At 38.6% G+C, this 72,089-nt stretch overlaps 3 protein-coding genes and 1 long non-coding RNA gene across 5 annotated transcripts in view; 3 read left to right on the top strand and 1 right to left on the bottom strand.

Annotated features, from left to right (window-relative positions):
• Window positions 1-2,399, top strand: part of LOC110380395 (host cell factor 1) — a 4,267-nt gene extending 1,868 nt beyond the window's left edge. Inside the window, exon 1 of the mRNA XM_021340362.3 lies at window positions 1-2,399. This exon is cut by the window's left edge and continues 1,868 nt beyond it. Coding sequence (XP_021196037.1) covers window positions 1-794 — 794 coding nt within the window. The 3' untranslated portion in view covers window positions 795-2,399.
• Window positions 2,400-5,647: 3,248 nt separating this feature from the next.
• Window positions 5,648-12,171, bottom strand: LOC110380393 (cytochrome b5). The gene is made up of 4 exons (XM_021340359.3): window positions 12,027-12,171; window positions 9,858-9,987; window positions 8,582-8,710; window positions 5,648-6,347 (listed from the first exon to the last, which is right to left on the bottom strand). Exons 2-4 carry the CDS (start codon window positions 9,975-9,977, stop codon window positions 6,228-6,230), a joined length of 369 nt encoding a protein of 122 aa, XP_021196034.1. The 5' UTR covers window positions 9,978-9,987; window positions 12,027-12,171; the 3' UTR covers window positions 5,648-6,227.
• Window positions 12,172-21,717: 9,546 nt separating this feature from the next.
• LOC110380394 (prothoracicostatic peptides) lies at window positions 21,718-66,675 on the top strand. Of its 2 annotated transcripts, XM_021340360.3 has the most exons (7): window positions 21,718-21,867; window positions 60,525-60,620; window positions 62,108-62,557; window positions 62,660-62,761; window positions 63,029-63,131; window positions 64,311-64,412; window positions 65,716-66,675. In XM_021340360.3, the coding sequence occupies exons 2-7, from the start codon at window positions 60,525-60,527 to the stop codon at window positions 65,739-65,741; spliced, it is 879 nt and encodes a 292-aa protein (XP_021196035.3). In that variant the 5' UTR covers window positions 21,718-21,867; the 3' UTR covers window positions 65,742-66,675. The 2 variants fall into 2 exon arrangements, with proteins under 2 accessions (XP_021196035.3, XP_021196036.3); XM_021340361.3 differs by lacking the exon at window positions 64,311-64,412.
• LOC126056252 (uncharacterized) lies at window positions 24,685-25,611 on the top strand. The gene is made up of 2 exons (XR_010277449.1): window positions 24,685-24,870; window positions 25,126-25,611. It is a non-coding gene; the product is annotated as an uncharacterized LOC126056252 (long non-coding RNA).
• Window positions 66,676-72,089: the final 5,414 nt, after the last annotated feature.

Genomic DNA, 72,089 nt, shown 5'->3' with positions numbered 1-72,089 from the left:
CCGTTAAACTAGCCGGCAACGCGGTACCTCTTAAAATTGGTACGGCTAACCTCCAGGGCAAGATAACTACTAACAGCGTGCAGAAAGTTGGTCAAATGGGCACATCAAATGTGCCTCTAAAACTGGGCCCTGGCAATGTTAAAATAGGCACAAGTAACGTACTCGTTAAGACAGCAGGTGGCGTTCCGATTCAAGCTGGCGTTGCCAATTTACAGACAAAAGTTGCTGCTGGTGTGCCAGTCAAACTTGGCGCGGGTAACCTTCCCGTCATAGCGAGCAGTGGCGGCGCGATACAGATCGCAGGCAGCGCGCTCGGCGGCCAGCAGGTGAAGACGCCTGTATACAAGATCGTGACCGCCAAGTCCGGAGAGCAAGCAGCCACCTCGACCACGAGCGTGGTGGCGGGAGGCGCCACCGTGCTGCGGCAGGCGGGCGGTAACGCCGGTATTCCTGTCATCATCAAGAAGACGCCCGGCTCCAATGCACAGTCGAGCAATGCGCCGCAGTATGTGACTCTGGTGAAGACGTCCACCGGCATGACGGTGGCGACCATGCCCAAGGTGGCGATGATGCAGAACAGACCAGCCGCGCCGTCGTCTGCCGCGCAGGCACAGAACATAGCGCCGGGAGCTACTATCGTGAAGCTGGTGTCGACGAACACGGTGGGCGGCAACAAGATCATCACGCTGCCCTCCAACATGCTGCAGCTGGGTAAGTCGGGCGTGGGGGGCAAGCAGACCATCGTGATCACCAAGTCGGCGAGCCAGGCGGCGCAGTCCAGCCAGCAGCAGTGAGCGCGGCCGGCGCACCGCTGAACTGACGAGTATCCTCGGAGTGGGCTGAGCTAGCCGCGCTAGAGCGGAGCGGTGCGGCCGTAGCGTCGGCGCTGCCACTGAGTGACTGATGAGTATGCAGAGGTGTCTCTAGATTGTAAATTTCAATATTAAAAACACTGAGTGCGTTTCTCGGACTACAGTATATTCTAAATCATATTGAACATAGTATATGAGTCTTTTATATGTTAAATGGGTCTGTGTAGAAAATGTCCTCATAGAGTTTTTACTAAAATATTTTATTTACTCTTATAAATTAATTATATTAATGTATGTGACTATGCACTAATTCCTACATTAGTTCCAATCTGTGCAGTGAGTGCGGCTCGCATGAGTTCTCAATCAGGTTTGATGCCCGGATAGGAATTTACACTTAAGTGCCTGTTGTGCAGTTTTTGTGCTTAGATGTTGTACCAGACGAGGTGTTTGTGAAGTAGACTTATTTTTGGAGATGTCACATTAATAATACACAGAATAATTCATGTTAATTATAAGACTTAAGTTTTAATACTTGTATTAGATTATTTTTGTATGTTATTGGATTTTGTTATACAACTATGGTTAGTAAAATTATTTTCCAAAAATTCATCCTGGGTTTGTGTACAATAACTTTATCCAGTATATTGGTTTATCTGAGAGCTACACAATTTAATAAATTTGGATACAGCAAGTACAAGACATTAAATTTTGGTTTGATGAAATCTGTCTTCCGCTTTATTAAGTTTCCAAAGAATCCTCCCTCAATAAAATTATGATTGATTTCGGCCACGTCGTGTGTATGTAGCGTGCTAGAACATATAGATTTATATTATATCCCCTGCTCCTAACGGCTGCACACACACTACTGCACGTTGTTCACAAAGTGAACAGGTGATTGATGCGGCCATTAGGAACACGGTGACTTGTTTCTTAGTTTTAGTTAAATCACAACGTAGTATGCACTATTTAAGTTTTATATGACCAGCTGTTGATTTTAAATGGCATTTTGTTGACATGCAGTAATGGATCAATGGTGTATCTTTAACTACATTTGATTCGCAAGTCCCGAGGCTATTTACAGTATTTGAGACACCCCATTGATCTGAGCGAGACGAAACTGAATGCCTGTCCGATGGTGACGCGCTGACTTGTGCCTGGACGTAGTGTGGGGAACTCTCGACGTGTTCACGTCGCCACCTTTATTTCAACTATGACAATTTCATTGATAAATCTATCAATAACTGTTCCGAAAATAATAATTATAGAATAAAAATGCAGAATGTTGTTTTTTGGCGCGAATACGTTCTTAATCAAAGGGATCGGCGTCTAATCAAGTAATGTTTGAAAGCATGGCATAAATATTTTTTAGATTGTGTTAAATATGTATTTAACTGTTGATCTCGTGGTAAGAATGATGTTCTGCGTTTTTATATATTTTAGTGTAAGTGTCCTAGGTGTACGTACGTAGAATAATCATAAAATAATAAGGTAAGCGAGGTATGGAATGTAAATATCATTAAGTAGATAAATTTAATGTTATAGTTTGTTCATATTATGTTCATTTGCTTGAATAAACGATTTGGATAAGCGCAACTTTCATTTCCAAACCACCGCCGACGATAGCGTCGTTGCGTAATGACAATACCAATTACGAGTACATTATTATCTTTTGTTTAGTCCACGTTTAGTCGTAGGATCCAGAGTAGGTCACACAAAGTGAGAAGTTTCAGAAATAGACAAGTCCAATTCTGGGAATTGAACCCAGAACCTCAGGTTCACTCGCCTATATGAACTGACACGTGTTCATGATCATGTTTTATGAATCATCATGACTGATAAATGCACATTATTGTAGGTACTAATTATAGTTACTGCAAACTTAACATTTTATTCACATATCTGTTATTTCACAATTTACATCCAACTTATTGCATTGTGAAACCATTAAAATAAGATAATTTAGTGACATCTATGGTAATTTACTCGCACTAGTACGGCAATCTCTTTAGTCATAGTATACTCTTTACAAACTAGATGTCGCTGTCATACCAATAAAATTGAGCGTTTAATGCAATGTACCTAGTCTTAATTTACATTCTGAACAAGCTACAAATTAAATTCACGTTTTGAATAAAATATTTATGCATTATAAATTTCTTTGTAATATTCTGAACTCACATTTTCTAATTTTCATATTTAATTATTTAAAATAGCAGCAATAGATGTCGCCACTAGTTTTAATGAATGAAGACTCCCGCCTTCTTTACGTCTTTGTGTAGTGTAGAAGTATAACTACACATTTGGTGCAGTGTGTAAACTGTAGCATACTTTTATGTCTCCTACGAATATTATAAATGTGATAGTTTGTGAGAATGTCTGGATGTATGTTTGTTATTCTCACAAGCAAAAACAGCTGAACTGATTTGATTGGATTTGTAGAGAGGTGATACCCTGGATTAACACATAGGCTACTTATTATCAACACACCATCATATCGCACATTGCGGGCGAAGCCGCGAGGGGAAGCTAGTTTTATATAAATATGTGTATACTTGAGTTGTTTTAAAAAAATCCGCTAATTTCTAGAAAGGGAAATGATGCTCCTAGTATTTTCTTACACGCAAATAGGGGTGCCTTCATTATGCAAAGGCACGAAGGAAATGCTAAAATGCATTTACGCTTTTTGTTTAGACTTGGTTTAAACCATGTTTAAGCGCATACTTTCTCAGTTGGACTGCTTGGTTGTATGCTTTCCTGTTTTCTTTATGTACCTATTTTATTTTAAGAATGCCTGAATGAATGAAAGAATGAATTTAAGAAGCTTTGACTTTGACTTTGCCAATAATACCTATTTACTTGTTTAATTTCTAGCCGGTAGAAGCAACTGCAAAATAGCTCCCTATTCAACGCAACATTGTACCCTATCCTTATAAGTATGTTTAGCCATAAACACTCTCATTTCGCGGAATGCAGCTTTTTCCACGTCGTCGTGCATTTAATTAAGTAAGGTTAGCAGTGCATGTATCCACTACTTACCAGTTACTGGAAAGCGTGGTGCAGTTCTAGTTAAAGATAATCGCAGGCAGTTCACTCATAATAAATTCCGCTTACGCCGTGATTACAGACATTTTAACACAGACACAATTGAATACCCACTTATGTGAGCATATCTATTTCTATTTAGTATCGAGTAAGATCTTAAAAGAAGGTTTCTTATGCTTACCAATATACTAAATGCAAAAGTTAGTGCCATTGTATCGCTTTCACGCTGAAACTAGTGAAAAGCTGAGATTTGATTTAGCATGGACATTACTTTCATTCCGTGTGCGAGGCATATTTCCCCCGGACGCGGACGAAGTCTCGGACAAAATCTAATTAGTTTATAGTGAGATCCTGATAAGTTCAAAGCAACCTTTAATAAATCAATAAGAAATATTGAAAGCTGCACGCTGTGACACTGCACTCGTGAACAGTTCTCAAGTAATAAATGGTTGACAGCAAATGTTTATAAAGTTAGGCCTTTAAAAATGTACCGCGTTGGACCTCCGTCCGATAAGTTACAGCTAAGTTGTTCAACAGAAATGGCGTTGATTTGTTGATAAAGTTCTGTATTGGACATGCTTGCGATTTGTGGCCGAGGTAAAAATAAATAAGGGATAGAAGAAGGGTAAATAAAAGGCAACTTAGCGTAAAATAAATCTAAGTATTTCTTCCCTGATTTACTGACAAATATCCGCTTACCTGAGAGATGATAGTAACTTGAAAAAGGATAAAATATATTACCAAAATTTTATCCAGTTGCTAATAAGTTACTATTGCTCTGTTAGGTTCAAGGAGCAGATGAAACTGCAAGTATATTCCTATTTAAGTAGCTAAAAGAAAAAAGTTCATGTGTAATCACACAACCAACATCCTTATCCTAACAAGAGCAATTTGAAACCTAAGAACAGTGTTGCAAACCTTCTTTATTGGAAGTTTAAAAAAGTTAGGTATAAAATCTCCATATCGGAGCAATAACATCAATCTTATACTACACAGCTATAGAGTAAAGTTATTAAGAAGCCGTCGCGTGTCGCGCACAATGGCGGGCCGTCAGCTGCCGCTTCTCACTGCAACATGTCTGCTCTCCGGTATTGTGTCACATTGCACCGCATTGTGTAGCGTTACAGCTTCCGAAGCGTGAGTATTTTGTGGACAACACGTTTGATTTCCTCTATTTCGCCTCTGGTTCACAGACGTTTTACTGCCGTGAAAATCTACGGTAAGTTCACTGCTGTTCACCGGCACTTGTGTTGTATGTTCACTACTTATATAAAATGCGCCGTGAACAAGAGCTCTTAAGTACATTAGGTTTGAAGGATATATACCCTATTAATTGTTATGCCTGTTTATGTTCTAAGTTCTGACTTTGGTTCACCTATGCTAGATTTTGAGCAAGTTGTAGCACGGAGTGTTGTGTCGTTCGAAAATATGTAGTTAACGCTTATTGATGCGACTTATAAATCTCTAAATCGTGCATCTAATTAGAAAGACTCAACACAGATGGAAATTAAAGTCCTTACACTGCCTATGTATGTCTCTGCGTACCTCTCTACATCAATAAGTAGCCTCGCTGTCAATCCTCAGGTGACTTAGTGAGGCATGAGTTGTCACACGTCATCACTCCTGTCACCCCGCGCCTGTCGGAGCCACGCGCCAATCACTCCCAACTCGCTGATGGATTTAAAACCTAATCACATCCGAATATGATTGGAATTACATCTCATTTGGGGAACATCCTACAATTTTGGGATATTTTATGACCTTCAACTGATGAAGGTGTTGAAAGACGAATGTATGTTTTTATTTATAAATATATTTATAAAACAATTTAATCTTAAGCCTAAGTATTAAAAATAAATCGTGTAAGTTCCTCATTAGATTACAAGTTTCCTCATCAAAAAACTGTAATTATTATCTACATTTCAATAGTTGTCTCGAGCAATGTTCATTTGATTGTATAAATGGCGAAACGTACTTATTTCATACAAAACTTATAAATTGCCAGAAAGTCTCGGAAAGCGACTCAAACTTAAATTAATTGAACACATTTAGAAACTTGGCCTTTAAACAGACTTAGCCTGCATCGAAGTTTGGGCGTATTTCTCCAAACTGGAATATGTGCCCGGTAGCATGTTTCTGCGTTTAATATTTAATTTACAATTTGGGTGGAATTGATACAGGCATGGATTGCTACACCTCGATTTGAATTGAAAAGTAGCTTACCAGTGCCAAGTACCTATCAGGAATAATTGAGACGCGCGAAATGAAACATGGTTCTAAGTATGTTCTGTTGATGTCGTGTGGGCTAGACAAAGAGGCGTCGTGTTCCATGATGCTAGAGTGCTGTGAGTAAAGCTGGTCAGTACGCGGCGGTCAGCCGAGCAGGCCGCACGTGATGACGCCGAGACAGCTCCTGCTGGTGGGCTTGTCGTCTGGCTTCACTGCCACCACCTTCTTCTTCTTCTTGCCATTCGCGTCGAAGCGTTTCTCCTCCTGAAATTGAGGATAGAACTCTTTAATAAAGTGTCCATAACTCTGTTACAAATAGACTGATGAAGACATCTTGTGAATTGCCCTAAATAAGAAATCCTTATTTAATCTGGATCACTTTTCCTTAATAAGAGCTAAAATTAGGACTTCAAGTTTAAAATCCATTGAAAAAAGACTTAAAGTTAAATTGGCTCTTTTCAAAAGCTGGAAATAAATTCCTTATCCCGTCACCATACAGAGCACAGATCGGCCGACAGATACAAAGATTCGTATTTAACTGTTTGAAACAAACTAATCAAGCTAAAACAAGCCCGGGGCGTCTTATCGCTCACTCATTGTGCTTCATTCACTCGCGAATGAACGATATTTGTCAATAGTCTTTAGGTCCTGTTCAAGTATTTCGCCGGAGTCTCAAAAGCAGGCAATTAATGTATTTCAGAATGTTTTGAAATCTTGATTTACTTATACAGTTTGTAAAGGTCAAGTTTGGTATCTTTAGATTGAAAATTCCGATAATAATAACGTTTATAGATACCTAAGTAGTTGTAATCTAAGTAGTTTACACCTATGTATTTCCTACATTAGTGGTATCTATGAAACTTGATGACCTACGGTATTTTGAAGAATGCGAAATCGATCAACGTGACCGGGCGTCATAATTACGCACGCGACTTCTCTCAGTAAATACAATATAAAATGAGAATAATGCATACTTATACACTCTGGAACAGCATGCCTTTTAAGACAATCGTCTAGTAGCCCGTTATAGCGGGTAATAGCGGCACATAGCGGCTATAGTTTGCTATAGCTGTGCGATTGCGTGGCTACATCGAAGTGTACTCGAAGCCGAAAGGAAACCTCTGTACAATCGACCACATAACAATATGAAGACGTGATCAGTTTTTATTGGTTGAATAGTTCTGCTATTACCAGAGTAGCAAGTTTATATGAGTTCCTGGAGAGTTAACTATACCAAAGTCAAATCTTTGAAGATATTCTGTAGCATAACTCAAATGTGACTCGTTGTCATTACATTCTTTCCGTGTAGGGAGATCCGTATGTATGTATATCCAATAGTGGAACATTACTTATTTATTTTTTTATAGCCAAGTACTTGTGATATTTTGGGTTTTAATACTCAGAAATCACGAATAGCAACTTGAAATTATAACTCATAACTCTGGTCCCAAAACAACAGATAACGATGATAATTAAATTTTTATATAGGTATCAGTAAGCTCATTATTATTGCTACTACTGCATAATTGGTCATCGTGATGTTTACGGTAGTTATAGTAATCAGGATTTATAAAATAATAAATTATAATGCTGATAATAATACAAGTTAATTAGCTGATATGCACTGTCCAATATTTAGTGACTAAGCAATATTCTTTAAAATTCCCATTTTTTTATGGTAGATTAAGAAGAGGCTGACTTAGACCAATGAAAAGATGGAATTGCCTGACAGAGGATATGAATAAGACAAGAGTGGATGTTAGTAACAGGAATGGAAGCAGCAAATAACTTATGTACAGAGTGGGTACAAGAGTTCAAGGCCATAGTACCCTATAACTTCTGTTATCTGGTCGTAGTATTTGGGCAGTAATTACTGATAACGTACTGATAACAGTAACACGTACTGATTATTGCTTAAGATTAACTATGCGGATGTCAATTATTATTATCAAGTCACAACTGGTTTACTGTAGGCATATTTGTTTTATTAAATCATTGATACATTGCAATAAGCTGGGTTAATGTGAAGGTTTATCTGACTATTTGTTTGTTTAGATTTCAAGATAAACCATAGAATTTGAAAGAAATTGATTCAGCTGATATTATTGCACATTTGTTGCACTTGAACGCAAATAGATACCAGCTACATGTTGTAGGTACATTATTTGGGTTTTCAGGAAAGGGGATAAAATTTGTACCGTATAAAATTCGAGCTCCTGTAAGTGGGTTCCTCGAAGTCCGATGATTTATTTGTATTGGGCGTTTTAAAGTACTTGTAAAAGTAAAAAAAGTTACCATAAAACTGGTTAACAACAATGACGAAATGTCTTGATAAGTTTCAGGAAAAGCGAATCTCACCACCACATAGAGAGACCACATGTTTAGGTCACTGTACTTACTGAGCCGACTGTACTAACTGATTTTCTTATCTGTACATACATACTTATACTCTACATTATATCCTCACAAAAATATTCTCAAACAATAACATAATTTACCTCAATGATTTCTCCGATCTTGTACTTCTGCAGCACGACCCTGGCGTCTGAGGAGTGTCCGATGTCGTCGAAGGCGCTGGTGGCGTCCTGTCCCGCCTCCTCCAGGATCGTGTCTGCGCCGCCGGGGTGCTGCAATACCAGGTAAGTATTCCTCGGTCAATCACCTCGGTATCAACTTGTTTCCAAAAACAAACTCTATTTTAGGGAAAATGTACGAACTCATATGTAATGGACTCAGAACCAAACCAATAGTTTTTTAACGACTTATTTTTACTTGATGCACATGAAAATACACCGCATATTACGTAGGGTGTTGTCAAAAAGATATTTTGGCACCGTTCGTAATATTTAGTTAAAATAAATACTTGTATAGGTATTATCAAGTATGAATCGTTGACCTTAGTAAATGACTAATTCTCTATCTTCTATCTCTCTATCTATATCAACTATCCATAGTGTATAGTTACAGCCTATTTATCGTCCCACTGCTGGGCACAGGCCTCCTCTCACACGGAGAAGGATTGAGCATTAATCACCACGCTTGCTCAATGCGGGTTGGTGATTTCAGACTATATAGTCCAGGTTTCCTCAAGATGTTTTCCTTCACCTTTTTAGCAGCCACTGGTGTCTAAGATATACTTAGAAAGTACATACTAACTTAGAAAAGTTGCATTGGTACTTGCCTGACCTGGATTCGAACCCGCGCCCTCATACTCGAGAGGTTGGTTCTTTGCCCACTAGGCCACCACGACTTTTTATCCATAGTGTATGATAGTTAAATATTCTCTAAGGAAATGTTGACGTTGATCAAGATAAGTTAGGCCAACTGAAGTAATTTAATAATTTTGATCTATTTCTATGCTAGGTTTAACAGAATTGTTGATCAAATTATAAAAATAGGTTCTATTTTTTACTGATAGAAATCTCACCTTTATTTTCTTTCTCTAAATGTTTCAAGTTATTTTTAGCCGACTTAAACATCCGACTGTTATTTTTATGGTCATCATTTTCCCCGGCATTTACAAACACATTCAAACTTTTTACATAGGTCCAATAAGTACAGAAGCTCAGATAATTAATTTATGCATTAATGATAGGGTCATGTATGATAGGGTCGGTGGCTTATGCTCCCAGTGGTCGATGCGCCTTTGGTATTCGGTTAATTTAATTAAAATCATTTTTCGGAGGCGTTCTACACAGGTGCTTCGTAATTATATGAATTCGTATTTTCTGGGCCCTAGTTCCCTGAAATAAAGGAATAATGACAATACATTACCTCGTCGAGGTAGTTGGTGAGATCATAGACGGCGTCCTTGTAGACGATCCAGAGCGGCTGTCCGTTGGTGCCGCGGCGCGAGCGCACCTCCGCCAGCGAGTACTGCTTCACGTCGCCCATGCTTGAGTCTCTGGATCACATAGACTTATTAATAAATAAATATAGCTACATAACTATGTATGACTAACGTCGAGTACATAGGTTTTGGTATTAATTTAAAGTTTTAAAACAGGTCTCAGAACCACCGAAACCACTCTGCGCTTAGTCTCGTTTTAATTTTAATAATCCCGTGCATACACCCTGTGACGCAACTAATCTACTAAACTCGACTCCTACGCCGTCCTGAGTAATATTCCGTAAAAATTATAAAAAACCCTTTTCTTTAACATTTATACGTATTAAATCCAAGTTTCGTACAAAAAGGTTGCTAAAAGTAGAATTTTAATTAAAATATGAAGTCTTAACTGAAAACTCGACAGAAAAATATGAAAATATTCGCGTTTCGACATTAAAGGACTGGCGACGCGACATATTAAAGTTTCTTACTTTTACAAGTTCGGATGAGTCGCCGACGCAAAGGAAGCCGCACCCTGTAGGTACTTGCACCGGAAATTTTTTTTAAACGTGTAAAGAATTAATCAGTTTCTGAGAAGATATGACTCTCTTCCTGATTATCGGACTCACCTATTTTATGGCAATTTAGATACAATACAGACAACGTGTAACTGATAAGATAATCGCCATCATTTATCTAAATAATTAGATAAGTAAATATTATGAAGTTGCGTTTCTTATTTTCGCGAGATTAGATAGCTTTACAATAAGAATTTAGCTTCATAATCGCGCGATAAGTGTGAAACAATCAACTGTTAGTGAGTGATAAGATACAAGTTTAATAGACTGGAAAAATGAGATCGAAGTGTTGAAACATCGCTTAAAACTTATTGGGATTGCACTTAGGAATTTGCTATTGTTGTTAAGTAAATAAGTATCTTATACTCTGCACAATTGTCTATTCGAACTATGAAGAATGAATTGAAAAACATTTTCAATTAGTGCTGAAAAGGTGTGAAAAGATGACTCCCTCTCGATACTTATATCGATAATAGTATTATCGATAAAATATCGTAATAAATTTATCTGCGATGACATAGTCAAATTAAGTAACTGTGTTCGGTATTTCCGCGATTTAATGTGATTGTAATGAGTACGGCTTGATTGACAATTTTATGTTGAATGTTTTTCGACCTATTTGTAAGCAGGTAGGTTTGTTACGTGAACCCTATTCAACATATTTTTAACACCATACATTTTTCATATATTACCTAAACCTGTTAAAAGTTCCGCTAACGAGAAAAAGCCCTTTTATTATTTCACAAATAAATAAGATACTCCAAACCTTACATTTTATTATGATAACTCACTTTGTTATACTAAAGGATTAGATACTAACATTTAAAAAAACCATTGGATTGTAAACCTCCTTTTTGAAAATTACGGTTTTTCACATAAGCCCGTTTCGGTAAATAAGGAAAATCAACTAGCAGTTATATCTGACAGCTGATAGCGATGATGCAAAAACTGAGATGTATGATTCACTCGCAGTTTCCCACTGTCTTATTTCTAGAGAGGCTGCGCAGGAGACAGCCGTGTCGATAATTTTTTATTGGGTTTTCTGTGCATCAGAAAAACACGCGAAAGTTGAGGTAAAATTCATAGTAGACAGTGGTTTTAAGAGCATTGACGTTTTTGATGTCGGTGAAAGTTCAAGTCAAGCTCAATTGAGCCTGAATTTATTGCGACATTTTGTCCCTGACAAAGGCGGTGAGCTTTTTGGTAGCAAATGCTAACGTTCTGAAATGACAATATTTATGGGAATGCATTTATAATGCATTTGTTTGTGGAAGGACTAATTAAAAATTTTAGTTATTACTAGGATAGGACAATTAACTATTCTCAAACACGACTGAAGTTGTGAATTTACAATATCATTATTTACCTACATAAAAATCGCTGACACATGCGCTAATGTCATATTATTTCTTTTACGACTTAAGATCATCCACTTTTTTAAACCTAAGTGGCAATTTTTTTTTAATTTTAATTTTTACTTCCTAATTTAATTTTCATGAAAATTATAAAAATAATATAATTTTTTGTATTACTTACATAATGTGAACAGGTCTGTCGGTCGGCGCGCGCGCGTGATAACTGTCGATTAGATTAGTTTCGGCAATGATAGTCTATCACTGGCGCAGATTCCGCCGATACTCGTGACGTCACCAATTCGCGTATCGCTTCAACGTACACAATAGTAATCATTAATTGCATACTTTTTATTTTATCTATCAGTTGATAACATAGTAAAGTAGCTCTCCATTTTAGTTGACATGTGAAACAAACAAAATATGATCGTTTAACAAAACAAACACTCTTGTGATGATGGTAATTAATTCCTCACAAGTTATTGCTATAAGAATACGCACGCACCACTAACTTTCAGGCGGCTGACGCCGATAGTTTGCTTGGGCTTAAATCAGTATGGAGATGAAAATTTATACGCACATAACAACGATCAGAATCAGGTATTTGGCCACTATCAGAGAGACTTAAAACTTAAATTCAGGATTCTCCCAACAAAAAGAAATCCTACAATCGACCAAATGTCGGGTAGGCTTACTATTTTATTCAAAAAAATATAATTATTTCAGGTATTAACCATTTCTTCTCTAGATGATGATGATGATAGCTATGCGCTGTGAGACGGGTTTTCCCACCGAATCAGCAATACTTTTATCAATTCTTCAGCTATTGTTATCAGTGGCTGGTGTATGCGAGTCACTGCGGAAATGATCTAAACGGATCGATTACTGCACAATGATACATAGGTATGTGTTTATCTATATTTAATCCTGTAGACGTTAATTGTTCCAAGTTTTTGTAATGCTTACCAATAGGCATTGACTCAAAAGATAACATGACACTCTATATAATATGTATACCTAAATCTCGTTTTTTTAAAGAAAACTACAAACTAGTGTTTGTAAACCAGTGCTTACATCCGTAGCGAAGCCAACCTCCCTTGAGCAAAGCATTGTATATTATTCTATTATTATCATTGAACTATCAAAATAAATACCAACCTATCTACTCGTGAGTTGCATAATTAGCATGCAGTTTATCTAACAGATAACAAGATGCATGTTTACAATCACGTACGATAGATACAGTTTATTGACTACTACGAGCCACTCATGCGCAAGTGATGATTACTGATAAACAGATAATATACTATTACATATAGTATAACAGTCGGTTACCGCGCTGTGTGAACCGTTCGTCACTTGTCACGGGTTAATAACTCTTCGTTTATAAGTGGGGATTGTTCAGTAGTTAGGTACGTTGTGTGGTAGATATCAACTGTTCAGATAACTAGGGGTTTTTGAAAGTTTGAATGACATATTTGTCTCTCAGTCACATGTAGGTATATAATGGCTACTACTCTGTTGTTTGTAATAAATTGGATGAGGTCAAAATGAAAGAAAGTTTAGTACAAAACATATTATATTTAATTTTATAAATTAAATACTAACTCTTAAATATTGATTAAACATGCTGACTCCAGATCTCCGAGGACAACTCTCAATTAAACAATAAAGTTCAGTAGATTTATTCCGCGTTGTTCATATTTTTACCCGTAAACAATGGTTGGCATTTATAATGTGTGGCAGTGTTGCAGACCGCTGCATCTCACGCTAATTAGCTGCATAAAATGAGTTCATTAAGTACATATTTATAATTGGAAATGTGTAAATTGATATCCTGTTTTTAACATATTATTATGTAGATCATTGTAATTTTGCACGAGATACAGATCTATTTAAAAGCAATAAAGAACAAAAGTTATTTATAATTGAGCTATAAAAGTATAAAGTAGATAAGATGTCTTGCCTTAAACATACTTACCTAGTTGATGGAGCTATGGACAGCAGAGCTGATACCCAGCTTATGGTACCTGATGGAAATAAGAAAACATTACACGCATGAGTGATGGTGAACAAAGGTATAATAAATGTGGAATGAGAGAATAAGTTTTGGACGTAACTCTGTAGACAAAAACCAATTACCATTGTACCTAGATGAGGTACCTTCGTCACTGATACTCACCAGTCTCCCGACGACGAATCTCTTGAGGAACAGCTCGTAGACCTGCGGCGGCATACCAGATGCTAGCATGGCGGCGCTCGCATCACCGCCCGCGCACTGCTGCAGCACGCTCGAACCACCTCGGTGCTAGAGGAGGGGGGGGGGAGGAGGAGGTGTCAGCATACAGATGCTATTTTAATAAGATACAGCTTGAGACTGATATGATGACGTCAGAATGAGGTGGGTGGAAGAATAAGACTTGCATAGACCCGTAATAAATAATGTGATAGTTGTAGGAGGATCGTTATTCTCCAGGATCCTCCATCCTCTATGTGTTTCGTCTTAAAACTTGTCAATATGTGAGTAAGTGATAAAGAATCTTACTAATTGCAGTAGCCGTCAATATCTCGTACAATTTGTACAATAGCCATTAGTAAAATAAATGTAGGTATGTGTGTAATACATTTCCGCACTAAATCATTCGGCAGTCCTTTCTACAAAAATTACAGTAAGCCCAGAGTGCCTCCAACGCATACGAGTCTGACTCGCCTACAGTCCGCCCACGCTACGCCTCTCACCCGTGAATACCAGTCGCACTGCACAACTTATACTAGCAGTACTTTCAGTTGATTTTATTTCTAGTAGGTAACTATTGGAAATGTGTCGGACAATTTGATTTTGGAAAAAAAAAATTCATTTTTAGTTAAGTCATTTAATGGGTAGTATACCCACGTATCTCGTGTCAATGCACCCAAATTAAAACTGTGTGCATATAGATGAACATCAGTTACGTTTGCACATAATATCCTAAAAATGTTAAGGATATTATATGCAAACTCGTAACTCCACTACATCACAGATATCACGTTTCTCAAGCACCTGTAATAGGTCTATGTAAAGTTTGGTTACCGATCAGGTTCATAATATGATCTCACTCGGTCATATCAATACAGTATTTGTGACAGTTGCAGTCGACTGGCCACGCCACAGACGTGCAGTCACCAAGCGTCACTAATTGACGATAGCGTGCGGCTAGCGTGCGGCTTACGTGGTAACTCTAAGCTCTGACTGCAAGCATCACAAACCAATCCGATCTTGTTGAACACAAAGCGTTTGTGGCAGATATACATGGATTCATAGGCGCCGGTAGTGGGATCGCGTCGAGTCTCCGTATTTTCGACAATACTGGCTACTGGCCGAAGTACATATAGTTATTAAGTATTAAAGTACTTAAGTAGTGTAAAGATTTCGCACTCCTACAGATTAATTAAAACAAGCTTCTTAACTACTGTAACTCACATAGGGCGCGAACTCTGTGAGGTCGAGCACCAAACCCTTGTATACTACGAACAGACAGCCGCCCGCCACCCCGCTGCACCGCTGCACCTCCACTAGTGTGTAGTTACGTTGCACCTGAACATAAACAACATTTAGTATCAAAAACCCGAAAGCTAAAGTATCGGCCGGATTGAGATGGCAAACTCAAATCATTTATTTCATTTAGGCCTTTACAAGCACTTATGAAGGTCAAAAATATAAATAAGTTTGATTGTAGTTGCCCATTCCAAAAGTAGCTTCCGGGTCGAACTATCGGAGAAGAACGACGTCGTGAGTTTGGTTTCCAAACATTGTGCTATTAACGTAAATCTTCTCTAAATACAAGCTTATTGAGCTTTGCTATAATATGATTATTAACGTGGGTAATATGGAACTCACAAGGATAGTAAGCATGGTCGGCTTTTTTTTCTAAAAAAAAAAAGCAAACAATATTTTTCCTGAAACACTCACGCTCGTGTGCAGATGAAAAATATGCGCGTAGAGGTAAATGCATTTATTCTTTTGTAATACACAATGACAAAGAAATATGTTTTTGTAGCCTTTGTCCTTTCTGAGGCTCTGTTATTTGATTACCTACATGACAATGTATTCAAAAATCAACTTGTAAATGGCATACAGACAGACCTCTGATTTTTAAAGACTTTGAAAATAGTAAAAACCGGAAAACTTTATAAGCTTTGTTAAGTGTGTTATGTGCCGTCAAAGAAAACTTCAATCCACTTCTATAAATTAAGCTCAAACTGACAGAGTTATTATGTATTCTTAGCAAGAATTTTATTTATAAAGCGATCAAGCCGCATATTGTCGATCCGCACGCGTGCCAGGTGAATTGATGATCGCGCACTCAGGACGTTAGGTAGGCTGTGCCTACTGGTAGTTACCATTTATACTGCTACACGCTTTAATTTAAAAGTTTGGAACGTGGTCAATCTTACTAATAATCTTACTTAATCTTTGTACGTACTTTTTAAGTATATCTTGGACACCAATGGCTGAAAAAAACGTGAAGGAAAACATCTTGAGGAAACCTGGACTATAAAGTCTGAAATCACCAACCCGCATTGAGCAAGCGTGGTGATTAATGCTCAATCCTTCTCCGTGTGTGAGGAGGCCTGTGCCCAGCAGTGGGACGATAAAAAAAGGCTGTAACAGTAACAGTAATCTATCTCTGGATTTCCTAGGTAAGTATACTAAAGTTCTAATTTTGGCATGAGCCTCATACGAGTAATCTCAAATTCCTATCTTGAGTAAGCAAATCAACGTAGAGATAGGTTATATAAATTCACTATTAACTAGTGATAAAAGATGAAATATGATGACATACCTGTTTAGACTTATCAGGGAACACGTCGAAGTCGTGAGCGTATCGTGCGAGTGTGTGAGTGACCCCTGCCACCTGACCAGCAGCCTGCACCGCCAGCTGCCCTGTTGCCTGCACCGTATTACTGAGGAGTTGGCCAAACTGCGGTGATGCTGGCGCTTCGGTGAACACTGTTACACAAGGAAATTTTGACTTTAGGAGATTTAGGTAGTTCTGGTGTGTAATTAATACCTCTCTATAGCTTAGCGTCTAAGCTGTTATTTTTTCACCAGAACTAAAGCTTAGACAGTATGCTTTCTGAAGAGTATGGTTTCTAGAAAATACGTACTTAAGAATACTGTAAATTTAAACATTAGAATAATGCATGTAAATGAAGCATTAGAATTACGTATGGTCCCAGAACACTTGTAACTATACCCACCTATAGTATTTTCTACTATGTCGTCATTTAGGACACCACCGTTCTTCTATACGTTTGTCGGAAAAATGACTGAAATGACTGCTCAATATACCTCGTTACACAGATGGCTATTCTTGATGACAATAAGCCAGTTTACTTGTGTTAGTAATCTTGTCTAATCTGTCCTGTCAACAGCGAGTGTTTGTTCATTGTTCTCGGTAAATCTGCTGTTGCGTCTGCCTGTGGTAACTAATCAGCCTTGTATGTTTACCCGACTGCGCGACGTAAGGTAATGTGTTTATTAGGTACGTGTAGTAAGTATGGACAAGTTAATGAAAACAACTAATAGAAAAGTAAAATTATTTTTAATTAGTCTAGGTAAAATAGGTTTAGGTCCAGAAATAGTGCTTCTGTAATAATCTTTTGTTCCTATTAAGGATATACCTAAGACAAAGGATTATATAACGTCTATACAAGCTAAACAAAAAGGTTAATAAGATCTCGATATAATCTGTAAGCTGATAATAATCCTATAAGTCATTATTGTGGCAATCTGTTTCCCCCACACAGACATAGTACATTATTGAGTCGACTGTTACTCAACTGTCATTTATTTTGTTTGTCAAACCTTATTGGACGATAAGTTATTAAGTAAGAGCAGATGCAAAATAAGGTGATTAATAAACAAAATAATATTTAAATATTCATGTTCAGCGAGACATAAATTAGCATCGGAAAATAGCTGTTACACGGGTCGCCTGCAGTCGCTGACTTGTTTTGTACCTGGTTATAATGGAAATGACAATTGTACAATGAAATTAGATGAAACTTTGCCAAAAAAGAGCTTTTTATTATTTTTTTATATGGAGCAATGTTGTAAGTAATACTGCAATTTATTTTCAAGGACCCCTTATGTAGTGAATTGGTTGAACTTGATGTTATAAATAGTGAATGTGACCGAAATATATAACATTATAACTACTAACCTAATTTGGAAATTCTTTTAGTGTTAGCTAACCCACTCGTGTGGAATATTTCCTACGGGATGCACGTGTAACCGCGGCCATCAACTGTCAGCTAGTCATTATATATCTTTGAATGTATATCTCCAAAGATGTGGGCAGTTCCCACGGGGTACAGGTGAGAGTGATACCCAAGCCGCGCGTCATTCGATATGTTTTGCATAACTAGGCCGAACTTCCACAATAATTAATTCTCTAGCATCTTTAAGTGACATAATTTATCATTAGATAACGCAGCTAGGAGTCTGCCGAATTTAAGAACGACACTGTAGATAGATAGTAAAGTGAAGTAGGTACTATAGTGTTTTTGTTTGAATCTTTGATTTTAAATGTTATTTCATACCCTGGTTACATAGACTATGTTTTACGGGAAGTATGAAGGTGAAACTACCATACCATATACATATGTATGTAGGAATGGAAAAAGGCACCAATGAAGTTAGTTATTATTACAGCAAAAATTAAAGTTGTTTATTTTATTTACCTGTCAATATAATTTCTAAAATATACCATCATCATATTAATCATAATATTTAATGTCGTCAAAAGTACACCTACTTTTTTTTAGTCTTCCCTAAGTGACAAAAACTTAAGAATAACTTGCAAAAGTTAGAGAAGCTTCTTAGGTTTTAACTCAATTCTTTATGCAGATAGTTAAAGTCCTAGCTTTTAACTAAGAAGAAGAAGAAGAACTTTTAAATATCCTAATTTATCTATCGTGCTTTGTCCCTCACGGTGAGTCTGTCCACACAATGGTACAAGTCAGTGGTACAGCTCTTATATACTGCGGCAGCGGACGAAATAAAGTATTTAATCGTATGCCCATAACTGAGTCAATTGCGTTTAACTGCCCTCTCCCAGGCACCATCAGTAGGGCTGCCAGGAACTTAAAAGTGGAAAGAAGATTTTCTTTGTTGACGTAAAACAGAAATAACCATTGATGATATTCTAACTATCTACAGGAGTGTGATAAAACTGTGGATACAGTTACAGAGATAGAAAACCATTTACTAGTTACAAGATAGACAATACGGGGTAATTAGAACACAGTACTCAAATATCGTGAACGTACTGTTGACCGTATGTTTTTTGCAGTAATTGAGTTATTCCGTATTATAAAAACTATCACTTCAAGAGCAATGAAAATGATATAGTTACGTGTGTTACTTCGACTATCGTTATTATATTCGATTTGCTTACAAGTTAAGATAAGCTTAAAGTTTTCCATCGTGTCTTAGTTATGTAACAACCCTGCAGTATCGCGTAAACCAAAAAGTGAAACAATAATAAAGTAAAGTTAACTGCCGCCGGTAATTGACGATCCTGCTCTGTGTGGGTTTGTCTTCACTACTTACTCACGTGGGTTTGCTCCTATACTTATGGAAATATTACAAAAATATAGTAAGACCTTGATCCTACCAGACTTTGCAGAGATTATAGTCCCATTTCAAACATTCAATAGTTGAGCGCAGTTCGTAGCCGCCGGCTACGGCGTAGCAAGCGTAGCATGACTACGCCAAATTAACACGTTGATAACTTTCCTGAGATTTTTTCACTTTCCACTATATATGAACAATGCAATAAACCTTTTAGTTAGAGTTGAGCAACAAATTCAGTAATTAATCAATTTAACACGTTAAACTCGTTTAGTTTCAATTTGATGAAATTATTAATTTAGTTTCATAAAAGCTTTCTCGTGTACCGTGGGATGGCCATTTCTGAAATAATTTTGATTTTGATGTATCTATAAATATTGCAACAATAGACTTGTACTCAATCTTTCAATTTTAAAATTGGTTTTATGACTAAGTATGATTGATTGGAAGAAAAAGCATGAAAAGGGCACTAATTAATTCAAAATTTGCTCGTGACACTTTTATCTGAAAAGCAATTTAATTTAAAGTAATTATTGCATTTACAAAAATATTGTTTGTATATACATATTTTCTGAAATAGTGTCCAATTAGCAATATTTTCCACAGTACAATAGTCATGAAACCATTCATCAGCCGCCGGCCGTTAATCAGCCGTTTACGAGCCGTTTACGACGTCTCAGCCGACGGGTTTATGTCGCGACGGTCAGATGCACCATGCATATACATTCATGTAAGATGTTTGTATGTAAACATATTCTTTTACCTGACCTGTTCTTCTATCATCATCTTCCGAGCCTTTTTCTGACTACGTTGGGGTCGGCTTCTAGTCTAGTACGGTACCAGTGTTTTACAAGGAGCGACAGCCTATCTGACCTCCTCAACCCAGTTACCCGGGCAACCCAATACCCCTGGGTTAGACTGGAGTCAGACCCGTAAACAACTGCCAAGGATGTTATATGACAGCCAGGCCTCCGAAACACAGTCATTGGTGTCTAAGATATACTTAGAAAGTACCTACATACAAACTTCGAAAAGTTGCATCGGTATTTGCCTTACCTGGAATCGAACCCTGGCTGCAGTCATACTTGAAAGGTTTGTTCTTTACCCACTAGGCCAGCACGTCACCATATAAAACGCGGAACTATTTACATCTGTCACACTCTTGTTCAGGCACAACGAAATGCTTGCACCAGTAACAATAGCACATACAAGCACTGCCACAATGATCTGATCGAGATGCTTGCTCCATGACCATAGCGAACGCCATAGATACGCCACATAGCGAAGCATGGATGTCATCAGCGATAGACTATTTGCTGGGGTTCGTTCTCATGTTGAGAAGGAATTAGCGTTCATTGATGTTTTTCTTTACCTTCAGTTTATAATACTCAGAACGTACATTATTATAACTGCAGAAAAGTTACATCAGTGTTTGCTTAATCAGGAATCGAACCCAACCTTCTCTATTTGAAACTAAGGTGCTTTAAATACTAAGCCACCACGACTAATACATGTATGTAGTTGTAACAAATTAGCAAGAACTCCTAGCTAAGCAGTCGATGGCAACAGTTTACTGCGACGCGCGCTGATTGGAATTCCACAAGTTTTGGCGTTCCGTCTCACGAGATAACACTATGTTCGGTAACACCTGCGGAACCTGTGACTAGAACTTGTAGCTCAACTATGTAAACGACATACACCTGTTAAAGGTTACATATAGATTATAAATAAGTATCTACAGCATTTGCTGTAGGCTTGAATGTTGAAGTTCCAAGAAAAAAGTAATCTTTTTCGAAGAATGGAAATAGACAGTTACCGATTGTTTCGCAATATCTTTCAAAGTTGTGCAACGCACCACACGACGCACTCATTTTATAAATACATTATAATATGTACTCTGTTTTGAGTGGTTTAGTAAGCTTGGTCATGCAGCATAATTTTGACCATTCGGGCTAGATAAATTGCTGAGAGAGATGATATTAAAGTTTCCCTTGCGAAATGCCAAAAGTACTCGCTTGCATGTCGCAAAGATCTAACCTTTGCAACATAACCTTTTTATGGAACTGTAAGATCAATGATTAATGGTGATGACGAATATGGCTACCTCTTCAACAGCCTTCCTGGAAGTTCTTGTTACCTTATGCTTCCTAAAACCTGTGAGTTTGGTAATTTCCTAAATGGTACATTTATGATATGAAGGAATGATCGTGACGTCACAGCGTACGTCACCAGGTCGCTGTCAAAATGGGGAGGAGTTGTTATCGGGAGTAGCCGCGGAGGCTCCGCCCCTCGCCCCCGCACGCGCGGTATATAAGGTGCGCGCCCCGGCCAGGACTTCAGTCACCAACGCAGCTCACAGCCAGGCGCTCGTCGGAACTACTGAAAAACTTTACGTCGAGTTTTCACGGTAAGTTCATATTATAAGCAAGTATTTTTACGGATTAATTTTTTGTTCTATCGACTAGTAGTTGGCTACAACCGTAGTTTTTCACGTTTTTGGGATTTACATAAAAGTAATTTTTTAATTAAGTAAAATTGATTACTGAAAAAATTATTACAGGTCATAAAAATAAATATAATCGGGTTTAAAACACACTTAGAGCATATTTACATACAATAAAAAACAAATTATCATTAGCATTTAATAAAAATTATCTACATTAATACCATCTAATTCATATATTAATTTGCATATTAGCCTTATTAACAAAATTATCTTTAATTTTCTGGGGCACGCTTACAACAAAGGGTAGATAAGAAAATGCCTAGTACTTACAGAGGTACTCTCTAGTACACTACACGCACTTAATGTTCCGCCGGGAACACTCGCGGAATTCCGCGCCACTAGCAACGAAATAATTATATTTCCTCAGGAAACATGCTAACGACGCCTACGCCTTACCAATTAACTCACATCTAAATCACCTATTTAATTTATTTTTATTTACCGAAAATATCAATTAGGCAGGTAAAGGCAATAAGATTAATTAATCATTGTACAAATATTCGCTTTAGTGTATCAATCAGCGCGTCGCCCACTGCTGCTAATTGCCCACGAGCCACGGTTTTTATCCTACTAATTGATTTAGACCGTTCCATTTGAAGTACGTAAATAAAATAAATCAATTCACCCAAAGAATTAGATTTACTTTGTTCAAATCGGTGAGCAAATATTTTTGCTCGCAAGTGTATCAACTACATTTGAAACCCATCTCATTTTATGAATGTTTCGAACACGCTACGAGCGCGCTACGGAAATGCTACGCGTCGTAGCAAGCGCTACGAAAGCGTAGCAACATCTTGCGTATTTACTGAACCGTATTCCCTACATTTTATATTTTAGAAAATGTTTTCTTGAAATGGAGAATATCTTCTAACTGTTATAAAAAGTCATTAAACTTAAAAGAAATTCCGTGAAAAGAGACTTATATGTTTTTTGTGATATTCTTAGAAATAATTAAGTTGAAGATCGGACAGTTCGGCTGTTAATTAAAGTCGATATTGTGACGGTTTCTGACTTCAGACGTGATTAGTTTAATAAAGTGTCATCGAGGCACGCGCTCGTCACGCTGCCCTTTCTTATTAACTTCTTCAGTTTTATTACCACTATTTGTATAGGTAAAACCTGTTACAATATTTTCTCTTGTTTGAGAAAGCATATGTGTGAAAGTAAATCCTATTAGGACTAGACAAATTGAATTGTAACTATTTTATAACTTTTGGGATAAATTTTCATATTCACGGTTTGACTCGTTCTACTACAACAAAGTTGAATTCTATGTAATGTCATATCAGTATTATCAATCATTCCGTTTTAAATGTAACATTTTGAAACAGTTTGTGACATTTTGTCAAAATGGACATAAATACATACGTACCCGTAAATTGCGGCAGGCGGTATAAAGAAAATGAATAAAATGTATACTCAGTGAATACTGACGTGATCTCTAGTTAAAAAGAACGGTAGAAACAAAGCAAGCAATATTAAAAACTGACTAAGCAGACATAACTTAAGTTTATTGCCTGATTAATCGCTTGAATGCCGCTAATTTGAGAACAATAGAAAATCAATTGTGTCTCGCGGATATCTGCGCACCGGTATACAAGAGGTTAAACTAAACGCAAATAAATAATGAATCGCTATATTGATGCGTCAAGCTATATATTCTTTACTCGTCGATATCCTTTAACAAATAATATCTTAAATCTTCCCCCAAGTACGGGCCAATCCTCATGACATACTAATTGCCCGAGTCCTTTAAGGTCTCATGATACATTATCATCATTCACACATCATATGCGAGATGAGTGAAGATTGCACGTTGTCATACTGTCACCCCGTCACACTGCTGAACTGTCACATCGCCACACTAGAGCGCACAATGTTCAACATGTCCTCGTAATGTGTCTAACAACACAAACAGACGTATTAACTCATATTAGGAAATTGCGTCTAATACTACAACTATGCTTTGATCTAATGTACCAAGCTGTAAATTACTAGGGTGCAAAGAAATCCCTTGAACTTTAAAAAAGAAAAAATATAAATCGAATTCATTGACAAGGACTTTTGTGTGGAAATGTTATAAAGAATTAATAATTGTGTGACCTTTTTGTGAAGTTTTAATTAATAAAACTCGAAGCAGGAAAAGCAATTGTTAATGTGTAAATTAATAATCAAGTTAACCTACCTGGTAATTTTGAACACGGACCAGAGACGTATTGACCATTTCCTAAAAAATCGTATAAAAAGAAATTAAAAGCAAAATGTTATTAACTTTTAGGAGTAGAACCTTAAATGTGACCCTGGAATAACAAGATAGGCCTCAAACTAATTGAACATCAATATATTATCCAAAATTCAAAGTACAATGTTGAAAACTAAAAACTTGCACAAAAACCTTCAACCAACGTACAAAACCTGTTCAATATATAATATTAAACAAGGTTTCAATATATCGCAGCTTTGTTTCTTACAGCTGCAGATTGAACTTATCATTTATCATTGTTTTGTGCGATGTCTTGTAGTATAAAATATTCATATACGTCTGAAATTCTACATTGTTGAATTCCATTTGTAAAACACGCTTAAAATTATTTAAAATAGAATTTGCGCTCGTATGTTTTGACAATATACCGCATATTGAAATAGCTTAAGTTTATTGTAGTATTTTTATGTAGCAAGGCACTAATGACGTACAAAATATAAATAGTCTCTGTAGGGGAGAGCGGGGCTGAAAGTGCCGGGGGTAAATTGTGCCGTCGCGAATATCTCAAAAACAGAAAGAGATAGATATACGATCGTATTGTGTCGCGTAAGGCCTAACAGTCGCGCACACGCGGCTGCCATTTTAGTTGCGTCAGCGACGCGGACCGAGTCGTACTGCATGTGAGGGTCCTCCAGCGCCACGTAAGTAAATATTTTCGTTTCAATACTTTTTGGTCTCAAGCTAGCATTTTTCGTGCTTTTAATATGTGAGTTTTTGTAAAATGTTTGTTATTTATCCTAGTTTGTTATGCAGTGTAATTTTAATGCTTTGTGTACAGTGATTTTTATATGTAAGACAAAATATCACACTATCATAAACGGGGTAAAATGTGCCGTTCATGTGGGGCTGCTTGTGCCGCGGCACAACCAACCCCTAACCAACCTATATTGTTTCAGTATTGTTTATATTTACGCGAGCAATTATGAAAGAAAGAAAATACTTTTGGACATATTTATAAAGTCAAATTATATGGGCAGCAATGTTGAGATTGAGACTAGTCCATCAATACTACAGGAACATCCTGGGCCAAGCGACTGCAGCGTTGAGTGTACAAGAGCACCATCAGGTAATCAAGAGCAAGAGACACGTCAGTGCTCTCCGGAACCTATCCCTTGCTGCAGTTTCCAGCCTCCTCAATCAGTTGATAATAACACAGGAGATAAAAATGCAGCAGTTTTCTCACCAGAGCTAATAAGACCACTGCCTAAAGCACCTCCCCGACTAATTGGACATACTAAAGCACGTAAAAGAAAGACAGCTGTTCTTACGGACACTCCAGAGAAAAATGCTTTAGCGGAAGAACAGGCTAGTAAAAAGAAGAAAAAAGAAAGCGAAACTAAAAAGAAGGTTAAGGGAAAAGGGACGGGAAAATGCAAGGGAAAGGGTAAACAAACAAAAAAGCCGACTAAAAACCCCGCTAAGAGAAGAGTATTGCAAGATGACGACAGTTCTGATGACGAACAAGAATGGTTCTGTATCATTTGTTGTGATGCCTATTCTAACTCTGCCCCTGGAGAACAATGGATTGAATGCAGAGAATGTAAGAATTGGGCCCATTTGCAATGTATTGAAGATGAAGAAAACCAAGCATTTGTATGTCCTAATTGTTATTCTGATCAATCACCTGGAGAGTAACTAGTTTTGGTATATTTTTTATTTCTTAAAAAGAATCGAGACTGATTAAAAAGTTAATAATTTTGGAACATATTAATAATTGATCTCATTCGCATAAAAATAAATACAAACTATTGATTAAAAATACGTTTTTATGTTTGAATAATTACATAAGAAGCTTCCTTGTTTTTTTTTTATTATAATACTTAGTATTTTACAATTAAACTTTAAAAACTGTTGATTTATATTAAAAAATATAACGAATAAATATATTATTATAAAACTGATGTGTTTTAATTTCCTAATTAATTTTCATTCATATAAAACTCCCAGCATTATCAACGGCACAACCGACCTCAGCTACGGCACAACTTGCCCCAGATTGGGGTTGGTAGTGCCTTGCCGCCTCTGTATAAAAAAATCGCATTTTCATAAAAACTATTAAAAATGTGCAAAATCTGAAGTTAAATTCGTAGAATAGATTAAATTTGGCTTAGGATGAACCACTACTTTCAGACATAGTACTTGTTTTATCCGAATCTTAAAAGGATTTGTCAAAATCGGCACTTTCAGCCCCGCTCTCCCCTACTGTAAATGCAAGAAACTGAAAGTAAGAGAGCGGTCTTCAACGTTCTCAGCAGAATATACAAACCAAGTTAAATTAAATTCAGTTGGAAGATAGATTGAAAGGTATGTAGTATTTAAACGAAAACTACGAGTAGTTTCACCAAGATGACGGTGAAACTATATTTGTTATATTAAAACTATATCAAACGTGTAAAAAACAGGATATTTGAATAAAATAGAGACTCGTTATAAAAATATATTTTACCTAACTAGCTTGTACTTTAAAAGACTTTTATAGGCAAAGTGATGTTTTAATCCATCCTCGTTGCACGTGATAGGTGATTAAATACAGGTACATAAATGTACAAGTATATTAGCATAGTAACTCAGGTACATAGAAGGTAGTAGATCGATAGCGCGTCCAATGCCGGCGGAAGCCATGGCGGCACTCTTTTCATCATTATTTCATCGTCAATATTTCGATTGCTATTTCGCAATATTATTTCACTAATCGATCATCGTCAAACCGGCTTCAGACACAAACTTTTGCACTTAAAACGACATTTTGTAACATACTGTATTATACAGATTTAGTTTTGTCTAGAAATTGAAAGAATTTTCGAAACTATGCGAATGATCTCTACTTGAATATTATTGTAGTTTTGCATTGTAACTGTTGTCGGTATTAAATCTCAATATAACTGTGGTCTGGGTGTTGTCCTGAGTGTAGTTGCTAGTTAATTACAAGATGTAAGCTCACTGAGATGAGACAGATGCGCGATTGTTTCGTGTTCCCTCACAAACTACTCCGATCTTAGATTCGTCGTAGTTCAAGGATTTCGTGCTACTATATATTCGCTTACATTGTTTTTTTACTACCGTAAGTACAACCTTCAACGTATTGATATTCAATACGCAAAATGTTCAGACTTTTTCAATTTTAAAACATTTCAACGAAATATATTTGAATGGATTCTCGCATAAAAGTTTTTGCAAATGAAAAATGATGCTCTGATTGAACGAAATGAAAGTTTATTTTCCAATCGCAATCCCCCGAGTACCGTGTGTTAGTTACGAGCGTGCGACTTGTAGGTAATCCCGCCTCATCTAGCCGATTGTGCGGAGTTGTATGCGAGTGCGTGACTCGCGTCGCCACACATAATATCGCAGTTTATTTAGTGCGACACGTCCGCGTGACGAATGTCCCACATCGAGTTATTTCGGCTCAGCCAGAGCTATGAATACATTCAACCAAAATAAATATAGACCTAAGAAATGTGATCCGTTCAACTTTTACATTTATATGTATAGACTGGCGTCGCGAATTTCATAAAGGACTCGCAATTTCATGTGACCTAAAGCGATTTAACATTAAAGTGGCTAGTAGAATGCAAAACTTTTGAGTAAAGTGCTGCGAGCAACGTATATAATTTAATAATACGTTAACAAATGCTTTCTGTTCGCTTTCTTCGATACAAAGAAACAAAATATGTTGCATAGGAAAGGCATTTCCTTCTGAAGCAACAATGAGAGCTCGCCGGACACTCCACGCGAGGCGACGCGCATTGAGAGCGACCTCGCCCCACGCGACTTACATAGCTACACATTAAGGGTGTATCTACACGGTGCAAGTAGCTTGCACATGTTGAGAAACATGCGCAGGTTACATGCATTTTAAAACGTGCGGGTCCAGCGACTCAAGCAACATACCCACCCGCGTGCTCTTGTCACTTGCGCGTGTTAACTTGCTCCAGCTACATGCACCGTGTAGACGCACCCTAAGGCAACTTACACGTCGATCACTTAAAATAACTTCAAATGGAAATAGCTGAGATTACTTCATAAAGTTGATATTAATCGCACAATTATACAAGTTCTTGTTCGGGCACAAACTGGGGACTGTGATTTACGAGTTTCAAGCAAATCAATCAACTTGACGAATATTAGGCGGGTGACATACTGCGCGAGTGGGCCGATCGGTTTAAATTCGATTGTTGTATAATTTATTATTTTAGCAATGATTCATTTCTTGTATGATTTTAAATGATGGTTTAATATGTGATACTGATTATGTAATGGTGTTTGTTATTCTATTTAGTGAGTCCAGTTTTCAGCAGGCTTCATTCCTTAAATCCGTGTATCTTTATTTACCAACATTTATATTCTTCACATTTTGAAGCCGATGTGCCCTCATCCTTACAGATGTCTTACGTATCAATCAAGTGAAAGTATTTATTGGCAATCAATCAGCTGAACAAACGTATTTATATGAATATCGGTTACAACTGTAAATGATATAATATTTAAGCACGTCATACGTATTCGTAACATGTTTCTTATTGTGCGAATTAGTTCCGTAACGTACAGTCGACGTAACTGTTAGGTTTCTAGGGATTTATATTAAAGTTGGTCATTGTTTACTTCATCTCACTATATCAATTAAACACTTGAAAGCCAGTGGTTACGGAATGTTCCGCGTCTGACAACAACTGTTAGACAATTGGATACAATTTAGATTTACTTAGAACTGTCTCGACGCCCAAATGGAGAGTGACAGTCTCACGCGCTAGCCCACTGTGTGACACAAAGATATAATTTGTTTTACAATAACAGGCTCATTAATTGTGTTTATACAATAGTCTGCTAATTAGGTCTTTTGTTTTAAACCTGAGAGGTTTAGTTACGAGTGCTCATACCTTAGAAAAATAGACGGTAGTCTGCGAAATTAAATTGTTTTTTTTTTAGATTCTTCGAATAGAGACTAAAAAATAAATCTAAGTAAGTGGCTACTTACTTAGTTTTAAAATAATTATTATCATCGTTGTTGGTAACCATTGATTGATGAACATTGGTACTGAAAGACAACTTGAAAGACATTAACTTAAATAATAACTTATTTATCAATAATTTTACTGACAGCTACACGTACATACACGTAGACACGTATTTATGATTGCCTACAATTTACTTGTCTTCAACATTAATTTGACTTGATGACTTTATCGGCTAATAATTACCAATTTTCAAAGTTTTTTTTTGAAGTTGTTACACTCCTGACTTCACAATTCATTAACAAACCTAACTTTTAGCTATCTTACCACAACCTAATTAAGCAGAATTATAATAACTTCAATAATATGTAAGTTTCTCAGGGTTAGTTTACACGATAAGGATCTAAAGGCGATGTCATCAACGTACGATGCGTCTGCCGAACACGTCCGAGAGTGGCCGAAAGTTGCCGAAGTTAGATAGTCTCCGCAGATTTGATCAGGCGACGTGACTCATTATGGGGACCAATCATAACCCCACTACAAGTACTGGTCACACGCATCTCTTACCATAAGGGCTAAGGACTATTATGCTAATTATTCATGGAGAGACTGTAGATAGAACGAATATGCAAGGCAGCTTACCCATGTGCTAAGTTACAGAGAGTTTAGCCATAGAGGAAGTTAGAATGGTTAACGAAAAATAAGACTAGCTCATTAAAGAGTGTTCATTTTCTACTATTATCACATTATCACGAGAAATTTAACTTAAATAACTCTAGGAACATTTTTAAAATGAAAGATGTTGTGTTCCACGAAATACAAAATACAGGAGTACACATTCAGAGAAATACTCAAAACAATACGTGCCCTGTAAGAAACACATTACTACTAACAATAGACAAGCAACGCCCGCAGCGACTCACAACGAACTGTTTCTTCGCCGAATTACACTTAGTTCGACCCACGTGGCCATTGTACGTAAGTCTTTGTTCACTCACAGCGCGCAATGGATTCGAAACAATTGGAAAACAACGCGCCCTTGTGGGTGACACGCATTATCCTGTGAAAAGGAACATTTTGGATTTAATTCGAACGTGTTTAGAACAACCTGAGACTATTCATCAGCCAGTACTTACTGTTTACATAAAGAAGTGTTGTGTAATTACAAACACCTTAGAAGTTGTTCATTAATTTGTTAGCGCACTGTTTTCTTGGCCTTCGTGTTCAGAGGTAATTGAAAAACATTATAAAAACTGAAGTTCTTCCAATGGAGGTTATATTTTAAGATATCCATATTCAAAACTAAAATTATTCAGGGCAGCAAAATCATGCAAATCTTGATTAATTTAAAAATCGATTTGGTCCTAAGCTCGACTTAACATCCTTTCACCGCTTTTCATTCAAAGCAACCATCTACCTTAATTTTAACGTAGCTTAGTTTCACCATACCAATAGACATTGACAGCAAGCATATACCTAGTTAGTTTAGCATTAAGTGGCCTAGCAAGACATAGTTAATACATAGTTAGTCATCAAACCGCAGTCCAATGAGAGAGGGCTTACGGCACAATAGGTGATGGATCAACTGCGACAGCTGATCGACAGTTAATCCCGCACTAAACTATTGTTCACCGCTAGATTAGCGACTGGTTTACACGAGCGTCAGCAAGGGAACACACAGATGGTTAGATGTTAACTCTGTCAAGACGTGGTGACTTGAGAACCTTCGAAACATGAGGAAGAATAAGAAGGCACATCTAAGCTACTAAAGTATCTCAAGGTTAACAAATATATGGAACGATTCTTCAGCTTTGAATTAAGACTCGTTTTTTTGAAACGTGGACACACTATTTCAATTGTTTTTCTCAATTGAAAAGCTATGATACGCAACATTTAAGCCGGTTTCACGGTCACTAAGCAATGACACGACGATGTGTCGACAATTATTGATATTTTATGATCGCGTTTCCGTACCGCGGAAATAGACAACATAAAACATTTGAACCATTTGAAAAGGACCTCAAACCATTAACCCTTAAACCATACTGACAAATAAGAAGCGCCAGCTAATTGAGCAGGCCCGGGTTCGAGTCCCGGCGAGTAACGAGGCTCGTTTGAATTTCAGATGAAACGAATCTCAGTTTATTTCATAAATCAGTGCTTGTGGGCGTTCCCCGAGTACATTTGTCTCACCATTTTTATTTCACTTCCATTTTAATTGCGCAATTAATTGAGAACTTTTCTTCCTTCAAATTAAAACCAGATGACCCTTGACTTTCATCGCGCTTATTATCTCTGAGACCATAATTATAAAACTAAATATCTACATAATTTATTCCATTTTATTCCATCTAGCAGTGTTCTATTTCCTCGAATTTTAATTCCATAAGTTCGAAACTCGTTACGTCACTGTGAAGAAAGGTCTGGTTCTGTCAAGTCGGCGTAGTGTTGTGCTCGCATCGACACACGCGATGTGAACACGGAACAGCACTATGCTCATTGTGCAGCTGACTCGCGGCTTCTAATAGATTTACACGACTTTTCAACTAGCCGCCGTCAACTGAATCGGGGAATAGGATTCACGGCTCTTGAGGACTGCTAAACTATTTAGTTTAGTTCCTTACACGCGAACTGTATTTCATGGTCAAAGTTTCATACAAAGTTTCGTTTGAGTATTCCACACAATTACGTTTTCGGAGGAACTTTCTCAGTGTATGTACATGTTGTTGCATTGCACTCGTGACTACTAGAATAGTTAAACCATCTTTGCGTACGTTTTTGTTTTGTCAATCTTGGTTAAAACTTAATTTAATATGCCATTTTTCAGACACGAATCAAGATACCAAGAAACTCGAAATAAACCATCAGCGTTAACGAGGGAAAATGGGGAAATATTTCCATCAATAAGAATCAAAATCATAATGACATTGTTTTAAAATTTGTATTTATCTAAAAAAAAATGCTAGAATTCAAATAAAATCTTTTCGTACATTAGGGAAAGAATATCGTTTGATTATGATTGTAATATTTATTGTGTTAGCAATCGGCGACGAGTATTGTGCGACACTGACAAGCTGCTCAATGTCGATTTTAATATTTCATGTTGTTTCGATATCGTTTCACTGACTGATAAATCTTGATAGGCAGAGCCTTTTATTTTACATGGTTTTCAATTTTAAACTTGCAAACTCACCAACATTACGACAAAAGTTATTTATTTATGCATGTCACATTTACTGCAATATGTACATAAGTATGTCGTGAAGCAGGCACCTAATATGTAGTCCACGTTTGATATGTGACTTGGCCACTACTTCCACTTAAGTGTACAGCATCAAACCTCCAAATTCGAGTCCCCTATGTTACAAACATTCTTATATACCGATATAGGAATAAACCGTTTCAATATGTATAAATTGAAACATCTCAATAGAGTGTTTGAGCCGGTCGCAACAAATGATGTCCGCCGGCAGTTTGCCGTCCACTCCTTTAGCAGATATTTGACGATATTAATATAATACACGTTTATTTGTGAACGAAGGCTTTCATCTTATAATGACGATATAAAGGATCAAAATCTGTTATATGTAAGGAAATACACCCGATATTGATCATATTCCGTTTAAAAGTCCAATCTATAAACTACTCCCACGCAAGTTGTTACAATAGCAAAAATAACCTTTTGCATATATTTGCAAGTGTCCTCGTGAGACTTGTAGCAGGAAAAACATTATTTTGAAGGGCTCTTGTGTTGAGTTCAGGTGGACCCCGGAGACCCTGAGTTGACCCGAGGGACTGGCTCGAGGGATCCCAGTGGCACTGAATAAACATGTAAATTATTACAAAGATTTTTGAGATTACGCATCTCTATTTTTTCACTGAAAGCATTTTAAAAAAGCTTTTAAAGGACAATGACGACATGCAATCCCCGCCAACTTAAGATGTTTCACAACAAACGAGCGCTAAACTCTTAACAAAATATCCTAACACAAAAGAGTAATGTGGTCGAGGGAATCTGTTAAATGTCTCCATAACATTCTTATCTTAGTTAGGCATAAACACGAAAGGCTTCACAAAGCTGCGGCTAATGAGCGACATCTCGGCCGCGACACATTTTTCTGTACCTTCACGTCCAACTACAGCTCTCCGCGCAGAAACTTTTAAGTCCACGAAGTAAAGTAGCAATGTATGGCGAACAGCGCTTTTCGCTAATGAAGTGGCGAGATTCATTAGCAGTCCGCGGCTAACAATGCCAACAGTATTTTTCTTATTTCCTGCGGTGACTATTAAAATTTCTATAGAGCGCAGCGCGGGCACTCAGATCTTTTACTTATTCTCTCACAAAAAAACTTTTATCTAGCTCGTAGTGTAATGAGAAACGTCCTTCTTATTTTTGTCTTTAACCACTAGGTTAGGCGGATCTTAAATGAAATATTTTTCTTCACGCAATGAAACACTCGACGTTTCATTTTAACTACACAGCTCTCAACTTATCAGATGTTTAGCTGCTCTTTAATCATTTATATTCATTGCAATGTAACTCAGGATGTTGGCTTAAACCGCTTTGAAGAGATTGAAATAAAGAAGGGCTGAAATCTTATTAAAATCCCCGAAAAATGTTAACTAGCAAGGACTAACCCGCAAGGACAAATAATCGTCGAACCGTAAGGGCCAAACCACTCCCGGCAGTAAGATGCTTTTTGTAACAAAAGACGATAAAAATCTATCGATGCCAGCTGACGGGTGGACATCTTCTCACAGTTGTGGTACAATTTACACTTATAATTAATTCGCGGGCACGCGGCGTGACGCGGCGGTCTCGCGGCCGATAGTTAGCCCACATTTAAATACGCTCCTACAAAAATTACGTATTCTGAATATCAGTGATGTGATCGCACTTTAACAACGAGTAATTATGCACCAGTTTTACATATTAATAACTGTTGCGTTAATTACAATTGATTATACAACGTAAGGTATATTGGTTGAATGGAATGCAGATTTCAGCGAATTGCTGATGACGCTGAAGAGTGATTCAGGTGCATTTCATACATATTTAAATAGCCTTCACAGAATGTTCAAAAAGTCCCCTGCGAAGTTAATAATAATTGTGAAGCCATACTGATAAGCACGACACGTGTTACCTATGACACAACTCAGCGTGTACTAATCTTTACATCGGTTAAGTACATGTTTACATGATCACACGACTTTCCCCAAATCGTCGGACATTACACGACAAAGCTTTCACACCGGATCGGACAAACATTATGACTGTGTATCACGACTTGTTAGAACGCTAGTGATTAGTTCCTGAGGCTGCTGAGAGCCTGGTACCTCTGCCTCCTACGTGACAGCGTTACTAATGACTCACGCAGAACCGGCTAAGTGTATTACTACATAATGAACGAATATGAAATCTACTAAAATATAACTAGGTTTGTTTCCACCGGAGTTAGTAAAGTTTATAAGAGCGAATATTGTGGTTCGGAGCGAGTTCCATTTAGATTTCTCGGATGGCTTGGGTATCTAAATTGGTGCACGGTTGGCGACGATTGGTCAAAGCTATGCTTACTGGGCTGGGCACACGGGACGAGCAATATCGTTACACAACCTCACATCTATTCGGTGCACGTGGAAATATGAACCATTTTAAATTATCCTTAGACAAGTACTTTAGTTTCGAAATTATTTCCCGATTTCTGAGTAATTCCTACCATTGCTTGAATGATAAATCATAGTGTAAGATCACCATCGATGTTTTCCACTAGCAGAGAGTAAAAAGCTAACAAAATATTCAGTGTATCAGGTGTTGTTTGAAGGGCGCTGGTTTTTGTCGCTAGTTGGCTCATCGATCACTATTCATAACCGCGAGAGGTGACGGAAAAACGGATGCTCCGCTCCTAACTTTGGTTTTTTAACGTGTTTCGTATTCGTATGACGAACTACACAATACAAGATTATTCTGGTTAGTTTATTATCTGCTTTCCCAGCATATTTGTTGTTATTTACTTAGCACTTTTATATTTACATTCTTTATAGTTCTGAAGTTCGTTTATCCAAAAAGACTACTCTTTCGAACCGCTCAACAAGTTATTAAAATCTTTAACTTATGTAGAAGTTGGGTAAAGTTATTAAGCCCAGCTTCGAGCTAAGAACATCAATCCTTCCAGTCTACATGGCTGACAAAAGATCGTAGTCGCCATGTCGTCTTGTTTGTGGATCATAACCGATAGCCAGGCTGCGGGGCTGAGGGGGGCTGAGAGGGGCTGCCATCAATCTTATCTCCTCGATGACCCACATACACAAACATCCTCCGCACACATAATTAGACATAAGTCGACGCACTACTCATGTTAGACAGAAGGTCCACTCTGACTATCTGTAGTAGAGCTTCATCTAGCTAGTATCTTAGCCAAGAAATACTAACAATTAAAGTAATTAAGGTTCACTTGCCGAATAAGTGTCATTAAGGGCAACAAAGATTTAAATCCCCTTAAGAGTACTTAATGCCTGAAAAGTTAGTGCAATCTCATAACCTGCAGATTTTCGTACAGTGGACCTTCTTTATAACTATTTACTGTGTCATAGAAATCGCTAGCGTGAATAATATGTCACAAATAGTAGAGTTGTTCACGGGAAGAGTTCTGTAATCTGCCGTGGGAACCCCGCGGTGTCGCCGCGTGCTAACGCAAGGATTATCCGATTGCTGCGAGATGCTTCTCGATTCCACGATTTTTTTGAAATGATAAGTCAACAACCTGTTTGTTTTTCGATAGATCATCTGCTATGCTGAAAATGAAAAAATAATAGAATAGTGTTGCTTTTATGTTGAATCTTTGGAATGTCTCGTCGTTTCCTTATGAAAAAATGATGCACAGAGTAAAGTAAAAATAAAGAAGAAAATAATGCTTTACACATGTAGCCCGGTAAGGTTAGTATGTGTAAAGTTTTGGATGTAAATAAAACATTTACTGTGGTACCTATATCGAAGGCAACATACATAATGCTACATGACTAGAGACATGTGTTGGTATGTACTGCTTGTAACTACAAGTCGTACAGGAATTATGTATACACGTGTTGATTCACCCCCACGTGGCCTAGCGTGATCATATACTTGTGGAGAGATATATACAGAGCGTTACCGGGATTTAAAGTAGTTACTTTTATTTCATGAATAAATTGACATGTTCTAAGATGTTAGCTATCCTGTTCGATCTCGTATTACATTTTACGAAGCAACGGAATTGCGAAATAAAAGAAATCTGCATTTAACAATTTTCGTAATATCCTTTAGACCATAACGTTTAATGAACGGAAAATGTTTTCCAATAGATTTAAATATTCAATATTCCAATTGTAACGTTTATTTTAATTGGTTTCATTTGCAGTTACGTACCTGTTCATATCGTTAAAAAGCGCATGAAATTCAAACAGGCGGTTTATTGGACAATCATTGTTTTTCATACCGCGGTGTGTCTGGTCACTTCATTATTTCATTCCGAAACATCGCGCCCGCGACGAGTCGAACCAGTCGACTCAGTGGGCTTCACCCATCATTCAATTAGGAGCCGCGGTTGAGCCCGTCACAGTTCACCCACTACACCGCCACCCGACCGCACTCACTCTTTAATTAAAAATGTACAATCATAATAAAACAGCCCGCAGTTACATTTTAGGCTACCTCAATCAATTAACAATAAAAACACAGAACAAATAAAGCTGTGTCCACAACTATGACGCGAGCGATTACCATACAAATTGCACCGGCATCGTATCTACTGGTTTACAAAATAAATTATAAGAGGATTTTAAATATTTCGATACGAGTACAATATAAAATTTCCCGGATGGCTCTGCGATCGGTAAATAGAACAGAATTTTAATTGAAATTATTTCGGTAGGTGCGCGATAGACAATGGGCCGCGGTGCACGGAACGCCAGTTCGTTCTCATTCAAATTTGATAATTGTCGTGGGCGTCGAGTGCTTCCAAGCAAGTTGTTGATGTAATGGAGAACAATAAGTGTGCCCTACGTGGTGCCGCGGTAACAATACAGCACACACCACTGGAACGTTTCACTAGGGAAATAACATAGCATTGTGCAGCTAATGTTATCATTTATAATTCTATTATATCTTTTACCTTCGGAATATTTTATTTTAATGGATGAAATATTTTATTACTTGAATAACTAGAATTACTCCGTTCTGTACAGAACTGGGATATTGCAAAGAAGACATAAAGTGTGAGAATTAACGCGTTTATAATGCAGGAGAAGTTGGCTTGATTATTCATAAAGTCACTAAGCAGGTAGCGGATTAACTTGGTGCGTATTTGAATGTAAAATATATCTTTGAATCATAATTTAATTACAGCAGCGACTCTGTATTCATCTATTCATAGTTTTGCACTAAACATTCGGTACCTTCTAATGTAAGCGTACGGAACGAAAGGGCGCATGAAATTCATTATTGGCACACATACATAATATTAAATAATCACGTTACATTAATCTCAGCAATCAAAGTAACACAATAGGAAAGCCCGCTTAATCCAGGCGGTGGCGCGAAAACGCGTGTTCATAATATCGCAATAAATAATTATGCGAGTTCCATGTCACCTGCGAGCCGCGTCACCCGCGAGCCTCGTCACCCGCGAGTCGCGTCACCCGGCGCCCGCACGCCGAGCACACGCCGAGCGCAATTACCCGCGGCTCGTGTAAATACATTTAAATAAGCACTTACAGAGTTATACTCGTCAACAGTAACACCTCAACGCTACCGAGTTCAACCAATATTTAGTTAAAAACGTCTCTCCGAATCACTTTTAATTAATTTGACGTTTCGATTTTATGTCGCCTCGAGTTTGTTATTCGGAATTTAGGTTTCGAGGTAAAACCAGTTTTATTATTGACTGAAGCTGAAAATGTCAAGAATTATAAGTTTAATTAACGAAATGCCTTCGGGTCCGGCCGTCGAGATGATCTATCGACTTTATTATTGATATAGTTTACGACGAGTTGGTTGTCGTATTATTTCATTTCCAATAAAATTTTCAGTCGATGTTGAATGATATTGGGCGATAGATAACTGGGAACATGGCGAGACTGGCGATTAAGTTATTATTAGGCGTCGTTATCTCGAGCACTACAAACGTATAAAAAGGCTTACTCGCCAGATAAAACGGCTATAAACACACGATCTGGCGGATAACTGACACGTTAATAAAAGCAGTAACGCGCAGGGAGGCGCGCGCGCCGCCAGCGCTCGTAAACGGTATCAGCGCGCGCCGGCCCGTCTGTCTGCGCCCAGCCTTACTTTTATAGCGATTTTTGTAGTGTTACAACTCACCCCAACTTTAATGTTGTCGCGATAATGTCAGAACATTAAGTACTTACTTCATGTGAAGCTTTCATGCCCTTGCCCCACTTTATACATCTAAGAATTTTATCTTAAGTTTTCAGACATGTATCTTGTATTTTTGAATCCGAACCGCAATACTTAAATATTTAAGATTTGGGTATTCGAATTCCCATATTAAACTCATAATATATGTTCAACTTGGCTGTACTAGACAAAATTGTGTTAATACAAATCGATAGGGAAATTGGATATGACAGGCATGTTATACAATTATTTGTCACACCTCCGATATTCGGTAGATATTGGCAATGTAAAAAGGGGAGATTTTAATTTGACTGAGCAAAGTATCTATAACAAAGAGAGCGAATGTTTGATGTCAGCAAATGATGCCAATGCTCCGGGAGTCGTGACCTCGTGACACGCACACAAATGACTACTGACATCTGACACGACGCACAAAGCATCAAAGTATCATACGAATGTCAAATGTACCAGATTCATTTTAATAACATTGCTATGTATATGTATACATGCACATGTATGTGCTTACAAGGACACTCTGGATTCTTAAAGAACATCCTAAAGAATTTTCAGTAATTAATTACAATTATTAATTGTTTTTTTGGAAAGCGCGAACATCAACAGGATGACATTAATTTACGGTGGAACCTAAAACTCTCATTCCATAAATTCTCGCTGTTAATTTGAGAAAACTCAAAGTTGCCATACCAAAAAGTCAGCATTCAATTTAACGCGCGGCCATATTTCATCGCCTGTGGCAACACCACGGATAACTCTCGGAATTGCTGTAAATTATTGCGTTCACCTATCATATAATTTGGTCTTGATTGGAAAAAATCCCGTGTACATGAAATTTCCTAATATTAAAATTTAGTTGAAACGGAAAATATGTTTCAAAATATAACAAACATCATACCAGTTTGTGCATGATTTCAGGTGAAAATGCACTATTTGAAAATCTGGTATTTCATGAAAACGTTTGGAATTGAAAATGTATTCGTCAATCTCAAAAGACTCATTAATTACACGGTGTCCCTGAACGTCTTAAAGTAGTCAAACATTTGATTGATTCCATTGAATAGGCTTCTAATTCCATTCAATTATTGCCTCGCTTTTCAAAGAGGAAGTGTTTTAGGTATTTTATTGGTGTTGTGGAGCTAGTATTATCCATATATTTTAGTAAATAAAGCAATGGTTGGTTCCCCGGCGTGCGGTGCGAGCGCGTGCCGTCCTGCGCCGGGCGCGGGATCACGGCGGGCTCGCTAAGCTCCACAAACACGGCCTTTTTGGTTTCAGTTACACGAGTGACCGTGTGTGCAGGTAAACTGTTTGCCGACACGATTATTGATATTGTCTGTTTTTCCTGTTTTCCTGATGCAGACGCGTGGCTACAACTGTTAGTGATATTTTTCAAAGAATCGTTTTCACGGCATGTTAGGTTCGTCCTTGCGCTATGCTCTCTAGTTTTCTAACTACGAGTTTGTCCTTCTTGGAGTCTTAATATAAAATTAAATCCTTTTCCATTTGATATTGCTTAAAGTTTTCAGCAGTTTCTTTTAGTTTTGGGCCGAATTTAAGCCTTCGTTTTCTAATATGAGCGTTTCGAGAGGACCGTCATATCTCAGTGTTATTAGGCGACTGCAGGCCGAAACGTTATAAAACTCGCTTATTAAAAATATTTGAGTCGTGCAGTCGGCGTCCATATTGCTAACCGCCCAAGTGCATCTTGCAGTTGTTTGCATACCTACTTAGATTCTTTCAGATTTAAGCATAAACCTGAGTGGCTTTAGGTAAAAGTAACTGGACATTGCAAATTTTTAAATGAAGAAAACTCATTAAAGAGGCATTCCTTAACTCAAGTCTTGGTCGATCTAACTCTAACAAAAAAACACACATATAAGTTGTAATTTCCCCACGATCAATTATACGTCTAGGTACATATGTGCGGGCTGGTGACGTCACCGGCGGGTTGAGGCTGCACTGCTGCGGCTTCGCTGCAACGCACAAATACTATAATCCTAATCCAGCACACGTTAGCTGCACGATTCAATGTCTCATACCCGCCTGATGTCTAAGTAGTGAACCCTTGAAATAGATGACTATTTGACCTTTTATTTTAACCTTATAAGGCTGTGTCTCTTTATTGTCCCACCACTGAGCACAGGCTCTCATAAAGAATGAATGAGTGTATTATATGCTTGCTCAAAGCGAATTGGCGATGGTCGATTCAGTGATCCAAGAAGTTTATTATAAAATAAACTTATGTTCCGTTGACTGTCAACCATATCTCACCAATTAATAAAAATGCTATTACTTAAACAACAATGCATTATAAAGCTATCGTGTAAGTTATCACTTTGTACTGACAGCGTGACGCGGTGAGATACAGATGAGCGCGGTAACGAGCGCCGAAGTGTTCTGACGGTACGCCCGGCTGCGGCCGCCGCGTGTCAGGCCATGTCAGACTGACGCACTGTTGTAATATTAGAAAATTAGAACGATGAACATATGAACGATTAAAGATGTGATGCTTCATACTAGTTTATTAGCAGAATCATTGGTGTGCAGTGTTAGGGAAGACTTTATTTTGAAAAATTCTCATTTTGTTGTGAAGTTTCTAATTAAGTTGATGAATGATGTATTGTATTTAACCAAGCTATGAGAGAGTTTGATATGGCTTAGCTTGGATATGTACTTTTCATTACGTCAGCGTGTTACGTGTGTATAAAAAAATTATGAATAGTAAACAAAAATATTGTGTCAAACATGAATATGTTTCACACAAGCACACAAATAATAAAAGTGGTCCGTCATAAAATAATATAAATCGGTTCGCGCTAAATGTTGCGTAAAAGTCCCTCCGACAGACAATCTGTACTACAGAATTTTTCTCCGTCTTCTAATGCTTTCTTCATTACAAACACTACTTAGATAATAGTGACAGTCAAATCTCTAGCCTTTTATATATTTTCTCAAAACTCGTAACTCATTCTCTTTTAAAAATGATATGACATAAAAAAACATCTATGTCGAGCAAAAATAAACATCCCACTAATTACATAGCAAAAAGCGCATCTAGGTACAGTCGGCTGCAAGTGACTGCGACTATATTTCCTCGGTCGCCGGTGATAGCCGCGCTCATTACCACTTCATTAGCCTCGCCCCGCGGCGCCTGCCTGTACTCGTCCACTTACTTGCCGCTGCAAGCCTTTTCATGTTACCAGGGCGTTACCTAGCTAAACCAGACATTTTGTTTGTATGAGTAATTGTCTGTTTAATGTCGTTTAGGACTACGTGTATATTTACAAATAAGGTTTTTATTAACAATTTTAGGACTATTAGGTGTCACGATAAACAAAGTACTTAGTTAGATTCTGAAATGACGATAAGTATGATTAATGATAACGCCGGAAACGTTGTCGGGAGACCATATACATTTCCCGCTATAAACTAAAATGGCGGAGTGATTTGCAACTACAACAATTCAATTCATTTTATCTATGCGATGTGACCAAATGGAACCTTAAACTGTCACTCACTAAACTGATATGACATGAATGTCTCATCGATCAGAATAACTAATAGTACAATCAACTAATTACGTTAATTAAGTGCTGCCTTTTAAATGTCAAGAGTGACACCTCCCCTTCACTGAGGGTCGGCTTCATCATCCGTCTTCCTAGCACCGGCCGGTATTGACAGCTCTTCAAAGTCATGACATTGTAACTTGTTTTAAAGTTCCAAAATGCCCCTTTTGCAAGAAACTCAACGTAAACTGATAAGGGGTATAAGCCATAATCCAGCACAATTTAGTGAATTTTCTTTATTAAGCAAAAGCTAACGTCTGCAGATGTTATCGTTAAGTCATTAATCATTGATCGATATCGGCTCGTCACTCGGACACTCGGTACACAAGTGTCACTTGACGATACTTATGTAGCTGCTATACTATGTAAATAACGTAGCCATGATAAATGATGACAAGGGCAATACGTTTGTCACTAAATATTAATTTTCTAATAAATAAAAACTCCTACAATATAAATGTTTATAACACTGGCCACGAGCATAACGTAATGATTAAAAACATCTACCAAATCTGTCTTTACATAACAGATTAGGTAATGTTGGAGGTCTGAGAATCTTCTCTTCTTGTGGTACTTGATTAAAAAGTGCAACAGCTGATTGCAAAAGAAGCTTCACCGTCCATTAAAAGCTTTGAAAAAATATCAAAAGTGTCTGGTGAACGACGGCAAGTATCTGGCGGTATTGCCGCGTGTCTGGCGGGGCTCGCCGACAGCTCAATCTCAGCTCCGACAAGCTGCGTTATTAACCCTGCGCGTCTCGTGTCTACTTGTACACACGCCTCGTGAGGCTCCTCGCCGGGGGTTTATTAACATCTCCTTTTAAGTGTGCACTTGAGATTAGTTTCTTTATTGACGTCTCATAAAGTTTTGAGAGGACTTATTATCAATAAGTTGATCTTAGATCACTTGGAAAACAATGCTACAAAAATATTTGTACAGTTTCTGCATCCTTGCGGTAATTTGAAAAGCAACGAGTGCACTTGTCATAATATCCCGCGGTTCAATAATTCATATAAGAGAGTCCAATTACCGCGGATGGAAATTGTTCCTTCATGAATGATTCAGATCAGACTCGATACTTACTCCATACTGTATGGATAGAAATTCATTAACGAATATGTCTCAAAATAATAGGTGGCCTTTATAATCCGCCGGACGGCCGCCGGACGGACCGGACCGCAACCCGGCCGGAAAATTTGAATACTACACCACCTACTAACAGATTTGCATCCGTCCTGCGATATTAATATAATCGCTTTCATAATATCTGTCCGCTTTAGTAGTTTGTGGGAGCGAGCCGCGCGGGCGAAACCGATCAAATGGATAATTACTACGTTAGCCGCGGCTTTGGTTTCATAATGATTACTGACGACCATTAGTGAATTTGTGACGACAGTTTCAGCTGTCACTGATAAATACTTAATTACCTAGACTGGCGTGTAATGCGTGTTATTTATGTGTCGATCATAAATAGAGGGTTATAAATAAGTTTCTTTGAACCATGACTGGTGGAAAATGTTGTGAGGTAAACAGCGAAGTTCACAGGCAATCTGTGGCACTAAGTGGGGCACTTAGCAGGCAATTGGCGGCAGACGGCAACTCGTCAGCTGTCGACTTAGTGCCCCGAGCGAACATCGCCGAATGATGAACGTGACGGCGCGCGAACATAACGACATTCAGTTTTATGACGAATGAGGAAAGGGCTCAATAAACTTGACGAGAAAAAAGATATAATAAATGTATGCGACAATGATGCTTTAGGTTTTATAACCCTTCTCTTCATTCGACTAAGTACCTTAATCTACTTGCGAAGTTGCGTTTTACAATTCATTTTTTTTTTCTCCTCAAAGTAGGTATAACCGTGATGTTACCTCCTTATCATAATCTCACAAATCACTCTAATTCAAATAAAGCCTTACCTGACAAGCAGACTATGAGGATAACTGGCAGCATGTTAACCCACTGAGACCAACTTTCTTGTTAGTATCGTACTTACTCGTACTTGAAAACTTAACTTTTCACAATCGATAATATTCTGAAACAAGAAGAGTTTAGTTGATGAACTGCAGTTAAAGTTAGAATAAGGTCAGCGTTATTGCCGTACAAGGGAACAAGACAGGCACACAATGCGCCTCCGATATCCGCTGTAAGTCGAAGTCAAACAAACTGGCGCCCTCATCCGACTTATCGGCTCGGCCGACCATACCGCGCCACAAAGGAACAACTCGATACAGGAGAGCTTGAGAGCTCATCCTGCCGATACCGACATGCGCCCGTAATTAATGGGTAAATAACATCAACAACGAACAAACTATATCGGGAGTAGCGCAAAGTGGTATAAAAAACATTTTCATAAAAGAAGTCCCGTGACTCACAAACCTTTCACGAAGCTTATTCGAATAAAATGGTCGCAGTATTGGAAGTCTGAGACTTGCGGAATGTTTTGTAATTTAAATGTTTGCAACATTTTTGGGTGGCCGACATTTGTCTAACTTGTCACCGAGGATAATTGTGTTACGAGGGATCGGATTCTCAAACTCACAAAATTAATTATTTACAACTACTAAAGTTTGCATCATGTTTACTGATCTCGACTGTGGTTCCTAGACAAATGTGGAGCCTTAATCCTTTACAAAATAATTGGAATAATTACCTGTAAGCAGGTGGAATGTGTCTGTCTCACTTGTAACTGATTGTAATTCTCAGATGTACATAAGTTGACATACATAGCTGTAAGTAGGCCTGCCCTACATTTCAGTCCTGTGGACACCTGCGTACACTACACCCATGGTTATTTATTCAATTAAAATATTGACACTTTGTATAATAATATGCGTGTCTAAAACAAAGTGTGTAATAAGTAAATACTTCAATGAATATTTAAACATACGAAATAACAGCGGAGGTTGTTACAGCATTTTTTCCTTCATTTATTAATTTAATGAGGTTTACAAGAGATTTCCCTAACGCTAATGAAATAAGTTTCCCAACTTTAATTAACAAGTACAAATTATTAATGTATTCATTAGCGTAATATTGTAACAAGAAGAATAATAATGTGTCTTAGGAATAATTGGAGTTTATGAAATGTCACGAGTCGTGATCGAAGACGCGGTTACAACTTACTAGTTGATACATACTTGTAGATTATGCAAATGATAGGCATAGTGAATATTAGACGAACTCAGTCGCGTGTTGTGAGCTCAACAAGTCAAGTTATATTATGCCCGCGGCGTCACTCGCGTGTGTTTGTCGTATAATGTGATCAGACAACTGGGAAATATCAGCTTCCGCAGATTGAATTACATTATAATAGTATAAACATTATTTCATCTGCCTCTAAGGACCAACGACTAACAAATATAAGTGTAAATGTTTATGGCTGTTTAGATATTTAAAGAAAAATATAATTGGGATCTTAACACAGGACACCTTATCATCTGGGTTTGGATATATTTCCCTGGGACGTGCCTGTATAAAAAAATATGTGGGAAATAGTACCTACATAAAATAACTTTCGGAAACATATGCATTGCGGTTAGTTCGGAGTGTTAAATTCATTAATTGTTCGGGCATTAATTAAATTGTTTGACAACAGACAGCCGCGACCGATGCACATTACCGCTAATTGATTACTTAATTATTCTCTAGCTATGCATTATATTTATCTAACAGTGTGTTTGTACCGATAAAATAATTCACGGAAATGGGGCCCTTCATACTTGGAGAAATGTCAAGTAGTTCGGTAATATCGTAATTCACTTATTTTTACTTGCAATGTGATTGACCCTAAGGGTTCAATGTGACGATACATATTTATAGACTGGTTCATTATCTCCAATAAAAGCTGTACCAATTGATTTCAGATTCAGACAGACAGCCGTATTTTACGCCTATATTCATATCCGGACTAGGCTGGAATTAATTATGACACTTAAACAATGTCTAAACAGTTTGTTGTCACACTAATGTAATATTGTCGCACTTGCACTTCTGCATTATGTGGGTATAAGTGGAGCGAATAGTTTCTAAAACGTGTCGCCCCTAATTGTTTTAAGAAACTATTTAAACTTTGCGCCATTTAATTAAATGCGAAGTTCGCGCCCCTACGCTAATACACCGACAGGGAAACGGGGAAATACGTTTTATAGTAGGTACCTAACAAACCTTTTCGGGTAACTTTTCTTTTTTGTTAAACTATCCATAGTAGGTATTGTATAAAAAAGTGTGTAAAGTAGTAGTTTAAACCATACCTAAATAATGTCTAAAAATATAATGTTGCCCATGATTTCATTGACTTTTCGAACTTTTCCCGAAGCAAAAATGTCATTAGGGCAATTTTAAATATAGAATGGAAGATGGCTGACGACACAGTTTAAAAACATTGTCGTACTCACAAGTGACGTCAAGTATACGTGACGAAGGTATTTTTACATTCTGCCTGTCAGCCGGCTATTATGGTGGTTGACGAGTGGCGCCCCGCGGCCCCGCCCGACACAACCTGCCCCAAGGCGATCGAACTCGCCGATGAATAACTCAGCACGTATCGATTACTTTCGCTAATAATATCACGCGATATGCAAGGAACATTAAAATGCAATGTTATGCTAATTACGTCAAACAGTTAACTGAAAGTTTAGAAAAGAAAAACCCTGATTTGATTAACATGTTAAGCATACAAACGAGCTTTCGATATTATCTTGACGACGGTGCATGAATATTTACAATTTGCAGCTAACGTTGCATTAATTCTTCAGATAGTTAAGTTGAAGTTAAGCTGTCAGTGCAACCCGCAAGTATTACAGTATATAAGTGATACAAGCTATGATAGCTACCTCAAGCCGGAGCCTGCACGCTGCGTCTCCGGCACTCGTTAATAAGTCGACAGTTTTATAACTAAACCAAGTTTAATTACTTCCCTACACAGATTTATTTACGTTGTTTTAAAGGTGATTGATTACCTTGCAAGTAATATGTGCTCACGTGCTATCTGTTCCGGATTTTGAAACGTTGATTAACGCGACTAAAAAAGTACATAATTAAATTACCCAAAAACTTTCTAATTTGTCACTCAAGCTGAAATAGGTACTCCTGACTTTGTAAAACGAACCAGTTACAATAGTAACCCGAGGAAACTCTTAAAGTAAAATATCAAAGGCTCCTTAAAGTTTCAAAACTGTACGAGTAGGTACTAAGTAAGTCAATTTGTGTTCAAACATTCGAGCACAAGTCGCGTGCCTACTGACATCTTTACTGTACTTCATAAAGTTTCATATTCGTATTGTTTCATAACAGCAACTTATTCAGTATATTTTATATCATTAAGTTATTTGTCGAGCCTGTTACCGTCAAACGATACAGCCTATCGGCGGCATTCAGTTGTTTTTTCTCGTATTACTTAAATAAACAGTTTGGCAAACTATCGTAACAAACAACATTATTGTTACGTTTCTATCGTAAGGGTATAAAAGACATGTTTAGAATACAATTACAGGGCTAGACAGGCCTATTACGATAGCTTGTAGTCCTAATGGGCTCTAAACGTCTGAACTAATGTTAGCTGCTCACTGGTATTTTCTGTTAGAGTTAGACAAGCACCGTAATGTATTTTTCAGAAATTGTTAATTTAGTTGAATTGCTCCATTCTTGTTCTACTTCCTTATTCTATTTTTAACAAATGTCTCTCTTTCTATTTCAGGTAAGCCATTCGTCTCGTGAGTACCTACCACAGAGCGAGGCGCGCATACCAGCCCAGCGACCACCAAAACTTGTTTTAATTAATTTTGTTGGCGCGGATCGATCACTAATCGCTGTAAGCCGAATAGTCGACTCGATTCGATTATAATTGAGTGTATTCGATTATCGCTGTTAACGTACTATTAGTGAGGGTTGTCACCCACGCAGGGTTTTCATAATCATACGTAACCGTATGTAAGAATAGAGGCCGATTTGTCAATTGTCAATAGAGAGCAATCTCATACTACCGTGAGTGGGGTTCATTTGTTAATTTCATTGAATTGACTCATTCACAATTGAACTTGCTAACAGCTATAACTTTAATCTTTGAAACAAGTACCTCCTACACAACGTGAGGAATCATGAGCGGTTCTACAATTGCTCATATGTTTTTCAATCTCAAAGAAAATTGAGAAAAGTCGTGGCCGACGATTTGGTCCCCAGGGATCACTCGTCCATCACTCTCGTTGTGTGGCGGACGCAGGTGGCGCCGGGTGGCGGGGCAGTGCCAGCCCTAGCAATACAATTGTCTCACGTGAATACAAACAGTTTGCGCGTTTCCAAGAGAGCGCACTTATACCAGACTCGATAGAAACAATATCTCTCACAAACGGATTAGGCGCAGGTAAAGAAGGGATTTATTCTTAGCCAGATTGAATCGCTATAATGAGGCGACGGCTTAAACTTTGTGGACTCACTTTATAAATGTGATTATTCATATTCCTCCCACTTAATTCTTAACTGACTTTAAGCAGACCGCTTTGTTCCAGATTGATACTTTATATACTTACTTATTTAAGTGGTTTTAGAAGAAGGTGCCTACCTATTGAAGAAGCATTAATTGTTCGCTTTTATTAGCAAATTGCTTGAAAGTTCAGAAAGCTACATAAAATATACTTACTTACGATCCGAGCTTCAAACGCGAGTCTGTTTATAAATGAATCAAAACCATTTTTAAAAATCTTTAGATACATCATGAATCCAATTAATTATTAACAAGAATGCTCTTCCAATTGAAACTATTAATAGTGTAAAATCTTCATCCCTTAAATAATAGTTAAGGTAAAATTACTACAACAAAAAGGTAAAAACTAGAGAGAAGAATAAACAGAAAACCGCGATTAAATTACACTACTTAAGCACTCGGTCATAAATGAGAGCTCATTATATCCCAAATTACAATTAGCTCACTTTGAAGCCAGCCAGACTAAAGCACATAAAAATAAATTAAAATTTCTACTGAGTGACAACAAAAGGGCGACAGAATGAATTCGAAATCAACAAGTAACCGACAGCGGCTCAACTTCGCCGACAACTTCGCAAGTCGAAGCCGAGACGACGACTTTTGTTTTCGACGGGAGAACTTCTCGACTCGTCATTGTCAGCGGATTTTTGGCGGCTGTCAATTAAACGCACAATGGCGTGTTAGTTCATAAAAGCAAGTTATTTAACGAGTTACAGTTTACGAGCTAACTCGCGCACCGCTGACGTTTGTCGTTTGTTCGTGTTTTACGTTTATAACCATGTATGTCTCTCTTGTTTACGAATCGTTAAAGAACAGAATAATTTAGGATCTGAAGGGGAAGTCGGTCGTCAGTGGGGGAACACGTCAATCACGTGGAATTGACCGAGACGTAGCGATACTCAACGGAACATTAACCTTATTACCGATACTCATCCATAATCAATGCCGATGGTCATTGACCATGGCTTAATCGTCCTGAAACTATTTACTACCACTTAGCTTAAACTTAGGGTGAACATTTTGCCATCAACTGAAACCAAACCCTATGGTAAAACCTCTTTAAAATCAAGTCCTAGGTCTTAGAACTTAATACTGAAATTAAAAATGGAATTCATCGCGTCATAGAGTTTCCCGGTAGTGGCCCACGTCAATGATAATCACGTGAGACACACGAGTGTCCCCCAGCTGTGTTCCATCACACACAATTAAATGTGTTCCCATTCAGCCTGGGTTATAAAACTAAACGTAGCCTACACAAAGCAACAATGCGCCCGCAGACTGCAGCTACACAAAAGCTGGTGCACTCGATCTACCTGACGAGTTGAATAATATATAAATTGCAAACATAATGTAATCCAGGCACGATGTTTGTGCTTGTACCTTTTCCTCAAAGACTTCTGTATTATGTGTTACCAATTAAACGTTTGGTTCAGAGACATTTGTGTCAGTATAAATATCGGAGGGCACAGAAGTGTCAAACCAAAAGGGGTAGATTAATTTTTCGGACCCATTCGGGACTTTCAAACCCCTGTCGGCCCGTTATGGAAAGTCTTAGAAAAGTCAACCATTTTCAGTGAGCAAGGAAGTATTTATTACACAGCTGGGTCTTAATATAAGTTAGAATGTAATGTTTGGAATACTCTTTGGAAATCAATTCCCACTCTCATACTATGTAGTAAATGCAGTAACAATGTGAACTGAGTAAATAGGGCTCCCATAGCTTGGCTGCCGCCATCCTTCGGCCGTGCTAATGTGTGCGCGCCATTTGTCGGCCTAATGTCCACACATTAGCCGGATCGGAACCTTCATATCGGCTCGTATAAAATAATGTTACAACTTCCTCCAATGCAATTACTTTATAACCCTACATTAAAAGTCTAAGCTGGTATTGATAAAATATGAATGTCATATCGTCAAAGTGGTTCACAGTAGTTTCGAGCTATTTCCTAATTTTAGAACTTAAGTCATTATCTACTGGTTTCTAGGCCTGTAATATAGCTTTTATTTTTAAAATAGACGATATAACTAGAACAGTTGATAATAATATCCATATTATTTTCGTAAATTGACTGACCGTTGTCTATGTTGCTCTATTAAAATCGTCTTTCAAAATCAAGTAAAATGGACAACTGAATAGTTAGAATTTCTCGCAAAAGAAAATAAATGAAGTAAATAAAGTTAGTTGTAATAAATGAAGTTATTAGTGGGCAACTGTTCATAAAGTCAAGTAGAATATACTATAGGTAGGTAGGCCTTCCGGTGTTTTCCTCCATATTTTCCCTCCAGGGGTAAACGAATATAAATGATCGCGTCTCTAAGGATATCATTAAAGTCTTAACCACTTGAAAATATACTGGTCTGTACATATATCATATCCTTAATATTGTAATATGTTGACAAAACTTGGTAAACGCAGTGAGTCATTGACGCCCGTTCACTTGTCATCAATACATTCACGGAAAGTAATTTGTAAGCGAATCGATACACAAAGAAATGTCAAAGTTGAATACCTACAGACATTCTTATCGATTGACGTTTCCACCACTAAACGACGAAGAATCGAGGGAACACTTTAATTTAAATTTTTCTTTAATTTCCTGAAGGTGAGCTAGATTTTATTGATAAAAACTTGGTGAATTTCTTTTTGCCTGTCAGCTCTATACTTAGGCCCCTTGTCACCTTGTGACCTGAAAATAACAAAAAAATAAATAGCTACTTTTCATGAAAATGTCTAAGATTGAACAGGTATTTCAATCTTACTTACTTTCCCTCGGCAGTAGTGAAGGGCATCACTTATCGATGTTTCGAAGGCTCGATACAAACGAGGCAATTGCAGCAAACTGTCTCGAGCCTCATGTACCGACACTAAGTGGATACACTACTTACACTCGCAAGCGAATTGAACATTCATTCATTCATTCATTTTGATGACTCGACACAATGATGAGGCGAATAATCCCGTCTTAGCCCATAACGAAATCTTACATGTCCAGTGTAAGTGGAGTCACGAATGTAGTCCACTTGGTATGCAGGTATTAATGGATACTTATATAGACAGATGTGTCCGGTGTGTCAGCTGACAGGTCATCGTATGAGGAAGCTATTTATACTGCAGTATCGACCGGCGCATCGCTCCCCGTCCATCGACAGCCACTAGGAACTGCACATACATACTGATTACCGCTTGTTGCACTAATCAAACAAAAATAAACCATTCCACAAGGAAAGTCAGTAAACAAGTTTGGTTAACTTTTTGGAACTTGTGGAATTTGTGCGCCATACATTGTAATACAGCGCCAAATGGATAAAGTTTTCGATTCACACTTAATATACAAGATTACTTTTGTTTTACAATTTTTAAGCTGAAAAATATTTTAACTTCAATTTGCTGATCTTCTAACGAAACTGAAAAACTGAAGCTTACAAAAACCCAAATTCATTCGCTGTGACAACTCAATTCGACTAGTAAAATAGAATCGAATGCTCGGTAAACAACGCGAGCGGAATCGACTAAACTAAAGTATCGATTCAGAGAGCTGGTCGGAAGCAATTTGTTCGAGATCCATTTAAATGTGAGCCTACACTGATCTGCTCGGCTGTTGAGATGACTTCGAAATCGAGACAACTTTACATTGAAGCTACATTGTGTAGGGTATTGTTTCCTTTCGATTTCTTTTAAAACGTAAATTGCGAAGTAGTGCTCAAATAATACTAATCTAATAAGTGTAGGTACCCCCAAATGTGCAATGGAATACAAATCTCTATTGAAATCGGCGTAATGAGCCATTACTGAAGATAACAGTAATATAATGAGTGCGCTTCGAACGCCTGACTATTACTCCACATAGTACAATAAACGTCATTAGTTACTGTGCTTTATATACCCCACATTTACTTACATTTCGGCATGCAGTAAGGCAAAATATACAGAAATATTTGTATCTACAAAAATGTTACCAACATTATTTAAATCTAAGTAAAAGAGTGCAGAAACAGGAAAAACCTAATTAACTTTAGTCAGACGCGATGTGAGACACAAACCTAAAGGTTCATTTTCGTCAAAAAGCTACGAGATTTTAAAGTAACTATAATTTGTGTATCATATGTATGTAGCTTTATTACGTAATCTTTTTGTCTGAAAATACAAAATATCGTAATACTAACCCAGGTCCCTGTCGGGCGCCAACAAATTGTTCCGCCGTGACTGGCCGGGCCGCTGTCAAACCTCTTTTCATGAAACCTTTTGTAAATTCATTGTTATGCCCACTGCGCAACTTAAATGTTAAGATTCTTATCCTGAATATGGATTTAAAACAAAATGTTCTCAATCCATTATTTTCCCCGGATATTTTATCTTTCTATATTGAAACTGTATCTAAGTTTTATCTTTTTAAACGGTTTTATTTAGCTTATCCCGTTTGTTTTATTATTTTTTTGTGAAGTTTAGGATACATATAGTATGCCCAGTTCTTAAGAATACTATAGAGTTTCCACGGAAAACATTTTGTATTTAATCTAGTCCACAATGTAGAAGGTATCCCACTTCTACCTTACATACCTACGCTGGAAGTCTTAAGCCCGCAACAGTTGGTCAAACATCTCATTAGGTGGTCCTTTGTGGAACTTAGCTAATGAGCCACAGACAACTCACGGCATTCAACTTCATTTGTTAACCTTGTTGGCATGGAAAAAGTAAAAGAGTTATTTAATTCCCGCGGTCCGTCTGAGCACAAGATTAGTTTTCCCACTTTAGAGTCCCGAGAGTTCCCCACTTTAGAGACATGTTATATTGACAATATTTTCGACAAAAGCAGCTTTCTAACGTCAACGGGGATATAAAATGCGAAGTGGTGCTCAAACTGAGCGATAATTCCCTGATCGTCAAATATTAACATTTTAACGCGTTATAAAAGTTGATCGCTCAATCTAGTCGTTGGCAAGCCATCGGGGTTTGTAATAGTAGGGTTAATAGCCCAGCAGTGGCAGTCGCAGTCCACTCTAACCCTCTCGGACTGAGGGCTCTTCACATCCCGGCGTGGCCGATTGCCTCCTAATCACCGCTCGCATTTGTCGGGTTAACTTGACGTACTTACGGGTTATACATCGATGTTATTCAGGGCTGCAACTTTGATTTAATTTTGGCATTTTCGTGTATTTGTCACAACTGAATACTCCACGTAGCAGACGTTTTATAAACCACTGCTACTCCCACAAAAGAAAACAGTCCTTAACAGTCGACAAAAATACAGCATTGTATTTTCTTATTCATCAGTTTTGTTGAATCGAATGTGATTTTAAGCTAAGTGAACTGTGTAGCAGTGCAACGATCTCTGATGGCACTTCATTGGATAGTAAGATATTCATTTGGTTTAGCGGAGCGTAGTAGATCGCTTGCAGACGATATACATCGGCGGCAGGGCATCGGCGCGGCCGGGACACGGCGCCCAATGTGCTGACACAGCGGGCCAGGGTTGTGGGTGAAGGGACATATTGGGACAATTCAAAAGTGACTACATTTATTGAAAGTAGCACAATTGCATATATGAAGCATAATTATAAAAGTGGTTTAAATTATAATTTGTAACCACCGCTGCATTTATGCTATACATGCATAATATAATGGTTGTTTTTAACATTCTATGTGGCATGTGTATTAAGCTGGTAACAGCAATAATTATAATGAGGATAATTCGATACAGAAGTAATTTTGTTGTTCAGTGAACAAGTAATATGATACACTCACTATCAGATATTTTTTTCAACAAATCAGTTCTTAATAATTTAGATGCTAGATTATCAGCATTCCCGCGACGCTAGTCGCATGACTTGTAGCCGTCTCGTGCCGAGACTGCTGACACGCGCCGACTCTATCTCCATACATTCCGCGTGATCGCGCCTCACTCAATGTCTCAATCCCTCGCCGAAACGCTGACCACTCAATATTGAGATGAGCAATCATGTCTCTCGTCTGTACAAAGAAAACATACTAAACAAACGGTTTGATGGCTATTCATTTCAAGCTATTACCCTTCCCCCGCCCCGGCAGGCACATCTGAACCGATAAGCCGGGTTTAATTTGTTCCTTCCTACATAAACCCACGACTTTACAATGTCCTACAAGATAAAGTTTAGGTACATAAAACATCGACTCATTACAAGAACTCGCAGGAGTAATATTAAACGCGTTAGTTAGCAGGCATTATGCGCTCCTTAGCATCCACTTAGCGTGTAAGTACAGCTGATATATAGTGAGCAGTTTAATGCTAATGTCTGAGTCCATTGTTCGAGCGCGTGGTGTCCGCGCGAGCTCACCCGAGCCAACATTAATCACCAGTATTTACCAAATGTACACGCGCATTGTTCTCTCACTATGAATTAAAGTTCCCGCGTCCGGGGGAAGCTTTTACCATAAACCTATAATTTGTTATTCAAACTGATTTGCGTTAAAGTTAGCAAAGCGCCGGCTAACTACTTTATTGTAATGTGGGCGCCAATTACGGCATACAGCCCTATTAGTGCGGACTTAAACAAAGCTACACAATTCATATCGTCGAATAACAGATTAGGGTTTGGTTTAGCTAGATAGATAGACTTTATTTGCCCAAATTCATCATGAAATCATTGTTAGAGGCTTATAATAGTGATTTGTGGAGCGTGTTCGTGCTTATCGGACGCTCGACGCCCTTCAATTCCGTCGGGCATTGGCGACCTTCCACAACACGACGTGAACAATAGCCGCGCGGAATACCGCAGCGGCTGTACTCGACCCGTGCGAAATATCAGGCTGATGTGCGTGCCGCGCACATACCGCTGATCGCGCGACACCGCGCGTCATGGCGCGCTTGCACGCGTACTGTCGCGCTTTGTTGGCGCGTCGCGGATGCCACAGATGTAATCATTCAATTTCCGCAGCTACCGTTTCAAGTGTTGCGGTTACTAGTAGGCAGGTTTATCTGCACGTTGTATTTGTAATCCATACTTATAGCGAGGTAGGGATTGTATGTTGTTTGTACGCTAATTATACGCGTTTATTTGATAACAAGTCCTGTCGAAGTGGAGCAACGTTATGGCGATACTTGTCTGGATATTAAGTAGCTCATTATGTATTGAGGGTGATCTAATGAATATTGTTTACAGTAATTTTTCTTCGGATATCTGATGAAAGTTTACCCTCCGTAATTGAATATTGATAGGTTCGAGATCACGGTACGAAAGAACACAGATTTTTGTTGTAAATAAATGGATTATTTTTATAAGGGTCACCCCTAATACAATAGTAGGTATAGGAGTGGCACATAATAGTGAAAGTTGTGAGCTAGTGAGAGGAAACAGATTCGATGAAGTAAGTTGTCCGGCGGAATGGCCGCCAGCTGCCGGACGCCGGACGCCGGACGCCGGACGCTGGGTGCCGGACGCTCGGACACTGTTTTATGTCTGAGTCTAATCGAGTTGACCTTTGTTATTCAATTTAGTTCGAAGTTGCTTTGGATTTCTGTGACCGAATATATTGTGTTCACATAACTATGCATTGTATTTATGTGAAGTCAATCAAGTATACGTTGTAAATGATCAACTACCTAATGTTTATTTTTAAATAACAAAATCAAAAGTTGACGATAGTACTGTGTCGTACTTACTATGTTCTATCTCGAGCGACGCTTATCTTGCTTGTACTCCTTTCTTTCTATGACAAAATTATTGGTTATCTTACTTATCGGTCAGATAGTCTAATGGCAATCAACAAACGTGTTCAATTTTCAATAAAAACATTTCATTCCTTCACCCACGGCTGCATAAAAAGGAAAAACATTCTGAACTAAAAACCTTGACATTCTCAGTCAGTCTTGACATTTGTCTATTTGAAGAAGTGTTATTTAGTTGAACGGATTCACTGTTGACCTCGATCTCACCTGCTATTAAGTGAAATCTCTTGTTCGCGATTCTACGATTGTATTTGAAAGAAAGATAGAGCAAAACTATTTATTGACACAAAAGTTATGTAGTGTAGTGTGAACTGGTATAAAGTAATTACCGGCTAATTTGTTGACACGCCGCGTGACCGCGCCCGGCGCCGCCTGCTCGTCTGTCGGGCCCTAATTACATTACACGCACGGATTCTACACACAACTTCAAACAACACTCACACAGCTCCATTGATAAACAGATTTATTACAACATGCGTTACGCAGATCAGTGAACATCTCACATGTAAAGGCCTCGGCTTGTCCGCCTCCCGACTTGCAAAGAAAACTTACAACCAAAGGACAATGGGCGATTCCGGTCCAAATGTCCACCACGAACGAGACCTATATGGCTAGATAGCCCGTTAAATATAGAACATTTTTTGTTATGGAAGTAAAAAAAAATATAATGCCAGAAAAAAGTTATAACAAAATCAAATAAAACATTTAGATTTTTTCAATTTCATTTTTTCAATTACTTTTCGTGATGTTCGATTTTCATACTTTCTGTAACTTCTGACAAAATAGAATTGTTCAATATTAGAGAGAAGACATCACCAGTTACGTCGAACTTTCTTAAATCCAGGCACCGCTGAGTATATTCAAGCACTTTTGGCGCCTCAATTGGTTAGTGATTCGTACATCCATCGGGCAAAAAAATATGGGCTGTTTATAATGCAAATGTGTCTTACTCATCTTAGTTTTAGATAAAGTGCGGAAATGGAAATGGAATAAAATAAAAAATAATAATGATAACATACCAAAACTACCGAAAATTAAGAATACATTTTTGGCTATAACTTTTTTTTGGCATTATTTTTTTTTTACTTTCTTAGTAAAAGTTACTCTAAATTAAGTGGACTATTTAATTATATAGGTCTCGTTCGTGGTGGACATTTGGACCAAACTTCATACATTCTTGCCCAATCTCCTTTTACTTTCAATAGAATATCTTAATAATGGCTGAATCTTCTCTACGCATCGGCCTACGGATGAACTTGGACAAAACCAAGGTCATGTTCAATGAACATGTTCTACCGGAACCGATTGCGATACACGGCGCCGTTCTCGAAGTTGTTCGGAAATATGTATACCTCGGGCAGACATTGCAGTTAGGTAGAAACAACTTTGAGGACGAGGTGAATAGGAGAATTCAGTTGGGTTGGGCTGCATTTGGGAAGCTACGTCGAGTCCTAACATCGTCGATCCCACAGTGCCTAAAGACAAAAGTCTTCAATCAGTGCGTCCTACCTGTCATGACCTACGGAGCCGAAACGTGGACACTGACGGTACGGCTGGTCCACAAGTTTAAAGTCGCTCAGCGGGCTATGGAAAGAGCTATGCTCGGCGTTTCTCTGAGGGATCGCATCAGAAATGAGGTAATCCGTCAGAGAACCAAGGTCATCGACATAGCCTACCGAATCAGCAAGCTGAAGTGGCAGTGGGCTGGCCATATTAGCCGAAGAACCGATAACCGTTGGGGTAAACGAGTTCTAGAGTGGAGACCACGCCTCGGCAAGCGTAGTGTAGGACGTCCTCAGGCACGGTGGAGTGATGACTTGCGCAAGACGGCTGGCAGGAGCTGGATGCGAGAAGCCGAAAATAGATCTCAGTGGCGTGCACTTGGAGAGGCCTATGTCCAGCAGTGGACTGCGATAGGCTGATGATGATGATGATGATGATCTTAATAAGATATCTTCATGCGCCCGAGCGTTAAGTTTTCTTTTATAATCGTCTTGAAGGCTAAAGTTATCTTCGTTTGTACGTATTTTGTTGAAAAGTATTCACGTAAACTTAGAATTTAAATAAAACCAAGGTAACACACCGTTCCGGAGCTCAGCGTTTCCAGAGTGACAGGTATTGCTTCAAGAGGTATGCCTTCCATTTCTTGAAAAGGCAAAGTTCCACCTGAAATTGATTGTAACAGACGGAAAGCTAGGAACAATGAGTAACCTGCGTAATTGGAATAAACGAAACTGGCCAATATGTAACATTAGTTGTAGGCCCGGCATTGTAGTGGCCTGTCAGACGAGACGCATGGGATCGCGCGGCCGCGCATTTGTCCCGCTAATGTCGGCCGACCAATCTGTCGGCACTAATGTCGACGCGATTGCTCTGCCTCGCGTCGGCGCTGTGCTCCATCACTCACCACTTACACCTGGACCAGGGAAATCAAAGGTCACGCATTTAGAAGGTGCCCTTTTTTATTTGACATATTTTGACGACCTCGATGGCGCAATGGTCACCATGCCGGACTGCCGAACCTGAGGTCCCGGGTTCGATTCCCGGCTCGGTCGACATTTGTGTGATGAGCATGCTTGTTGGCCGTGGTCTGGGTGTTACAATATGTATTTATAAATATGTATATGTGTAGCTATATGTAGTTTATCAGTTGTGTTAGCACCCATAACACAAGTTAATTAATAACTTACCATGGGGCTAACCAACCGTGTGTGAAAAAGGTGTCCCGACATTATTGTCCCGACATTATGATATTTATCAAAAAAAGGCCCACTAGTGCTACAAGGAAATGTTAGTTTTCTACAGTTAAATATTGGCATTACTTCTGCGATGCTTAAAGAATATACTGTTGTGTATCCATATCACAACTATTTCTTGGATCTAAATGAATATTTCGTCCAACCCCGAATTCTAACTCAAGAATAACACAATCAGCCTTCGCTTTTCATCAGCTGACCATTAAAAAAGAACAAGGAACTTGCTTGCAAACTTATTTTAAAATACCAACGTGCATAACAAGAGTTCAGAAAAACATCTTTCTTATAAAACAATAGGCAGTCTACAGCTGAGCAGTGGTTACAAAGCATCACTCCTTGAGCCACCGCTTTGTACCGCGTCCGCCTGTTGCTCCACAACGCGAAACAAATAAAACTTTCTTAGTTTTACTCATCTCCTTTGAAACGCGGTTACAGCGGAACGTTAACAAATAGCTCCACGAATATTGTTAAGTACTTTCTTAAAGTTTTTTAACTGGTGTAAGTAAGATAAATCACGGTAACTTTATCTGAATGGTCTGAAAGGTTGACTCTACGCGACGTAGAAACGTCTTGATATATAATATTTTGCATGATCAAAATATTGAACCCCATTGTCCACTGACCGATAAACGTGGCAATACAAACCTGACTTACTTCGGAAAAATGAAAAATGTAGCGAAGCGACAAATCTGCGGCCAAGTGTGCTTTGTTCTTCCAACCTTCTAAGTAGATGCTGCGTAGAAGATATTTACTACGTATTATCGTGATATTTGTGTTGAAGTGCACGTAAATAGCGCGTTGTGTCGCGCTGACCTATCGCGCGTGACATTTGCACGGCCGGCGCGTCTGCACACACCCTTATTCCCACGCTGCAAGTTACTCAGACCGGCCGCTGTGACGTCATACAACCTTATTATATCACAACGCATAGCTCCGCCATAATTAGCTATCTACGTCGGCAGCAATCCACGGAATCCTGAATTACTTATGATAGACATAATTAGCTCGACTTAAACTTAGCTTAGCTTAGTCATGCTGGTAAAACAGTTTTGGTTGAATTACGTCAGTTCAATGTTCACCAACGTGAACATAAAAATATACTTAAACGTCCTATTGGAAACAAGAATAATATAGCGGTTAGATGTAGCTCCCGGTAAGTGCAGCCTTCCTTCCGAATCTGCCTCCGTCGTGCCAGGCTGCCGGTTACATGACAGCTGCGCATCCATCTCAGACAACACTTGTTTAGCGTTTCATACTTTACAACGAGTGAGGTTCATATTTATTACGTAAAACAGCGCCTAGTTTGTTTCCTATCAAAGACGACTCTTAAGAAAACCGCAAAGATTTTCAAAGGTGTAAAGGAAATATTTGTTAGGGTATAATTAATTTATGGACAGTATTTAAATGTGTCGTGTTCCTTGTCCTCAGATGCGATACTGCGTGGCCGCCCTGTGGCTGTCGGCGCTCACCACGCTGGTGGTGGCCGCCGCTGATGACGCCCATCACGATGTGGCACCTGCACAGGTCAGTATCACTCGTCCACGTCACCGCCACGTCACCGCCACGCCACCACCACGCAATCTACCATGACACGCGAAGACGGCACCAAAACAAATGAACACGATTCCTCGACACAACAAAATCACGCGGAATAGAAAATATAATTTCTTTTACAATGAAATACATGAGATATGTACTTAATTAAAAATGTTCGCTCACATCAGAAGTACAGCGAACAACAAAATCTTGTTGTAATTCTCTATTTTTACCGTCCCTGTAATGTCTTAAGTGTTATCAGGTTGTCGTAAATAAAAAACCAATGTAAAATAATTTCAATTGTTATTCCTTCGGCAGTAAATTTTTACTCGTCTATCCGACGACACAGTTTACTTAATTGGAACTCGATCAAAATTTAATGGATCCGTCATTTATGTATTATTCAAAACAAAATTTGTCTCGGACCGAAATAGATATTTGGGCTATAAATATATCCTCCATCTATAATTAAGTTAGTGGAGAAAATATATTGTACACACATAACAAGTTCGTCATCAACGAAGCTTAGGAATAACTTTTATAATTATTAAAAAAAAAAAACTTAAATATCATTGAACTCATGTGTCGTAGAAAACATTCTTAAATGTCGTCGTGTGAAAGTTCAGCGACACAGTAACACAAAGTCGCGTTTTTATGTTTCCGCAGCACGTGGAATACTAACAGCGGGGCAAAGTGGGGCAATCCCGCTGGCGAGGCAATCGGCCCCCGGACACCGGACACTAAACACCCGGACAAACGAACACTCGCCGCGACTGTACCGTATGCGGCCACACAACTCGCGCCGCTAATACACCGCGATATAACTCGTAAACACGCTCGCACACCGACCACTCTTCACATTCATGAACATACATTCGCTTTTGTCGGGTTACATTTAGGTTTTTTCATTACTCCTGAAATAACACAATGTGGAGACAGTATGCGCTGTCAGCGAGACCGATATACGAGTGTTCATGTAAATTACCTTTTACACAATGTAATTAATTCGTTATATCTCCGGCCGCGGGAGTCACACAAATGAAGTAAAATGATTCATTCGTAACAACTATTTAGGGAATTACAGCAATGTTTTGTTAGCAGAAGAACAAGCGCGAGGACATAGAAAGCGCGTGCGCCGTTTGATCTCAACAACAACACAATTAAGATTCCGTGAGCGACAAACGCCTTAATAGAATAATAAAACAAGTTGTGAGTCAGTCGCGCGTCAGTAATGCTGTGGCCAAGTTTTTTCGCTGAACAATTCCCCCGAGCGAGCTTTGTTCCAGCCAATTGTACCGATACAGCGAAAATGTACTGTGAATAAACAAAGAGCTAATACAATTGCTTACCTCATTGTACCTTTGAAATCTTTCAACGAGCGCTCTTTGCGCTAAAAAGAAAACTGTTCAAAGCAATTTCCTTTGGAAACAATCGCTGTTGGTGCAGTGATTTAATATAAATGTGCATGTCCACAGAACGACAACGAAATAGAATTAACGGAAGAGGAGAAACGCGCGTGGTCGAGCCTGCACGGCGGCGGCGGGTGGGGCAAGCGCGGCTGGCAGGACATGAGCTCCGCGTGGGGCAAGCGCGGGTGGAACGACATGAGCTCGGCCTGGGGCAAGCGCGGCTGGAACGACATGAGTTCCGCGTGGGGCAAGCGCGCCTGGCAAGACCTCAACTCCGCCTGGGGCAAGCGGGGCTGGCAGGACCTTAACTCTGCGTGGGGCAAGCGCGCCTGGAGGGACATGTCCCAGTCCCCTTGGGGCAAGCGCGGCTGGCAAGACATGAGCTCGGCGTGGGGCAAGCGAGGCTGGAACGACATGAGCTCTGCTTGGGGCAAACGTGGCTGGAATGACATGAGCTCCGCCTGGGGCAAGCGTGGCTGGAACGATATGAGCTCTGCCTGGGGAAAGCGAGGACCTGTAAGTATACTATTTAACCATAGGTAGCTCCATAAAAATGTGATGATGTTTCTGTGTTTTAATTGCAATAATATGAACTGTATTGTGATTTCTCTTATGTAGGAAAAGTGGGCTAACTTCCACGGCTCGTGGGGCAAGCGCTCTGAGGAACCCGACTACGAGGAGATCGACGCCGCCATCGAACAACTGATCCCCATCCAGCAGGTAACCACGTCATACCTACTTCTAAATGTAAAGTAACTGTTCTATTCTTACTCCCCTTCGTGCTTATACATAAATATTTTTAATATTGCGCACGGAACTTTTCGAAAAATATCTTCAAAGTTAGAGTTTGAATATTTACATATTTTGAGCAACTTTTTCCGAATTTGAAATGTAAATAGTATGCAGGAATAATTTCACCTGTTCTGTGGTATCAGTTCCAGTTTGTTGGTCTGTGTGTTTGTGACAGTGGTATTGTTTGTTGCGCAGCTGAGTGAGAGCGAGCGCATGGACACGCCCGAGAAGAAGGCCTGGTCGGCGTTACACGGTGCGTGGGGCAAGCGCCCCGTCAAGCAGGCGCAGTACAACAGTGGTACGTAGCACTAATAACATGTTGCTCTCAGCTTCACTTACCTCACAACTTATAGAAGCTTATACTAAAACACATCGTCGTCTCTACGAAATTAGATCGTAGTTCAAGTGGTCCAATAACATATTTATCTATCATGTTCCACTATAATAAGACTCGTGTTGATATAATTAGATTAATCGCTAATCAGTAACCCCGATTAGTATTATATAATTCTACTGAACCGGCCTAATTCAATTACCAGCAAGACATCTATATTAAGATTCCGACAATCAATCAGAGAGATTATTTGGAGACGCAGACGAAATTACGACAGCTCTTAAAAGTTTATTAATAAATTGTCGTTCGTAGTTAAAGCAGAACAATAACAGAAGGAGGTAATTATCGCGTCGCATCGCGTCGCCTCGCCTCGCCTCGCTCGCGTCTGTCTGATTGATGGGGCTCGCGTTAAATTGATTGATTTACATTTTCAATTGTGAGTGTTCGGCCGCTGCTCAGCTATCGCGCGGTGGACAGCGCCATCAGTTCGCGACATTAATAACTCAAGTTTAGTTAAAAGATAACACTCCACTTTATGGATACGTATTGCGCTGGAGTTAGATGAGTCGCGCATTGTTATCGCGACTTAGTTTATAGCACGAGTTCTGATTGCGAACAGCTCGCAGACTCGTGAGCTAGTTGGGCCCCGCCAGCGACGACATCGGCGGCGCGGTAATAAACTGCTCCTTCATTCCGTGTGTAATTTAAACTGCGCCCCACAAGCCCCTAATAAATTTGTAGCCAAGTTGTAATTTGTGCGAGCCGCCGACAGAATTAGATAATAATCCTCGCTCGGCTTTTTAAATTAAATAGCCCCCGAGTCAACATGGCCGCCGCCTAGCCCCGCCGTTCGCAGAGTATTTCACGCGTTAACATTCATAATTCGGTATTAACGATGAACGATTTAATGAAAAATATTAGCCATTCGTGTGTATTTATGAATTCCTGTCAAATTACTTTTCTGGATTTCATTGATGCGATATTGCGTGGGAGGGACTCGATACTCTGTGCTAAATATATTCGAATATGTTCATTTGACATCACGCATCGTCACGTCACCCGCTAGTAAATTAGCAATTGATATGTCGAGCACTCCATAGAAGTTTATATTGTACAAATACATAGATGTATATGGACCAACAGGATCGTATTACTGGAAGCGAGAGCCCGCATGGACTAACTTAAGAGGAATGTGGGGCAAGCGCTCAGGGCAGGTGGACGCGGACGCGGTAGACGACGACCATGGTAACACGAGTCGCTTCTAGCATCACATGCACCTGTGGCGTACTCTTCATAGTTCTCTCGCACTGGCGTGTCGTAGCGACCTGTCTATCTTCTGTGTCACCTGTCACTCTGTCCTGTAGTTAGTTCTTAGAGCTTGTTCTTGTAGTTTCTTCTCTCTTCTACTGTAGTCTGTATCTTTCCTCTCTCTTTAGTGGATGCTCACTCTTAGTGCACAACTCGAGATAGTGAATGTGTAAATATTACATCACACGTAGATGTAGATTTTATTCTAATAAGAAAATCGAATCAGCTATCTTACTATTTGTTTCACTGCTGAGATACCGATACGACGTACTAATTCTACAACACCAACCTACATACTCAGAGCTCCGTGACATTTACATAAATAGGTCAAACATGAAATCACACACAACACGAGAGAAACAATAAATAAATGTTGGTGAATAAAGTGTAGGAAGTGAATGGTGAACATTGAGAGATGCAGTGAGGTGAGACGGTCACAGCACGCTCGCCGCCTCCAGCGAGCACTCGCGCGGCAAAACGCGTCCCGCGGAACAACGACCAAGCGATTTGTACACATTTGTCGTATTATTGAAATGTACAATGCAATACGATTTATCACAATATTCGTCATCTGAAAGTTGTAACAACGAGAGACGATAAACAAATTGTTAAAAGGAAGCGATTCAATTTCTATCGTTTTCGAAATTTTGATTACAAAAGCTGCCAATCAAGAACGGACCTATCACGGTTAAATATCTTTACTAATATTATAATAACCATAATTCAAGTCTTAAACAAAGTTTGTGAAACAATGTGGCTGAGACGCGGTGTAATATAACAAAGTGGCTGGTCAGTGAGTCGGAGCGAATTAAAAACTTAAAGCCGAAACTCAAAGCTAAGTAAATCAGACGATTACCGACTACAACCGGAGTTTAATTAAATTACACGCGGTTTGCGCCTCACTTGCTCACCGATTCCACAGACGTAACACGACATCAAGTGTTAAACACATAGGTACTATGAATACGTTACAATTTCTCTACACTATATCATACATACATCGCTCAAATACAGTATGTAGTATGTAACTACACAAGATAGGTATACTAATTTTATGTAAAACCATTAGTGTTGTTATGTAGATACCTGACAGGCTTTCTTCCATTTCAGCCAATTACTTCATGTTTGTTATCGCAACCACTTGTTTATCACAAACACTGTACATATCAAAATGTTTATATTTCAGGCTTGCTAGGAGACAGTGATTTCAAATTGTAATTGTTGTTGTTTCTTTCCACAGAGAGCAGTGCGCGGGACGAGGCCTAGACTACCGGAGACTGTGTATTATATTATATACTTAACTAAATAAATCTAAATATTGTATAACAACTGTCATATCTTAGGTACAACTGTCTGTCTGTCCGACCACTATGTGTAGCGAGTCTTCATGTACCAAAGCTTGTTCTCTCTACTAGCTGGATGTTATCAGATGACGACAAACCGAATTGTAGGTATCACAGTTTACATCGTGATGACGTGAAAAATATTATTTTCCTCAAAGTCGCTAACTAACCTACAAACTCTGGTAATTTTATTTTATTTTCTCCGCAATGACAAAACATAAAATAATATTTTTCACCATCATTACAATGATAGCCTGAGATACAATTCAGTTTGCGCGCCATCATGTTTGACAGCTAATAGTTTTAATTTGTAAGGCCACAGAGTATTAAAGTTGTAATTCGTTTCACTCCCAACCAGTGAAGCGCATTACCGTTGGCGGTCGAGTTCCTATTGCTTTGTACGTTCCGTTTCACACAATCCTTACTTCTGATAGTTATGAGAGTAGGGTATTTGTTTTATATACGTTCAACTGAGTTATGCAATTATCTGAATTTGTTATGTTTAGAGTTATTTAGCTGCTAGAACCCGCGCTCCGCTTTCAAAATTGTAATACTCGTACAAAATATAGTTGATACTATGTCACCTTCTAGTGTAAACAAGATTTTTATCAAATATAATATACTTATATTAAGACATAGCGTTTATTTTTACGACATTTGATATTAAGTGTGTTAGGGAGGCGCCGCGCGACACCGCGTCGTACCGCGTCGCACCGCGTCGCGCGTCTCGCGGGACATCATGATACTGTATGTACTGCTAGTTAGTTAATTAATTGTATTTTACTAGTCAAGTTGATGTACATTGTACTATACGGCTTCGCGAGAAGTTCACGTTTGTCCAATAAAAGTTTATTCGGAAGCCGAATCTAGTTTTATTTATTTATTATTCTAATCCACCACCTACTTACATAAAAATGAATCATTTTATAACAGCGGCCCGCAATGCCAAACACTACATATAACAATGGTTCGATAGTTACAAAATATTTCAGTCAAATCAAAACTGCAAATCAATAACAAACACGTGAAAGCTATTCCAAGTCGCACAATAGACAACTGTGGACAAGCGACGCCGCGCGGCAGACAATACATCCAATACTTGTGGAGCACCTGTTACAATTCCACTGATTTATTTGTTCTCGCCTCCGTCACCGCCCGCAAATATAATAACATCATAGAACACATAGAACGCACTATAGACTCGTCGCGTTACACGGCGGCGTGTGGGCGGGTTGTGAGTCCACGCCTCGAACAGACTCGCCAGTGTACACAACACATCGGCAAATATTGGCGCAAGGCACAGCTTGAGTGATTGATATGGCGTGGCGGTGGCGTGGCGGTGGCGTTGCACTCTCAGCCTGCTAATATTGTAAGTGGCGGCGCAATGTACACTGCTAGAACAATACGCAAACGATATTATGTACACAATCAAATCTGATGGATTTACTCATTACATTATTGGGTAATTGCAATAAGGTGAACTGGAAATAGCTGCATACGCCAAACTCTCCCAATGTAGACCTAACTGGGCCATCTTATTCTGTATTAGACAGCTGATTTTATTATTGCTGTTCATTTCAATCAACGAACGCCTTCAATTGTTACATTAAAGTGCCTGATCTCGTCATATAGTTTTGCAGAACAGACTTGCTCTGAGATAGTTCTCTTTCTTTACGTCACAAAACCACCATCTCAAAGCTCATCTCTTACCACACGATATAAAACAACTGACAGTCTAATACGAACAGTTTATCGTTCAAAATCGAAGTCACAACACGCAAATGTCGGACAGTAATAAATGTCACGAGAGAGCGGCGTGACGGCGCTCCGGCACTCACGGAGATTGTGTGTACCCAGTGTACCGGTACACAGTACACGGTGGTACACAGATCGGTACACAACGGTACACAGGCCGGTACACAAGGCACGGACTGTGCACGCACGGACGCACGGATTGGATTGTGTTTGTAGTAACGTGTGCGTTGGAGTCGGCCAAGGTAAGTAATTGTGCACTTTTATTGCCGACTTGTTGCCAGTGAGGAAATAAGTGAACGGCAAGTTATAGTTCAGATCAAGAGCGGGTTAAGTAAGATGTATCAACGGCCAGCAAAAATTGTACCTGGATGAACAAAGCTGGTCTGAGACTTTTATGCAAACATATGTACATAAATACTACATAAATGGGTACATAAAACTTTTAAGCAGAACCTACTAAAAATAACAATTAGTTTCCTTTCCTCTAACTACAGTACATACACTTTATATGTAAATGACGCTATTAAGACCCAAAATCTCTTTACTTCTAATTAAAATCATCTACATTACGTCTAATGAGTGCATATGAGAGCATTACTAATTAATAATAATGTAAAATAGCCTCATCTTGTACGGAGTGCAACTAACTTGCATACAGCGATGTGCACTCAGCTCGGCGGCGGATAAGATCCGACACATCCGCGGATATACGAGATATCCGCAGTCACCGCACTACAACGTTGCATCGACTCTGATCATTGACATATATTCTAGCGATAGACAAGAACATCCATACAAATAATTTACCCGCTTATGTCGTCTGTTGACATCTCGTTGACGTATTGTGACATGTAGTCATCCTCATTGATGTTAATTGCTGAAGTGTCGCTCGTATTTTGCCTACATTTTTCATTACTCAAAAAGTTTATATCTAAGTGAATTCAAAATCATGTAATATATCAAAAAGTTTAAATCATGTAATATATTAAAACCAGGAACTTATTTTTAGAGTTTTTAATATTAATTACGATGTTTTTTTTCTTAAGAGGGCTATCACAAATTTTCGCGAATTTAATTATTTTTTCTTGAAAGTAAGAACATACCATGACAAAGTGAAGTCTGTTTTCATTGATATTTTACCTACTGCCAGTTTTATGGCACATCTGTTTCTGCACGATTTTCTTAATCCATAATTTAAGATGGCGGGCGGGAACAAATTAATGCATATTTGTAAAATTGAATTATAAATGAAAAGTATGATATACAAGCGTTGTAATAGCATGAACAGCGTGTAATTTTACTAACTTGACTCTCGAATAGTTTATATGTGTAAGTTTATACCTTGATATGTATTTTCTATTTTATAATTGTCGTTTCATAGACATCCATCTGACGCAGGCGTCAAAATCGCTCTGATTTGCCATTTTGGGCACTGCATAGTCTGCACTGCAGTTCAGTGTGGTAAGCTTTTTGTTCGGAACGTTCTATCTAGTACGTAGTACATATATATCGATGACTCTGATAAACTTAATGAGAAACAAATGACTTCGCTTACACGTTTTCTATTATACGCGTTACGAAAATTTTAAACCAGAAGTTTTAAGTAGGTTTTATATTACGTTATGAACTTTTTGGTAGATAATTTTATTCATAAATTATCTAAGCTACGATAACAGAAAGGGAATATATTAACTAGCGTACAGCTTAACTTAGTAAATAACGTGTTGCTTTAGAAATGAATAGAGAAGACGTGTGTACCACGGATACACGGATGTACGGAGGTGTAAGCAAAACGGTCGCATACGAATATACGAGGTATTTGCTCACCGCTCTAGCATCTGCAGTAATTTACATTCGAGATACACTGGGTATTTAACAGAAATTATCTTTGGGATTAGAGAAGATTTAATGTCGCAGCATACACAGTATACTGATACCAAAATCCTGATTTATTGGAATTGCTATAATACACATTTGTGAAATTCGGTAGCTTATCTTAATTTGTAGTATTGATGACGAAGCAATTCCTATTATTCAATTATATGATTGACGAATCATTGGCAATGGCTCCATTATTGAAATTGAAAGCTTGCAGTCTTGCGGCACGCCGACTGATTTCCAACATCAACGCGATCTAACCCGTCTCTCTAGTCGCTCTGATCCACGGAGTCAGGAAAAATGAGCGGAGATACCATAACGCAGGTAGGTCAGGCGCCTTCTTCTAGGTCAAATTCGTATGATGGGCATGACCAAAACGATCAGTTACGAGTGAAGTAACGAGGAGTGCAGGTTCTTTGAGACATCTGTCAACGAATTTTGTTATGACGAAAAGTGGTCGGGTATAATAAAGGCGTATAAGAGCGAAAACCGTAACGTTCCTCGTCGATCGTTTCTTAGACGATTTTCGATTTTGGCACCTCCTTTGCTCCTTTTGCTCTGGTCGCTCGCACCGCTCGGGGCGCTCGCTCAGCAGTCTGGCAGATTATCGCGGCGGTTGGTCGCCAATGGGGCGCACGGGGCGCGCTCGTGCGGTTGCTGAGAATTCTCCTCTGTTACGTGCCTGCGAATAAAATTGCCCTAATTAAGATAAGTGTGGTCTTATCATAAGTTTTGCTACGTTGTCGTTTTTCCGAGTATTCAGATAAATCGCTTTATTTTTGTACAAGAAGTATATTTCTTAAATGGCTAAATTATAGTAGGTGTATTCAATAAATTACACCAAAATAAGAAAAGTTCACTGCTGGGCAAAGATTTCATCTGTATATCTTGAATGCTTTTTAGAAAACAGCCATATCAACCTCATGTTTGAACTATAAACCTTATCGTATAGCATAGTTTATTGCCGGGTACCGATAAGAGCGCTCGGTGTGTGCAACAGGCTCCGGGCGAGACACCGCACCGAACCACTTGTGACTGGATCACATCGTAGCCAAATAATTAAGGAATTCAAGTTTAATGTGTACAGCGAGAGAAACACATATTTTATGATTACGATTATTTACTCTTTCAAAATAACCATTAAACTATGAACATGTCATTGCTTTAGACTGCGTAAGGATTTAAATGAAAATAAATGCACTGAGAGATTTATTTTTATTTAAGTAATGCCTGTCGTAATATTGTTTACGTTTGCATAAATAATTAATTTTAATTTCGCTGACAGCAAAATTATTATCTCAATATACCATAGTTTACTGACACGACTCGTATTACCAAAAATATTTCAATACAATAAAATTCGCATTTAACTCTCAAATAAATTATTCATAACGTCAGAAAGTTATGAGCCGAAACACATAGATTTGCGGTCACCGCACCAATCTGTATTATTTTGCGCTGAAAAACAAATATGGCGGAAAATTATGTGTTCGCATATGTTATGGAAATGATCCAGCGTTTTATTTATCGCATTGTCAATAACTCCTGTAGAGGTGCATTGAAATGGAATTCATTTGCAGAAGTTGTCTGTAGTGCAGTTTTTAAGTTACCGCATGCGGTCACCATGCGGGAGCTAGCTAAGCCACACATATAACAATGGCTCCTCAAAGCATTCCTCGAGTCTCAGGAGACGGCTCGGTGACGTCACGGCTCACTGCGGACTATTGTTTGTAAGATTACCCTGTTGTCCTTGCTCCCCTGTGTCCTGCAGTTTACAAAGTGATAAATGGAGCCAGCGTACCCATAAACATGTGTTGCAAAATTACAAAACACGGAAGTATCTTGTTTTAAACTGCCTAATAAAATATCTACAAAAATATGTGTATAGTGTGTTTATCTCTGTCCTTGCCCTATTTCATAGCAATCAGTTCAGTTATTTAGGAAACTTGACTTGAAGGCGTCATACACACACGAACACCCACACTAAAGAGTCGGCAATAAAGCCACATGTGTCGACAATCAGCACAGCACTATTGCCGGCACTAGCGCCACTCTATCGCATCGATATCGAAATGTTCTCTAATGGTCACCACTAGTGCGCTTTCTTGTCGACAACTAAAATGAGATTGACCTCAGCAAGTATATACCGAGAATTTCTACATACAGCTGATCGTTTTCGTTATGATGTTCAAGTCAATCTGTACCTAAATATTAGATGTGACGACAGAGTTAAAAATAGTGATTCTAATGAGCCCGTCTTTTACATAAATGACAAATATTAGACACATTTGACGTCACTACTTTGTACCTAAAAGTTTGTATTGTAACATTTATCCAAAGTTACACAAGAAACGGAATATAGGTCTATTAAGGTATACAATCTATTCACACGCCACAACAAACAATAGAATGTAAGTATACACGTGTGCAGGAAAACGCAATAGCTTAGCTGAGAGCAATCGTAAGCCTTCCCGCTTAACCCGCGTGACCCGTCCGCTCAGTACTGCTGTAGGCTTTCACTAAATATACGAGTACGTATATATACATACATGTAGGTAGGTAGAAGTTATCTGTGCGATTTTATTGTTTAATTCAAATCAGTCAGCGCAACGATGATTTGATTCAAGTACACTGAGCG

This window comes from Helicoverpa armigera, chromosome 19 (genome assembly GCF_030705265.1).
Source record: "Helicoverpa armigera isolate CAAS_96S chromosome 19, ASM3070526v1, whole genome shotgun sequence".
Taxonomy (NCBI): Eukaryota; Metazoa; Arthropoda; class Insecta; order Lepidoptera; family Noctuidae; genus Helicoverpa; species Helicoverpa armigera.
The sequence above is the reverse complement of the archived record's forward strand: the minus strand, read 5'-3'. Positions and strand labels throughout refer to the sequence as shown.

Excerpts from the sequence above, each read along its gene's own strand:
- LOC110380393 (XM_021340359.3), bottom strand. The coding sequence starts at position 9,977 with ATGGGCGACGTGAAGCAGTACTCGCTGGCGGAGGTGCGCTCGCGCCGC. Across the intron at positions 8,711-9,857 it reads TCACCAACTACCTCGACGAG|CACCCCGGCGGCGCAGACAC; the intron begins GTAATGTATTGT and ends CTGGTATTGCAG. Across the intron at positions 6,348-8,581 it reads AGATCGGAGAAATCATTGAG|GAGGAGAAACGCTTCGACGC; the intron begins GTAAATTATGTT and ends CCTCAATTTCAG.
- LOC110380394 (XM_021340360.3), top strand. The coding sequence starts at position 60,525 with ATGCGATACTGCGTGGCCGCCCTGTGGCTGTCGGCGCTCACCACGCTG. Across the intron at positions 62,762-63,028 it reads AACTGATCCCCATCCAGCAG|CTGAGTGAGAGCGAGCGCAT; the intron begins GTAACCACGTCA and ends TTTGTTGCGCAG. Across the intron at positions 64,413-65,715 it reads CGCGGTAGACGACGACCATG|AGAGCAGTGCGCGGGACGAG; the intron begins GTAACACGAGTC and ends TTCTTTCCACAG.